This window comes from Symphodus melops (genome assembly GCF_947650265.1).
Source record: "Symphodus melops genome assembly, chromosome: 10".
Lineage (NCBI taxonomy): Eukaryota > Metazoa > Chordata > Actinopteri > Labriformes > Labridae > Symphodus > Symphodus melops.
Genome location: NC_136700.1, coordinates 16,322,319 through 16,394,407, shown reverse-complemented (window position 1 = coordinate 16,394,407; position 72,089 = coordinate 16,322,319). Strand labels below are relative to the sequence as shown.

The 72,089-nt window shown below is 40.8% G+C and overlaps 3 protein-coding genes across 11 annotated transcripts; 2 read left to right on the top strand and 1 right to left on the bottom strand.

The window, feature by feature from the left end:
* Positions 1–878: 878 nt before the first annotated feature.
* On the top strand, positions 879–9,352 carry ccnl1a (cyclin L1a; the record flags this gene model as incomplete). Of its 7 annotated transcripts, XM_079354358.1 has the most annotated exons (10): positions 880–1,226; positions 1,433–1,507; positions 2,050–2,159; positions 3,923–4,043; positions 4,187–4,251; positions 6,453–6,552; positions 6,845–6,949; positions 7,043–7,296; positions 7,411–7,509; positions 7,644–9,352. In XM_079354358.1, the coding sequence occupies exons 1-10, from the start codon at positions 987–989 to the stop codon at positions 8,107–8,109; spliced, it is 1,635 nt and encodes a 544-aa protein (XP_079210484.1). In that variant the 5' UTR covers positions 880–986. The 7 variants fall into 7 exon arrangements, with proteins under 7 accessions (XP_079210485.1, XP_079210484.1, XP_079210486.1 ...); XM_079354359.1 differs by lacking the exon at positions 7,411–7,509 and having other exon boundaries at positions 879–1,226; XM_079354360.1 differs by lacking the exon at positions 7,644–9,352 and having other exon boundaries at positions 881–1,226; positions 7,411–7,513.
* A 6,028-nt stretch (positions 9,353–15,380) lies between these two features.
* Positions 15,381–71,461, bottom strand: veph1 (ventricular zone expressed PH domain-containing 1). 3 transcript variants are annotated; one of them, XM_079354354.1, is made up of 14 exons: positions 70,729–71,453; positions 70,337–70,555; positions 67,147–67,321; positions 45,802–45,965; positions 44,384–44,593; positions 39,153–39,373; positions 37,197–37,424; positions 36,425–36,801; positions 32,956–33,095; positions 32,558–32,692; positions 27,116–27,233; positions 18,374–18,510; positions 15,869–15,922; positions 15,381–15,628 (listed from the first exon to the last, which is right to left on the bottom strand). In XM_079354354.1, the coding sequence occupies exons 1-14, from the start codon at positions 70,864–70,866 to the stop codon at positions 15,446–15,448; spliced, it is 2,499 nt and encodes an 832-aa protein (XP_079210480.1). In that variant the 5' UTR covers positions 70,867–71,453; the 3' UTR covers positions 15,381–15,445. The 3 variants fall into 3 exon arrangements, with proteins under 3 accessions (XP_079210480.1, XP_079210481.1, XP_079210482.1); XM_079354355.1 differs by lacking the exons at positions 15,381–15,628; positions 15,869–15,922; positions 18,374–18,510 and having other exon boundaries at positions 27,150–27,233; positions 32,539–32,692; XM_079354356.1 differs by lacking the exons at positions 15,381–15,628; positions 15,869–15,922; positions 18,374–18,510; ... (6 more) ...; positions 44,384–44,593; positions 45,802–45,965 and adding an exon at positions 46,816–46,896 and having other exon boundaries at positions 70,729–71,461.
* Positions 53,556–62,190, top strand: ptx3a (pentraxin 3, long a). Its single transcript, XM_079354365.1, has 5 exons — positions 53,556–53,713; positions 55,079–55,221; positions 57,330–57,489; positions 57,793–58,229; positions 60,344–62,190. Exons 1-5 carry the CDS (start codon positions 53,700–53,702, stop codon positions 61,000–61,002), a joined length of 1,413 nt encoding a protein of 470 aa, XP_079210491.1. The 5' UTR covers positions 53,556–53,699; the 3' UTR covers positions 61,003–62,190.
* Positions 71,462–72,089: the final 628 nt, after the last annotated feature.

Here is a 72,089-nt window from a genome sequence, read left to right as displayed (position 1 = left end):
TGTGTTAGGGGCTGAACTTTACGTGGACACAATGTTCCCTCAACTTTTTTTTCAACAGTTTGTAAGGAACTGTACCATCAGTTTGCCTACCATGTTACAATCAGAGTGTAAACATATCTTAAACTATTGTTATCTTTGGGTTATAGTTGCATGCTGAAACACCCAGAAAAATCAATTTTTTATGAAGGCTAGAGTCTTAATATTACTGGTAGGCCTATAGTCTAGATGTGTTTACACGTGTATTTGTGAGTTTGTTATCTACGCATTAAAACGAGTATTTATTCTCTTTTTACTACTTTAACTTTTTTTCTCACATTACTTGTTCTTAAGTTGGCGGATGGATATGTTGTAGCTATAGTGGTGAGAAGTCTGGACTTTCCCGTAAAATACGTCACAGATAACGTTGGCGGTGACTCATTTTTCCTGCTGCCTTCGGGTAACTTCAGCGACGTAACTGCAAACATGTACTGATTTCTTGCATTTTGTTTAAGTATTTTTATTCTTTGATTTATTTTGCAATTATCTTGTCTGTAATCTTTTTTTTTTAAAAACATTAAGTGATCCATCGGTACCGTTGATTGGAGACCATTACATTTATTGACTCATTAACAATTAAAATAACGTAAAACATAGGCTTAAATACACAAACATATGCCTGTATATGGCCATTTGATCTCATCCACAAGGCCCAATGTTTGTTAATTATTTTTTATATTATGTTATTTATGTGTCCGAATTATTGTTTAGAATATTCAGTAATGTGAGTCAAATGTAAAGAATGAAGCCAAATTAAGCAAGTACCTAAAACTATATGAAGTTTTTAAACGAGACAGTCCCATATTCATTTTGTTGGACTATTTTAAGACGCGGATGTGCACGTGTGTCATCCTGAGGATAACGTCACGCACTTTGTTCATCGCCCTGTTCCGCCGTCGTTCGGTTGAGGCAGGCTGAGCGGTAGATACTTCACTAATATTTTGTTGAATATGGCCGCAGGTCCTCTATCTGTATCTTCCACCGCATCCACAAATAACGATGGAATTCTTATCGGTGACAAAGTTTACTCGGAAGTGTACCTTACGATCGACAACTCGCTTATACCGGAGGAGAGGCTTTCACCGACACCGTCGATGGTCGACGGCCTCGACCTGAGCACGGAGACCGACCTTCGCATCCTCGGATGTGAACTGATCCAGTCGGCGGGCATTCTTCTCCGGTTACCTCAGGTAAATCTTGTTGATGTTATATAGTGTAGATATTGGTGGAGGTATTACACGCATATAACGTTTCTTACACAGTTGTCTGTTTGTTAGCATCTTGCTAAAGTTAGCGTTTTGGCGTTAGCGTGGAGGAGTCAAAATGGCGCCGGTCTTTTGTGCAAGGTTAGGCCAGGCTGTTCAAGTAAAAAATGTTTTTTTTTTTTAATCGACAGGTGGCTATGGCAACGGGGCAGGTGCTGTTTCATCGTTTCTTCTACTCCAAGTCCTTCGTCAAACACAGTTTCGAGGTAAGCTCGTGTTACGTGGTTTGTTTAGCTCGGTGGTTACAGGTTCGTTATAGTCACGCTCGTGGCAGCCATGTTGTCGAAACGTAAGCACCGGAAGTTGTTGAACTTCTGTAAGAGGAAAAGAACGGGTATACTGAATCCAACCAGGCACAAACAAGACGAAAGCACTTATCATTCATCAAAATCGTTATTAGATATAATTTCCATGAAGTCACCGCTGGTATTTGTAATACCAATGTGAGTGTAGTGTGATAAATTAGCGTCACTATTGAGGTCATTTTAATTGATTTAAATCAAATGAGACAAAAGTGGCAGACCATCATAAAGGCCCCTGATGTGAACCTTTTCCTAATATCCCAGATTAATATAAAAGACTATTCTATTTGAATAATAGGTTGAATGTACTCAGTACCTGTCCGGTATGATTTGTCACCATGCCCCTCTTCACTTGTTAAACGTGTGGATCCTTTTCTCTCTGGTTGCATGTCTAAAATCAAGGAACTCTGTCTTCCAACTTTTTGCTTCGATTATGTTCTTTCCAGATTGTTGCCATGGCTTGTATCAACCTTGCTTCCAAGATTGAAGAAGCACCGAGACGAATACGAGATGTCATCAATGTTTTCCACCACCTGAGGCAGATGAGAGGGAAAAAGTAAGTACCATCATTAAACGTAGTCGTCTTTTTTGTTTGCCAAAGAAACTGTATTGTTACATATGAACATGTTTTTTGTGTATACCAATATGATGTTTGTTGTTGTTTTTTTTGCTTTGAAAGTGCCCTTCTGTTTATCCATGTACTCTAAACCACTTGAATACTTTTCAGTTTTCTCGTCACTTGTAGTTTCAGAAATGTATTTGTCTTACGTAACATCTGAGTTTGACATTACTATGAAACTGATTTCTAAACAAATTCACTGAAACATTTGAATAAAATGTAAGCACGTCCAGACGAGGCCCTGCTTTCAGTGCCTTTGTCTTCATAGAAATCTGTAAATGTCAATACAACAGGCCTTGGCATTAACTTGGCTTCTTTTTTCCCTTGCAACCAACTAACAGCGACCAGCTACATTTACCAAAGCCTGGGTGATGTGGAATGGTACGTAAGATGAAGCAGTCGGCATGTCAACAATGATGCAAGGGGGTCTCTATCATCCCCCAGGGCCACCCCAACCCCCTCCTGTGGGAGACGCCCGTGGTCTGAACCACCGCGGGGCACTGGGATCGGGGATGACAGGTTGGCCGAAGGTCCTTGGCCCCTGGGGCTCCTTGAGGACTCCTGTGGTTCAATCTTAAGCATTGGGTATCTGTCCGTCAATCTGCGGACTGTTTGGTAATGTAATTTTCTTCTCTGACTGCTCCTCACCACGCATTTTGTCTGGCTTCAAGAGCAAAGCCCCATTCACCAACTGTTACCCATGGCTTTTATAGAAATATCACCTTGTTCATTGAAGTGACAGCATTAGCTTTGTTCTTGCAGTAAATGCAGGCCATGTTTTTGTCTAGGGTCAGTGCATGCACTGTAGAGTTTGTAGTGTATCTGAAACATGATTAAAAAAATAAAATCATAGATGTGGATTTAGAGTGAAAAAGGTTAGCGAACTGTTTAACACTGATCATGGAGGTTGATTCTATGCATGTGCTTTGTAGCATGATGGCATCTGAAGTTTTGAACTTTCTGTTATTTGAGATGTAGAACAACCAGGTTTGAATCTCAGCGTTTTTTTAAGCTGCTGATTCTATGATTATAACTCGCCGTATGCAACATACTTATTTCTGATGAAAGTGAACCTGACCGACAGCCTGTAAAAGGATATTAAGGTCAGACGAATCTTATGCAAGTTTAGATCTGCGACACATTTGATAATAAAGATAACAAAGTAATCTATAGAGCTGTTTGTATCCATCAGTTTTTAATATTGACTGTTTAAGTAGCAGCTGCTACGATACACTAGTGAAGCTCAAAAGTAGTCATGAAATGTATTCTCCACTCTGAGTCAATGTAGGATTGAACAGAATATCTTTAAAGTGACACAGGAAGTATTGAATTAGATACGTGTTAATGATCAATGACTGAGTTAAATGTAGTTTGATCGAAGTTAGCCGTTAGAGACGAAAGGTGAGTGCTGTGAGCAATGATTGGAGTTGATATTTCTGTTTAAGCTGTTACACGTGGTGATCGAGGTTGAGGACTGTCAGCAGACCCCCGAAAGCTTTCTCTGGAAACACAGGAGTCCACAAAGCCCGTCAAACTGTCAGGCATTCAAAGCACTTAAATCAGTTGCTTTTAGTTGGTTGAAACGGGAAAAGACAAAGAGTGCAAGAAAAACAATAGGGCACTTTCTTTTCTTTCTTTTTTTAAACTCTCATTTTCGAAAAGGGGGTACATTATTTTGCTTTGATTCCTTTATGAACCAGGACACCAAGTTCATTGATTCTTGATCAGAACTACATAAATACCAAAAACCAAGTCATCAAAGCTGAACGGCGAGTCCTGAAGGAGCTGGGATTCTGTGTGCATGTCAAGCATCCTCACAAGGTGAGTTCAGACTCCGAACACCGTTAAGCTGTAGCACCTTTTCCTCACTGCAGATGCAAACAAATTGGACGCAGCTTTGACTTTTATCGCCCGGAGCCTCTTACTGTGGTTTGTGACTGCAAGTTATTTGTTTTTTTTGTCAGATTATCGTCATGTACCTCCAAGTCTTGGAATGTGAAAAGAACAAGACGCTGGTCCAGACGGCCTGGTAAGTTCCTTCTTTGTTTCCCACTGACCACATCCCTCAGAAGCAACATGTGTCATGTCTGCCGGGCACGTCACTAGACCTGGGCTGTAGACTGAGCTGACCACTGTCAAATGGTTGAATACTTAAAGGGCACTAGACTTACCTGCTTGGATAATCTAGTGCTCTTAATGTTTTAGGCTGAGGTTTAGAAAGCATTCAACAACCATTTTGCCCGGTCTGCAACATTCCCTCACTCCCATTTTAACCCGTCATCTCTTTTTTTTTTTCCCTCTGATGAAGCAAATTAAATGTATTGCCTAAACAAGTTTGATGTCTCACTCTGGTGTCTGCCCTTACATGGCTTTGCTGTGAAGTTTGATTTGCGTTGCTCGGAGGGGGAACTTGGTTTAACTTTGTCCTTTCTCTCTACTCTTTGATTAAAGGGTAGTCCATGCTGGTAAGTCACATAAAGAACCTCTGAACTCTGCCTCCTCCAACCACATGACCTCAGGAAGCTCCCCCCATTGGCTGGCTGCCCCCTCTCCAGACAGCCAATCCTAATGCCGAGATTCTCTGAAGGGGGAGGGCGGGCCTTTCCCAACAGCCAACAACGTCTTGTTTTCTCTTTGGTGTCCTGAAGGATTTGTATTTTTTGGTCTTGCTACAAAGGTTTTTACTGTAATACCTTTTTATTTTTTTATTTTTTAGTAGCTACAGATATATTTATAGTCCATTTTTTCTAGTTTACTTACAATTAGCAATGCAGTTAACTAAGCCAGAAGAGAATAACCTTTTGGTCTGCCTATTTATTAAACATTAACTTTAGTGTGCTGTGTTCCCCTCACTGACGTGGTGTCCAGACGTGTCTGTTTTACAGGCTGATCCAGTTCTCAGGTTTTGCCTCCGAAGACCTGTCTCGCCCACGCAGCAGTCAGAATCCCAACAGCCGTGTGTTGTCGTAGTAGTGTTGGCGTAGCACTTTCTCACAGCCCTGCCAAACTCTAGGTCAGGTTGTTGTTTTTTTTTCGACGGCAGGTCGGACTGACAGTAGCTTGCGTGGCCCAGGCGTTAGCGCTTAACAGCAGCGCACCTCTATTAAAGCACAAGGTCATTCAGGGACTGGTGGAGAGAGAGACGCACTCGTAGCTTTGTCTTCAGTTACAGTGTTTGGTATCTGTATGGGACCAGTGTAGAGTTAAATCAAAGGGGTTTAACATCACCTTTCTGTTTCCACATTTTTTTTGAACCCCTTGACGTCTATGCCTCTACACGACATAGACGCTCACATCACCCTGTACCTGCCTGATTTACATTCTGGCTCTGTTGTCTCTGCTGATGCTCCCCCTTCTGCTAATCCGATGTACCTTTTGTGCTTGACTACCCACCGACTCATCATCGCCTTTTTCTAAAGTAGTATGGCATAGATAACGACCACAATTCTGTTATCAATCTGCTGTGCAATACTGTGGAATTTGGATCAAGACAATAAGTCAGTGGTGTTTCATCAATAGCTTACATCCCCCTGCCAAACTTCCATGTGCTGTCTTCCAATTCCATCAGGTCTTACAATCTGGGAGCAGTGATTCTTTAATGATCATGCATGTCACCACCTCAGCCTTCACCCCCCCCCCCCCCCCCCCCCCCCCCCCCCAAAAAAAAACCCCAATCTCCATAAGGCATGTTTTATCCTCTCGATCCGAATTGTCTCCAGTTTGTTTGGTCACATGGTCATGGCAGAATATTCCCCATTCGTGTCTTCATTCTTTGTGACATACAGCACAACAATGGACGGCCCAGAGAGAAATGGACAAAGTTAAACACGATTGATTGAACTTGCACAACGCGCTCGAGCGATGTTTAACTGGAATATGCACAGCTGGTTCTGTAGCACCACCAAGCCTGCTAATTTGTAATTGCATTGGTGGAGTGTATCGGCAACCAGTTACTGTTGCTTCATCAGAGTTTACTGAACAAAAGACGGTGATTTGTAAATGAAATTATTTAGTGAAATTTGAATTAGAAATACATTTCCTCTTCAGAACAAAGATAAGTTGAAGAGTTGGCTTCTTAGGCAGTATATTTTGCTGAAGAGTGCCCTTTAGTAAAAAAGCAGCGCTCATGGCTGTCATTTTGATTTGAAGATGTCTTTTTAGATGGGAGATGTTTCTGTAGAAAAGATGCTATGTGTTTGTTCTATTTGTTTTTTTTTTTAACCTCTTTAGGAACTACATGAATGACAGCCTGAGGACAAACGTCTTTGTGAGGTTCCAAGCTGAAACTATAGCATGTGCCTGCTTATTCCTCGCTGCCAGAGCTCTGCAGGTAAGACTGACCAAGCATTCACCTGACCCGTCATCTCCAGGTCATCAATCTTTGCAGAACTCTCATTATCTCGAGAGTTAGAAAGTTCATGAAGAATTAAAAAGAGAGAGAGAGGCCTAATGTGCCAGGTCACTCAGGTAGTCTAGTCTAAGATATGAAGTTTTAATCCAGCTGATTCCAAAAGAGAGCGGCTGATAACTGAAGGCTCTATAGTACAAGTAGAGACTGTAGGTAGCACACAGCTTAGGTGAGGACTTCAAACCCTTTATAAACTTATCTTGTGTTTTCATAGATACCGTTGCCATCCAGACCTCATTGGTTCCTGCTGTTTGGGGCAACTGAAGAGGAGATCAAAGAGATCTGCGTCACCACCCTTAGACTGTACACCAGGAAGAAGGTAGATGGCAGTTTGATTTGCAAATGTGGTTCTGTGCCAGGTGCGAGAGCCCCGTCTTGTCCGGGTGTAAACGCAGTGTGAATTCCTCCCCAGCCCAACTACGACCAGCTGGAGAAAGAGGTGGAGCGGAGGAAGGTGTTCCTGGCCGAGGCGAAGCTGAAACTCAAAGGCCTCAACCCTGACGGCACCCCCGCACTGTCCACACTGGGCGGCTTCTCTCCTGCGTCCAAACCCTCCACTCCCAATGTGACCAAGGTGGAGGAGAAGTCTCCAAACCCCCAGACCCTCAAACAAGTCAAGAAGGAGTTAGACAGCCGGACCCAGGTCAACAAGAGCCCACACAATGGGTAAGAAACAGACCTGCAAAGGTTCAACTGTTGTGATATTTCAGTTATCTAGCATTAAAAAAAGCCCAAGTACTCCTATCTAATAGCATTTGTCTTGATAATTGTATTAAATAGGTTGAGAAAAGAGGCGAAGATAGGGCGAAACAGCAGAAGTGGCAGCCGATCTCGATCAAGAACACGTTCTCGGTCCAGATCTCGCTCTCCTCGCAGACAGTAAGATCTTTGTTATTAAGTCCAAAATACTCAGAGGTTACTCGTCTAAGTGAAGGCTAGTGTCGCTTACTCACAACATGTTCCGCATTCCTGAATTTGCACCTCATCAGTCTTTGTACGTTCTGTCTCCACAGTTACAACAGCAGACGAAGTCGCTCGGGGACCTACAGCTCTCGCTCACGTTCACGCTCTCACAGTCGCAGTCCATCACCTCGCCGACATCAGCCCTCGCCCCTCCTCAAGTCCAAGACCAGCCACCACGGCAACAGCGACTCCAAGCCCAGCGGACGCCACAGCAACAGCGGGGGCGGCGGCTCTGGTCACAAGAGGAAGCGCTCGCGATCGCGCTCGCGATCTCGCACTCCAGTGAAAGTGGACAGGGACCGTGACAGAGAGCGCGATCGCGAGAGAGACAGGGACCGCTCCTTTGACCTTTCTTCAAAGAAACACAAACACGAGCGAGGAGCCGGTCACAGAGGAGACCGGAGGGACAGGGATAGATCTCGCTCCTACGACAGGGACAGAGAGAGGGAGCGTAGCCACAAGAGCAAACACCACAGTAGTAGTGGACACTCGGGACATAGCCGCCACCGGCGATGAGACACACACAAACAAACACACACACACACAGGCTCTGGGGCTGATGGTCACTGAAGTATTAGTATAAGCAAAACAAATTCCCTCCCAGCATTTTCTCTGAATTCTGGGAACACAATTGACACCTTTTTTTCCGTAGCGAGCGTGACTCCTGTCAAATTACGTGTTCTTCTATGGTTGAGTAAATTATTGCACTTAAACTAATCCTGCAAATAAACCAGACGAACCTGTCAGGTGACATCATCGACGTGTCTTTAAAGGTTTGTGACAAGAAAAATGTCTGTCGAGCGCACGATGCTGCTGTGAAAGCCAAGTGCTTCACTTGTGCTATAATAGTGAGCACACGGTGCGCTTCAGTTTTGGGTCTACTTTGAGCCTCAGGAATCATCGGTGACATTTGCATATAAAGTCTGAAACATTAATTGAGCAACCATTTAGAGTCCTTCACCTTTAAAAGTCTGTCACAAGACAAATTTACATGTATTTTGTCCAACAGATGACTTAAGTAAACATTTGTTGCATTCACCCAAATCTGATCCAAGCTCCTTTGATCTTCACAGCAGCGCTCTTAAAGTTGATATTTGGCCAAAGTGGTTGACTGTTTTTTAGGCTGCAGCAGTAATAACCAGCTTGAAGTGAACAGCGTGTAGGTTTACCAGCTTATTTCTTCTACACACGTGATCAGGCGATAGTTCAGTGTGACATCAGTCCAGGCCTGTCATCATTTACCTCCCCTTTAGGTTTTACTTTAATTCTCCATGATATCTTCATTCCACAATGACACCATCCCTTGAGCCCACCCTCGTGTTCTCGGTTATACATGTAAAGTTATCGACTTTGAAAATAAGAAACTTATTTACAGTGTAAAGATGGACTGATATCTGCTGACGAATGTGAATGCTTTGATTTATAAAAGCAACAAGTGCAGAGGAAGGATGGAATGAATCAGTGTAAAGTAAAAACTATCATTCAGGAAAGATTGGTGTTTGCACATTAAGGGACTGACCGGTGAGTGGTTTTTGTTTTCCTTTTTGTTATTATTTTTTGGGACATATGTCGCTTAAGCTGTATTTTGTACAGTTTCAAAACACAAGCTGGCTATAGATTTTTTTTTTTTTTTTTTTTTACAGCAGGGGATGCAGACTCTATTTCAAACATTTTATGGTTTTCAATTTTACACTGGTTTTTAGTCTGCACGTGTTCATGTCCAATTTTTATTCAACAATAAATGAGTTATGCCACTGAACTGTACGTCTTCTCTAATTGTTGTCATGAACTAGATAAAGGACTCTAGAGATGTATACTAGTGCATATACGGTTATAAACCCCTCACAGTATGGTTAATGATTAAACATCCTGCGTTGGAGTCGAGGTTTAGTAACTGTCAAAGATGAACATAGTCTGTTTTGAATGGAGCCTACACACTGAAAGCTGAATATTTAAAAATCCATATCACTTGAACTTTGTGTTGCGGCACCTAGAGGGCACTATTACTCTTACAATAAAGTACTTAAATTGAATTTCACTGTTAAACAAAAAATGTTTTTTCCTGGTTCCGAGTAGAAACAAAGGTTTAATGTAAAACTTGAAGTAAAAGGGAAAGGAGCTTGAAGTCACATTGGCACACTAAGCGATATTTGTTATATAATCTCACTTATTTCAAAATAAGTGAGATTGTAAACTCACACACTTACATTTTATAAAGGTGTAGAAATGCTTTGCTCAGTGTCTCTTTGCTAAAAATGATGTAAAACAAATGATTGCACAAAAAGAGCTTTAGTCAAAATGTCATGAATGAGAACTGAATAACTGAGATAAGGTGTTTCTCTAGTGGACTGCCTCATGTGGTGTCGTCTATTAAACAGTAGGAAGTATAAAAAGAGAAAAGACTCCCCGGACTCTCTATTTTTCTGTTGAAGTATATTTAGGCACCTCTTCAGCCACATACAACAGTGTGCACAGAGTCACTTCTGGTGCATGACCGGTCCACAGGAGAGAGAAGCACATTGTGTAGTTGTCATTGCTAACTTGAACCTTCCTTTCTGAGGCACCTGGCCCGCTACCTTTTATCTGTGTAGGTCTAAACTCTGCACAATGGCAGAGTTTACTCAGTTGAGCTTGTGAGAAAGCTGTCCAGTTTAAAGATGACAACACATGCTTTAGAATAAATTAACTACTTAAACTTGGTTTCATGTTTTATGATTTATGAGCTGGTTGTGTTATGTTCACGTGTTGGAGGAGTTTGAGCCCCCATAGAGAACTGAACCATCTGTAAATGGTGTAACGATTGCCTGTAGATATTCACAAGCTGTATTGCATTGGTTCCCAACCTGGGGTCTGAGCCCCTCTTGAGGGAGTGCCAAAGAGGTTGTCTGAATAAAATGAACTGAAAATGTGATAGCACACTTACTGGATAGTTTATATGAAAGTCTTGTGGTTTGGATGCTTATTCTGCTGGGATTTTATCCATGAAAAGTTAAAAAAATCTTTTTTAACAGCTATGTATCCCTTTTGAGGGGCTCAGCACTTAGATATAAGAAGTTGGGCCTCTGAGAGAAAAAGGTTGGAAAACATTGTTTTACTTACATTAACATAACAAACGCACTTGAAAGACAGGCTTTTTTTTTTCCTTTACAATTGTACATGTCCTGAATTAGTTACAATAATCTCACAAAATTAGCTGTAAATACTAAATGACATACACAGGTGTGAACATGTCCTTTGGCTATTTAAATCTGGCCATCCGGCATCCAAGCCACTGCTTTTTAAAGAGCAACATGTCATTGTGACATCTAGTGTAATAAATGAGTACTGCAGCCCAAACTCAAACGTTGTTTCTGATACACAGAATATTAATGTCCAACTAATGCAGGAGTTTTGACGGACAGGGAGTAAGAGCTCTTTGGGATTGCTCGAGTTGTATCAAGATAGATACACGTAAGGACGACGGGATGTTTCCATTTGCTCTCTTAAATAATAATTTTGGTGATTCCCTTTCTGTCCTCTGGGTGGTTTCAGGATTAGCACAGCATCTGACATACAAGAGCACATTGTCCAAGTGGCTCCTGGAGTCTGGAAATATTGTCCATTGCTGCCAGTTAGGCTGAGAACACTAAAGCAACAGTTTGTTGAGTTTAGTCAGATGCTCTTCATCACTGAGTCAGCCCACTGTGTGACATTAACTAGACAAATTATCTGAAGCTGGGCTTGAACAGAAACAAACACGACTTTGTTCAAATCAATTTCTCTTTTTCTCCTTGCAAAAATCCAGGAAATCATTCAGTTTGTGTATCTATTTATTTCACCGCAACCAAATCCAGGTGTGGACAGACAAAGAGAGATTCATTGTTTTTACTGGTAGAGATTTATTTACAAGAAGGCAGTGTCAGACATGCAGAAGGTGCAACATGTGTGTATACAGTCCTTTACAATACCATTATCATTGTCAATAAAATACAGCATTATTTGTTTCCATTAATAATGAAGAGTAATATCAAAACAATGGAGATCAAAGTGGAAGACGGGCAACACGATCAAATCTGCTATTCATTGTTTCAGTAGTTTCTCTAGACATGATTGAAGTATTTCAACAGTTAAAAAATAAATATTAACTTGTATAAAAATCAAATATAAAATCGAATCTCATTTACCATCGGACTAAAGAAAAAAAAAAATCATCAAAAAAGATTTAACTGTGATTCTTTACTCAAGGCTTATATTGTTCTGTACATTCAGAAAGTTCAATCCTTGTTTGAATTATTTTCACACACAGCAGTTTTATGATGAACGGAAAATGTAATCTCATTGTTCCTTAAAGTAGCATAAATAAGAGCTCAATGACCTCCAGTGTAAAACAATGATAGATAGATAGATAGATCGATAGATAGATAGATAGATAGATAGATAGATAGATCGATAGATCGATAGATAGATAGATAGATAGATAGATCGATCTCTTGTTTATTTACACAGCTGCCTACAAAAGTACCTAATGAAGAATGAAGTTCCTTAAAACATTTGTCCATTTTAGCTCTGGACATTTGAAACCCGGCCAACGTGGCAGCATGAATGGAGTGTTCACATTGTGACTTGTAGACAGCTTAAGCCAATACTATGATCAGACATTCACTTTATACACCCAGAAATCAACACTGCAATACTGAAAAGTTACAGTTGGTACCTTTGGAGCATGGAGAAGAGTTTTGTTTTTTTAACTTCACTTCAAGGAAGACTGTGCAACATTTTGACCATAAATACAGCAGAACTTGAGGACATTCTTACACTGAAACGTTTAAATCCTGTCAATGTCTCCCTGAGTTATGCCTGTCTACAATGAGTGAGAAGCTCGAGTCCCGCCTGCTGTTCTGTTGTCGGGCTGTGTTTACATGGGCGGAGTAGAGAAATGAAGAATAACACATTCCAATCTACTCACTGTTTATTTGGATGTCATGTAAGTGTCTTTAGATCCCGGTCAGTCTGTGTCAATGTATGTGCAATGTGAAGCTGAGTTAACCAAAGTGTGCTAACATTAGCCTGCTAACACAACAATGCAGCTCATATAAATGACAGTTCTATCCGTCACTTGCTCTTAATGGTGATTATTACGGTGCGTCTCCTTAGTGTGATGGTGAATGGAGAGAAGGTTGGAGGCACTTTGTTTGGATTTAATTCTGGTGCTCAAGGGAGACATTTCCTGGATCAAAAAGTCACACATTCTTCCTTTAAGGATCATAGTGGTTGTAAGGTTTGTTCTCTCGCAGTCAAGAAGTAATTTGTGTTCGTGTTCATTTCATTTCAAACCTATATTGAAAATTATTGAGGTTCCCCTCATTTCTAATAAAGTTGAGATCCGAAAAAACTAACTTTGTGAAACAGAGACAGGCTGATTCTCAGATAAAACAATTACGGTCTTAATCTGTCCAAGAAAAACAAGAGTGTCTATCAGTGACAACACTCGGAAACACTCAAAAAGTTAAGTGGTTCAAAATTAGTGGCGAAATGGCCATCGCCAACCCTACAGCCATGACAGTATTCAGACGTATTATGTTACATATCTGAATAATAAAAAACCCATTTTGCAGATCCAGAAGTGAATCCCTCTTATTGGATAGAAACCAGTGTATGTGGGACATTCAGGAAGGAGGGACTCCAAATATGAAGGAGAGGCATGATGTCAATAATGTCACAGTTTGGTCAAGCAGAACCAAACAACTCTGCTGTGTAGGGGGCAATGTGCAGGAACAGCAGAATGTCCAGACAGATCACCTGACCTGGTGAGAAAGCTGACAGGATCGAGGCTTCAGGACAATTTAAGACAAAAGATGCAGTATTCGTCCGAAATACAAGTTCAAATTAAAAGTACCATAAACCAAAAACCAAAGCAATATGTTCACCTGTGGGCAGACACACACCTCAGAAGTGGATCCAGATAAAGATCAGAATCCGACTTGCAGAATAATTGATTTGCCACAGTCGACTGTGAAATTGTCTGGTGCAGGCAGCTCAGAGTTTAACTAGATCAAGACAATGTTTGTCATATTCCTCCATGTAAGTGAGGAACAAAAGGGAGTTAATGTGCTCCACATACAGTCTGTGCTGACACAGCCTGACATTTTTTTCCAGGTGGAAAGGTAAAAATGAAAAAATAAAGAAAGAAACAGAATCAGTCCATTAAAGTTGGGAAAAAGAGCAACAGCATTAACAGTCACTTCAATCACAGTTTAAACAACCAGGCAAAAAAAAAGAAAAAGACAACAACCCTCAAGCATTGAACATGTAAGAGCCTATTTTAAATAAAACATGCTGCTTGTCATATTTGATCTCTTGCTGTTTAAAACTGACATTTCACTGATTTGTTGGAGAAGAGAACCCTTATTAAGTTTGGTGTTTTCTTACAACTCTATGTTCCAACAAAGTCTTTGTGGATGATAAAGTAAATAGTTCACTTTAAACATTTCTTGTTTGGGAAAGCCAAGAAAGGCTCAGTTCATACAGTACTGATTTTACAAAAGACCAGAAATCTGACCACAGCACTCGCTCGTTTTATAAGTCACTTATGTAAAAGGGAGGAACACTGAAATGTAGTCAAAATGTTTTCTTCAAACAAGGTGCTTTTATTTGTTGGATGAAAAGATTCTGATTCTTGCTTAATCATGTCAGTGTTGTCCATATCAATCTACAGCCTGCAGCTGTTTAGCGTAGCCTAGCATAAATACTGGAAACAGGTAAAAAACAGCTAGAGGGGCTCTGTTTGAAGGCCATGACGGGGTTTTTACATCTGGGTTTTATGCATGACTGAGTTACTAGGAGACTGTTGAAAAACTTAGGACGACTCCAGGAAGTCACTTCTAACGGCCAGGAAATCTGTAATTTGTCTTTGTTTACCTTTGATTTGTGTCCATATCATCAAATCAATATAAATGAGTAAAGAATGAGCTTTAGAGATTCTGCCAGGTTAAGTTACAAAAGACTTATCCTAGTTAGCTGTTTCCCTAATTTCACATCTATATGCTAAGCTAAGCTAATTATCCTCTGGTCATGGTGCTATATATTTACTAGACAGACAGGAGAATGGTGAGCACCTTATCAAACTTTTGACAGGTAAATAAATAAAAGTATTTCCCAAAATGTTGGAATTATTTTTTTATATTGTGTCATCTCTATACTTAATTTTCTTCCTTTGACTCTCACTCACAAAAACACATGAACAAACAGAAACACTACTCTATTGAATGGCCGTCCCGTCCTCGTCATACTTCCTGCTTTAAGAAAACTCTCTTCAGTCTCATTATTGCTACAAGTCCTTATGAGGTCGAGGTTTTTCTCAAGTCTTTATTGCTAAATGTTCCTCTGGACTCTGGAATTATTATGACACATCAAACTCATGAAAATCATGACATGCTGGTTTTTGTTAAGTTGTTCAATCTTGCAGAGGTGTTCTGATTACAGAAGGTTCAACTTTCTATACAGTATGGTTCGCCATGTAACACTATAATCTTTAACACTTATGTACTGTAACATTCATTTATAATAGCAGATGCACCAGTTAGTGTAACATTAAAAACAGCCAGTCACTATTTATAAAAAGCTACCATCCTTGACTCTTGATCCTCACCATACAGTGAGTGTGTTATTGCTGGTTTATGGAAGTCTACAAAATACTGCATATAAAGCTTATTTCTGATTGTTTCTGTTTACAACAGGATACAGACAAAATCTTCTGCTATCAACAGTGAAAACTACAGAAAAAAATCCTTAGTGTATGTGTGTATGAATTTGCATTTTTGAACGTTGACTGTTTAGTCAACAGGTGTTCCGCTTTGTCCTCGTTTGGTTTTTCTCACAGATAGGTAGTAGCCTCTCTGTTCTCCCTCTCTCTGGCCTGAGCCACGGCCACATTAATGCACTGCAGCCACTCCTCAGCATGTTTCTCATCCTGAGCTTTCAGCACATATGTCTTACTGTCTGTGAAGATCTCAAAGGCCCGCGGGAGGCCCCGATCTCGCCGCTTCTTGGCCACCACCTGCGGGGAACCCCCAAAAATCAACAAGGTCATGAATAGGAGGATGAGACCGGAAAACAGAAATCAGATGTTTATCTGTCCACTGGGAAGAGATGCTGCTTACATTCTTCACATTTAGGGGCTTCATGCAGTCCTATTCTTTCCTAACCCACAGCTGTATTGCAAGCTGGCTGATAGTATTTGGGGATGTGGTCTGACCTCCTAAAAATTGAACATTATTACTAGGGTCAGGGTCCTTACCTTGACACTTTGCACCTTGCTTAGCTCAATAGGCATGTCATCCAGCTCGTCTTTCTGCAGGGAGGCAGAACATAGGACAAGTTTAGAATCCAGTCAAACCAGAAAAGATGAACACACTTTAATTTTGAGCATATGATTTTTAGTTTATTTTAGCTTTTAAAACAGAGTAGTAATCATCAACATTCATCACAGAACCGTTCGTGGACAGTGTGTTTGTGTGTGGTGGTGTAAACATGCTCAGTCGCGCTCCTTGCGAGCTAATAAGGCTACTTGCCATGGCAGTTGCTTGAATAGTTGCTAAACTCCTGCTAATGTTGGCCTTAACAAACACACCACCACACAACACTAATAATGGACAGCCTTGAGTAATTGTACTTACTCTTACATTAGTTTTTGTAACTCATATGGAAACATTATGTATACTCTTAAATACTTAGTTTTGTTTAAGAGCAGAAAGGGTTAATAGAGGTCGATGGCGTTGATAGTTGCAGTGACTTGTTTGATGGTGTTATTTTGATGAGTCTCTTCAAGAACACTTTTCTCTCGCCTTGTTTGACTTCTTCTTGAGATTATCAATACAAGATGTAGCCAATTCATTTCAGCATCACAATACTGCGTCACAGTTTTTATGTTTCACCCCCAAAACAGCTCATTTACAGGACGGGCTATTATTCTTCATTGTTCTGCTTCATCTCTGGAACATGAAATGAAACCCTCCTGTTCTGTTACACATCTTTTTTTTTTTTTTTTTATCCCTCGGAGTGTAATTTTCACATTGTGTGGTTAAGTGTGAATTGAACCACAGCCATGTCCTCTTAACTCGTAGTGAGTAACATGGTCAAAACCACAAAACAAGTCTTAGCTGCAAGACTGAAAAAAAAAACAAACAAAAAAAACTGCCCACATCCTGCCTGTGGTGTGTATGCAAGTGTGTTTGTTGCCAAACATTTAATCACAGAAGACATTTCCCAGCCCCCCCCCACCCCCCACATGGCTCCACTGAGGGTCAGATTATTGTTTTCCTTTAGAGGATACAATTCAGCGGATTCATGTTCTGATTCAACTTGACATTTGATTGATTTGATTCAAGCCATTTGAGAATAAAACGTGTATCCTAACCAAAACATCCACTCAAATGTTGTCTCTTCATACGTAAAACTGCAACTCGCTAGATAATGTTTTTACCTTTGGTGTCACTCATAGAGTTTGTCATTACATTAGAAAAAAAAAAACATGGTGCTGATACTTCATGAGATCATTTGAGCTGAGCCACCGGCCCAAATGTTTCATTGGAGAAAAACAACACATGTACTCTGTTGAGGATTACCTAACACAAACAGGAGTGAAAGGATGGAAAGGGAAGGCTGCCTTAATGGTAGAAAAAAATATATTCAGAAAAACAATAAACAACTAAAGCTGGCCTTACATAATATAATACAAAACAAGAGTTTGCAACATAACATGTTTTAACATTTAGACACTTTAACCATTTATTTTTATATCATTCTGTTTCTCTTGCTCTGTTTTATTTCTGCATTGTTGCAACAAGACTGATGCGAAATTGTTATCCAGGCCTGCATTTAGTTTAGCATCAGGTCCCAATAAGGAACAAAAAATAGAAGTCCGTGGAGGACATCCCAGTGTGTCAGCAATGATCCACGATGCAGAGTAAATAGGTAACCTTCACAGAGCCTCCATTCTACACTGCATGTGCTTCTGTGAATACATCCAACAGCTTGAGGGCTAGTAGTGAGGTACAGGGCTTAGCTTTGTGTGGATGTAGAAAACGTTCCCAACCCTCGGACTGTCAAAGCTGCTCTATCATTCAGTGCGGAGGAAACCACACATCTAAATGTTCTCAATCTCTCTCCCCATTTGGGAAAACTTCTTTCACAACATACCAACCTCCTCCGGAACATGCTGGCAAAGGCAGACTGAACACCGAGAACAAAGACACGCAACCTTTCCAGTTAGTGGCTGCAGCACAAGAGAGGAATCTATTACCATCTGGTTAGAAACACAAAGACTATTGTTTCAAGTAAAAAAAAATAAATAAAAAAAATAGAGTTAATTGTACTCTACTTCTGTTTCCAGATATTCTCAATTAAAAATAAATGTTTCAGTCTTGTAAATGGCTGAAATAAAACAGTATGTAAGCTTAAATTCATACAGAAGTTTCCCATACGAATGCTTTTCTAAACTTCCTTTAAGTCCTTTCTCTGTGTTCAGCTGAAAAAAATCAGTGTAGCAGTTGCAGCATCATACTTTGGCCTTGGGAGTCCCTCAATTGTCCTTACCGGGGCCAACGTTTGTTTCAGATAAATCAATGGGACAGTCCTGAGGGACACTTGTTCTTATCTCTAGTTGAGATTTCCACTGTTTCATACAGTTGCATCATGCTTCAAATGACACGGACCAAGGAGTATTAATGAGGACTTTCTGGTGGGAGGGTTCTAGGGACAGTGTGCATGTGGGAGTGTGTTTGTGTGTGAGGAGGCCACGTACTGATTTTCCCCTCCGGAAGAGAAGCTGGTTTCCCGCCAGGGTGAAGTAACGGGTTTTCCAGCGCTTGATGAACTTCCAGCGGACCTGCTTCTCCTTCAGCTTCCCCTCGATCAGAGGCTGTCCCTCCTGGTTCACAACTGACAGGGAGATATAAATGATGTAGAAATACTTCAAAGAAAGAAGAAACAAATGAAAGACAGTTTGAAGTTATATCTAGGCTTTAGCTTTAGTTTGAAAGGTTTAATTATAACTCTAACATTAATAAATGAAATATATACAAATCTTTATCCTGATTGTCCCAATGGTGAAGTTTCAGACTGGTGAAAAAGGTGTTGATGAGGTGTGATAATGTACTGTGTTTGTTTGTCTTTATTGCCCTGACAATCACTTGGATACCAAGCATATTCCCATTCATGTTTAAAGGGATACTTCAACCATTTGCATTAAGCTTTGTATCATTAGAAACCTGGTAGTATTTTTGAACGGTTGTGCATCCAGCCCTTATTTTCCCCTGAGACCGGAAAGCTCCATATTTCTTTTCTGAAGGAGCCTCAGATGATGCAAAAATCACCAGTTTGCATCATCAGAGGCTGTTTCGTCTAGCAGGGGTGAAACTACACCGCTAGTTCCTCATGTTTTCGACCTATAAAAACAGAGACTGATATGAATGAAGGGGATTCTGAAGGTCTTGTGTTCGGATTGGATGTTCGTGGCTCTTTAAGTGAGCTGCAATATAGCGGCGAGGCGGCTTCTGCCGACAGTCGACAAGCAGCCTGAGCTGGCTTGAGCTGGGGCGGACTGGTGGTGTCGTTGCTGTAGCTGTTTGCCTATGGAAACAGAAATAGAGTCTGTTTTCTGCAAGGAATTTCCAAGATGGCAATTACTTCTGCAAGAAACCTCTGAATCCGTTGAGGAAAGGTCTGTATGTGTTGTAGTAAATGTCTGTTAATAATTCTGCGTTCAGCTGCTGTTCACGACTTCTGACTTCAGCGTCGTAATAACAGCACAAAAAAAGTGGATACTACGACTAGTAGTACTAATTACATTTGATTTAAAGCTGATGTGTAATACATGCATGAATAAAAAGTACATTAACAAAAGTCAGAGACCTGTCCCTTGCCCGAAGGCGTAGGGACGCGACCCTCTCATTCATCAGGGGGGATCTCCAACACATGTTGGCTAAGCTGTGGGGCTATAAGCAAGCCCACACCAGCCGGCCTCTCACCGCGGGCAACTCCAGAGAAGTGAAGAGTCCAGCCCTTCTCAAGGAGCCATCGACTGCTGCCCAATCCACACTGCAACCGACCCTTACAGTCTCCTCTGTGGGTGGTGGGTCCACAGGAGGATGGGCCCATGTTGTCCGTTCGGGCTGGGCCTGGCCACCAGGCGCTCACCTACGGGCCCTAACCCCAGACCTGGCTCCTGGGTGGTGCCCTGGCTACGCCATTCCGGGCGGTGTCGTGGCCCCTATTTTTCTATTTTAAGTTAACATCTATTATTTGATCAAGCTCATGTAAGCCATCCTTCTTATCCAACACTTCCATAATATATTTATAAAAAATATTTTACAGATTTTTTACTTAAATTACAAATTTTAGTCTTAATATCCTTCGAATTGTGTATTTTTGTGGTTCTTTGTCGTAATGTTTTAAACCCTAACGCTCCTAGAACGTACAGTGCTATCTAAAAGAAAAAAAAGTCAAACGTAAATATACATTTCCCCCACTTCTACTTCCAATCATCAGTGACTTACTCGGGTAAATCAAAATCACTATTATTTCTTACTGTAATGTATGTGTTTGTTCTGATCGAGAAGAACTCCCACAAATTTGAATCATGACTGGTCTGGTTAGAAACTCTCTCACACACATCAACGCCCAGCTTGTGTAATGTGTGTGTGTGTGTGTGTGTGTGTGTGTGTGTGTATATCTATGGTCCACATATTACATTTGTTTTTGTGTTAGGAATTTAGATATTTCACTTTTTCCTGTTAAGATCTTTAAAAAAAGAAAAAAACCCCCCAAAAAACAGAAAAACGAAAAGAAACAGATCACAGATGAATTTCCGATCACTGATTGTGAAATAAGTCACCGTGATCCCAAGACTCCTGGTTTAGGTTTGGTGCCAGTTAACCAGCACATCAGAAGCTGACTGTGAAACAGAGGCACTCTTTGTATTCCTGACGATGAGTAAAGCAGTAAATAGATTAGTGCAATCTGATCTCAGTGTGTGTGAATGTGTGGGCATGCTACAAACATGATTCACAAAGGGACCTGACGCCAAACAGGACAAACCTTAAGACCATCTGAAACTCACATTGGAAGAAAAAAAAAGAAGCTGCTTTTCTGTTTCACTTAATGATAAAAAAAAAACATCTCATAGTTTCACTTTCTGAAAACATCAGATACTACATTATTACTGCAGCACTAAACAAATAAGGAACATCTTACTATACAGAGATGTAACAAAGAGTTGGTTTCTTTAGAAAAGAGAAGCTTACCACAAATAAATTATTATTCCTCTTCCTTCGTTATTCAACGAGGCAGTAAGTTCTGCCAAGTTTGTTCTCACCCAATGACAGCTGGGATCAGCTCTAGCCCCCAGTACCGCTGACAGGAAAAGTGGTATATATAACGGATGGATGGATTTTTCAGTCGAAGTAGATTGAATATAAATATAAATATAACTTTTGGTCCTGTGAGTCGAACAAATACCATTTATTTAACCACCATTGTACTGACGCAAAAAATGTTTTCTTTACCAGTCCCAACCATGTGGGTGAGTGACCTGCTGACATCATCCAAGGAATATTTCTTGTTTGCATAAATCATTAACGCTTGTCTGTCTGGCTTCGATGCCACACACCTGGGAAAAAAGTCTGGATTTGTTGTTGGCCTCAGGCTGTGGATCAGAATCATTCATTTGAGACACCCTGACGTCAAACAATGAGACATAATAGGAACTAATTCAATTTGATAAATGTACGGTTATTATTTGAATATACTTTCATTAGTATAAGATACAGTTGTATAGATCCCTGGTGTTACGGCCTGGCCGCATCTCATGTGCTCCGTTACTATCTACATGAGTGACACGATTTCAAAACTGTGAAGTATCTTAACAACCAGAAATGAAAGATGAAGAGTTTGAGAAAAGAGCTTAGGTAAGTATTGACAAGGATGGATAATTTTAATGGGACATTTATTATGGGCTTATCTTTCCTTCTTAGGACTACAAGCCTGCTTGGTGATGTTACGAGAATATCATTATATCGTTCCAGAAATGAATCCAAATCTCCAAACTCTTTAGCCAGGGAATCTCCTGCCTTCACAACAAAATTCCTGGAGTTGAGAGTTTCTGTTGAGCGAGTCTTCAATGATTGATGGTTAGATGACGAAGAGTTTGGCTTGGGGTTTTCCACCCTTTAGCAAACTGGGGATCTGTCTTCCAGACACCAGTGAGCGTTCAATTCCACATGTAGAGGCATGAGGGACAAAGACTGTGTGTGATAATCTCAAAGGGTGTATCGTTAGGGACAGAAGTCAACAATTACTCCCCCCCCCCCTCTCTTGTCACTTGTTACAGTACTTCCATTAAGTGATGGTGTGCCAAGTGAAATTTAGAAAACAAAGCCGGACATATCCTAATAGAAAGAAGAGAGTTGCACTGGCGGACCATATTCTGGCAGTGTCCCCACAGCCCAGGCACAAACACAGCTCAGCTCATTAGCACTCACTTCAAAGGCATTCCAGTAGTTAAAGTTAGCAGTATATTATAAAGCATCATGGAGTTGAAGTAACCACGGGCTCAAATTGGCCTTCACACTGGAAAACCCTTCACCTTTCACTGTTTCTCCTTCATCATAAAAGGTTCAGGTTCCACGTTCTTGCTTGTGAGAGTGTGTAACCTCTGAAGTAATCAGCACGCTGCTCAGGCCAAGTCAGCAAGTTTTTGTTATGGTAACACAATGTTAAGCATTAAAGAGAGAGAGAGAAAAAAAAATGTTGGCTGGTTGCAGCTTGTAATGTGAACCGCATGTGTACATGAAACAAATATGTGACGTTTGATGTGTTCATGATGAAAATAAAAAAAAGTGGGTCACCTCAAAATGAAAAGTTCCAAATATCACTCGGTCTGAAATCCAGTTGTTACATATAATTCAGTGTGATGAGGTGAATCATCACTTACTATAACTTGACTTAATTTACTGGATGTAGTTTGAGAGCTTTCGGTCGAGCACACTAAGGGTTTCGAGGGGATAAATCTGATTTGTTTTCTGGCTTTGACTAAATATTGTTGGCTTGTATTTTGGACTTTTTCAGTTTGGTGAAATACTTTTTCATCTGTTTTACATCTTCATAAACCCTTTGGAATTGTAAACCATATCATGTATGTGAGCCATTTGAATGTGTTGAGAGTTGAAACAGCCACAGGCTCTGTGGCCTTTTTTACTCTTTCTAACTTATGTGTTACTCTGGTCTGGTTGCATAACCTTTTGGTTCTGATGAGTTTTTGGACTGCAGAGAATAAATTCCTTTTTTGGTTGTTCAACAGTTCATTCATATTAACAAATATGATCCTTTGTTTATACCATCCTCTTATCCATCTTACTACATTTTCTGTCAGAAATAATCATCACTAAAAAAATAAATAAAATCAAAAAACATTTGCCCTGCACAACATCCACTTTATGGATATAGATGTACAGTTTTCATCCCTTGAACCTCTCTGTCCTCTGAGTTATGAGGTGGAGAGTTGACAGCTGAGACTGATAAAAAACCAATCAGCTCTCAGGTGGTAAAAATCAAAGAGAGGTCTCTTCTTTTACACTGCTGGCTGTTTGAACACAAAGGAGAGAAGATACATAGCCTTCTTAAAGTGCAGGATTCACAGTAATGTGAAGGATAATATATTCAATACCCGAGCCTGTTTGAAATAAGTGACCACCTGACATGACTTAGCTTAACCAAAGGTTAATTACTTTGAATACAAGTCCGACTTAAATACACTGAATGCATCCTGTTTTTTTTTTAAAAAAAGACAACTATCACAATGCTTGAAAGGTAAGGTTTTCGTTTGTGTTGTTTTAAGCAGAATGTTTTGAAGAAGCATCAGTAGATAATTTTAACAATAACTTTGGGTTTCTGTAAACTCTACAAATGTGATTCATCAGTGGCACAAACAACAAACACCATTTATTGTCATTGTAGTGCAGTGAAGGCAAAGTCTCGGATATTTCTTACAATAAGTGCGTTTGGACTTTAAAGGAGGAAGGTGTCAGACAAGCTGAAAGGAAAGACATGCAGAGCAGTGTGGCGATCCAAGGCCACAAGGGCATAAACATTTCAGAAAACAGATTTTGGAAAAAACGCAGCCTAACTGCCAAGTTTGACAAATCATCTTGTACCGTCAAAGACTGGCACACATCTCAAATGTAATCATCCGTTTCTTGCACTCATTCAGCCCGTGATTACTGGTTTGTTCTGAGCAGCAGAGCTGGAAGAATGGCTTCATTTGGCTTTTGTACTTTTTGGACTAGGAAACCTGACATGTGTGTGTTTACTTCTGTGCATGTGACTGTTTGTATGTTTGATGTAATGGGTGATGACAAGACAATGACATCGAAGACCTCGAAAGAAAGAGCCGTGAACCCAGCTAAATGACAGCCTCAATACGGAGGAGCCAAATTAATATTAGTTCCATTTGAACGGGTGAGGATCATTCATGCCAAGATATCTGTACGAGCGAGATCCAGGATCCATCTGTGTACCCTGAGAAGATAAACAAAAAACAAAAGGGTTGCTGTTTCGAAATGCAAAATCTAACCAACCGACCCTGCCTTCAATCTCCACTTCTCAGGCTACACAGGTGGTTTCTGTATGTCAATAGTACAGATAGATTGGTATTTAATCAATGCAACTCTCTTACATCCCATATTGAGCAGCTGGTAGAATGGCTAACTCTTAAACTGAGTTTTTAATTTACAATCCAAAAAGAGACTGGCTGCTGCCACTTTAATCCCAGTGTTGTGATGGCATGCCCTCCTTTTCTGAAAGCTTGAATGTTCTATGTGTGTATCATGAAGCAGAAGTACAAACACAAGTTTTACGCCTCACTCATGCTGTATGCACATGTTTTATGCTCTGTGGGTCCACATGTTGTCTTAAAGGCATGAGTATCCTTATTTATAGGTCCATCTTAGGTTGGCTTCCTACATACTGTACTTAATGTAAATGGACTTCAGCTTATATAGCGCTTTTCTAGTCTTCTGACTACTCTTTCTCAAGGACACATTTAGCTGCAGGAGCTGGGGATCAAACCCCCGACCTTCTTGTTAAGAGATGACAGACTCTATCAACTGAGCCTCAGTGTCTGTTCCAAAGTTTAGAACTAAACTCAGGAAATAGGCATTTTAGTTTGCACCCCTGACTTGGAATGAATTATAAAAAGGACCTGAATGTAAAAACTGGTCTCACTTGAGGCAAAACTTTTCAGATTGTGATTCCCCAAAAGTGTTGTAACAAAGCTACGTCACTACTTTCATATTGACGCCACAATGGCTCAATAGTTGTGTCCTCTTAGAGTTCAGCATTGCATTACAGTGTTGCCCAACTCAACAAGTGAAGAAACAGTAGGGGCTGCGCGCGCACACACACACACACACACACACACACACCCACACCCACACCCACACACACACACACACTCAGAGACAGACACATGCTCACACACACACACTCAGAGACAAGCACACACATACACATACTTAGCATTATTGTCAACCTTCTGCTATACTGCTTTATCCCCTCTTATTCATTATATATATATATATATATATATATATATATATATATATATATATATATATATGTATATATATATATGTATAATATTTCATTTATTCATTTATGTTAGTCCTTCTAAGAGTGGCTGTCCAAATATTTAACAGCAATTGTGCCATGTTTGTGAAGGTGTTTTAATAAAAAATAAACAGTTTTCTCATTATCAATAAATAAAACTTAACAGCTACTCTTGAGGTTATTGACCCTAATCTGAACTGTTTTCCCTCCAAAAAACCCCCAAAAAACAAAACACAAGCACCCACTGCCTCTCGCCTTCTTTTTTCCTTCACCCAGCAAACAACTTCCTGTCTCTGACTTTAACTTTCTGGGAAATACTTGCTGGCTCCTTTTTAGCTGCCATCAAACAGCAGAGCCTGAAACACACTGTGCTGTGTGACACTGAGGTTTAAAGCTGCTTATTAGTGACACTACGCTCCACAGGTTTCAAAGAACACTTGCCAGTCCCTCTCGTTTTCACCTTTTCCCCTCCATATTTCTTCATAAAAACACATCTGCCACAAACTGCCCTCTTCTTACCCCTCTAATATAACTTCAACAGCTTCCCTGTGCGACCGACACAAAGATAAACGCAGCTTTAAAGCCTGTTGTTTTGCAAGCCTCTGTCACATATACTCTCCTGTGGGCTCTCCTGAGGCCAAACTGTCACTCATGGATTTATAGACTTTTTAGATTTACAGCATCATCACTCAGCTATACACACCGTCTTCCTGTTTTCTTTCTGTGTCAGAGTAAAGTGAGAAGAGACAAAAGTGGACAGATAGCTAGCCATGTATCGAGTTAGAAGAAAAGCTGAAAAAGTGTTTGAGACCATTAAAGGATATTTATAGTTTTTACTAAGTTTGCTTTAAAATGTGTTTCTGACATATTTTTAGTATCTATGTTGTTGTATTGTAATAAATGTAAGTCCCTATTGAGTAGAGTAGATAGACAGAGCACTAACAAACCCACACAGAGTAATATAAATGTAATCTAAAGGATGTAGTCATAATTCCAAGCCTGACATCATCAGGACAAAGTGCTCATTGAAGGGGGTATGTGGTCCAACATAAACTAATCAGACCTGAGTCATGATGGCAGTGACTGACTGAATTCAGTGACCCTTCATAGCCACGCTAAAATCTGACTGGCAGCTTTTAAATCAGTGCTGCTCCTTTGCTCCATTTACTTCACTGTTCTGGGAAAGATTGTTCCCCTTACAGGCCTTTTGAGTGAAAACATGCCATGGAGCTTTGCGTTGGTTGTACCAGCAGACCCTTGGGAACCACAACTGTGCCAAAGATAAGCTGTTGAAAGGAGTGCAGATGAGAAAAACATCTTTAGATTCCCCTTTTGTTATTCAGTGCTCTGTTTAGAGACGGAAGAAAGGGTTGCAGAAATACAGTGAAACCAGAGAGTGAGAGTCTGTTATGCAAAGTGTTTAATATGTATCATCTTTTCTTTTCCTTCTAAGTTTAATTCTGACGAAATAATCGCAGTGTTTTCATACATGCACCTTTTTACTGATGGTTTTGCACCTTAAAGATTTACCCTACTCGTACATATTACATCCACTGGTTTATCTGTTCTGTGCTTTCAACAGAAATATTCATTTTATTCTATTGAATCATTTTAACACACATACACATTGTTTTAATTTGTTTCACGGTTTGAGCCACATGCAATGGAATGTATTTTTGTGTGTTCCATCTGTTTTAAGATTTTTGAGTCTTTATGCCTCATCTTTTTTTTTTTTTTTGTACTTTTCGGGTCTTAAAATTTCAATTTTAAATCCTTGCGTGTCTTTTCAAAGACGACTAATTGTTAACAACCTTCAACAACGTTTCATCCATTCAAGCTTTACTATGTAGTAACCATTGTTATGTATACTTTGTGTTTGTACCTGTGGCCTTCTCGGGGTTGTTACACATAAAGCAGAGCCAAGCTCCTTCTTCCTCGCTGTAGCCAAACAGGTCAAAGAAACGGACCTCCTCCAGCTGAATCTGGAGACTATCCAGGTCCTGAAGACAGAAGGAAAGAAAACAGAAAACTTATTAGCTGTCCTGTCATACTAAAACTTTTTTCTTTTTTTATAATCACATTCTGGCTTTTTTCACCAGGAACATTTGGATATGTTATAGAAAAGAAAGCACAGGTGAAGGTAATATTATCACTGGCTATGCTCCAAGAGCTGTCTCAGGTTCGGTGTCTTGGTATTGTGCATTTGTGCTCACACTGACTGGCTGAAGTAATCAGAAAAAAAAGAAGTGAATTAAATAAACAGTGTTTTTTTTAAAGGTTTTGCATGTCTTTACTTTTATGTAGGATGGTGGATAGAGTCAGAAATGAGGGAGAGGAGAGAGAGAAGGGATTGACATTGAGGTCAGATTTGAACGCAGGCTGCCCGCTAAAAGGACTGCGTACATGGGGCGTACACACTGACCACTAGGCTACTGGAACCTCTGACTGCACAGGTTTAACCAGTCGACAGCAAGACACCTATTAAAGCTACTGAACAATCACACACAAAGACAAGCATGAACACTTAACAATAAACAGCTTTCCACTTTAAGACCCACTTAAGAGCTGGAGATCACAGTAATGGACTGTACAACTGTGTGTGTGTGTGTGTGTGTGTGTGTGTGTGTGTGTGTGTGTGTGTGTGTGTGTGTGTGTGTGTTTCAGTACAGAAAGCAACAGAAACCAAGGCCCCTCATTCCTTATCCCTGCACATGCTCGGGGTTATACCTGACTCTTAATACACATAAACCCACTTCAGTGACACTTAAACCCTCCTGAGAAAACAACTATTTATCGAGTTTGGAGAGGAAAATAAACAAAATAAATGTTAATAAAACAGGCACGTTGTTATTTATTTTGTTGTTGTTTATTTGGTATTTATGCATTTATGTTAACATATTATGTCCACCATCATTTATCTGACCTCTGAACCCACTGCACTCCCTTCATTTTTTTTTTTTTTTTTTTTTACTGACGATCCATTTAAGAACAGGAGACATATTTCTGCATAAGTTAGACTCCAGTTAAATACTCAGAGTTTATTTGATAACATGTCAGGAAAGCAGGTAGCAGGACTGGCAGAGCTACTCGTGTGTTTGAAATTGACCTGTTCTCCTTCAGTCCTTGATGTTAATCAGATATGATATAAAGCTGTTTTTATCTTTGTATTCCCATTTAAACCACTGAAACCTAAACTAAAACTCACATTTTAATAAACACATATACACAGCACAAGCCATGTCAAAGCGCACACATGATCAAAGGAGTCACATTTAGACTCCTCCGTACATCAGAGTTCAACTTGTGTTGTTAAAACTTAAATGATTGAGGTCAAAAGGGGTTTGCCTGCGGATACAGATAAACCAGGACCAGGTGTGGCAAACGGAGTCAGACCATCTGTGGGTTTACATGAACATTAATATTCTGATAGAATTCGGGGGCTGAGTGGTCTTCAGGAGACATGTTGTGCAACGGTGAGAAATCCTGGTAGTAAGTACTGGAACATCAAAGCACAGACCGACGAAGTAACAAAAAGGTAGAAAAGAAAGAGGTTGGGACGGGAGATGTTTACACAACTCTTTGGCTGTATTACAACTTTGAGGTCTGTTATAACACCATTTCATCATTTATACGTGCAACAATCTCGTCTAGGTTTTAAAAGTCATTTTTCTTTGTTTCACTGTACTATTGTGACAGCTGAAGTTATTAAAAAAATAAGAGATGAGATTAGTCCGAGGACTGCGTGTGGATGTTTGTGAGTTTTTCGCTGTTTTGCAATGATGCTCATTTACATAGTTAGGGGGACCGTTTTCCCCACGAAAGGCCTCATGTGAATATGCCCAACCATCACTGATACTCTGCAGAATAATCAGTGAAGCATTTAACCCCCTGCGTGTGTTGTTTGAGCCTTTAACCGAAGCTAATCTTCTCTCACTTATGTGACAAAGTATTTTTGAATCTGAAATGTTTTGTGCCAGCCTTCCCGCAATGCAACACACTGCATGCTGACAGGCCACAATTCACAGACAAACTAAGTTAAATATGGCTTCAGTGAGCTAGTGGAAAATGTTGCTGTTTACAATGACATAATTGGAAGGCAGGAACAGGCAGATGTCGAAAAAACATGACCCCATGTTTGATTTATCAAGATGAGAGGTGGATTCAATACGGAGATGAGGAAACGATGGCTGAACGTAACTCTGAATATAATACTGCTGTCCTCATGTCATCCCCTTTAACCCTTTATTATACCCACTTTCATCTTTCTCTCTGCAATGCAAGCCGTCCATCCCTCCTTCTACCTGTCTGTAGATCCTTGTTATCATTTGATCAAGCTGTTAGAAGCTACAAAACAAGTTACAAGCTTGTGTTCAAACAAGACTGCTGACTTCAGGCAGGCGATGGGGAACTGTACTGACACTGCAAGTGTTCAAATAGGCAGCTGTACGTCTCAAGTTGAACTTTCAGCCAGCAACATTCAGAAGAGGATTCTGGGGATGTTGTGGCAGGGAGAAGGATGTTGAATAAGGCATGGAATATTGTTGTGTTAACACAAATGTGATAGACAGACTGACGATGAGACACGAAGCAGTGTTCAGGAAGTGAACTGGCACTTCTGCAGTTTCCAGACCAATTTTCAGATTTGGTCAGCCCTGGGACTTAAACTGGCAACCCTCCAGCTCCCAAACCAAGTATCTACAGACTGAGCTACTGCCGCCCAGAATCAGATGGGATGTGAATCTAAAGAAGCTTTGTGAACAATTCTTTGTTAACAGAATTAACCAGAGATGGAAACAAGAGAAAAGAAGCTAGGAGGTGGAGGCAGTAAGAGGAGCAGAGAGGGGAGTGTAGGACAGGAGAAAGGCGAATGGATGAGAAGTGGGAGTATTGGAAAGGGGAGTGGAGGCTATGAACATGACAAAGGCTCTAATTTGGTCTTTCTTGACATCATGAGCTTCTTGTTTTCTTCTGCTCATTCTATTTTCTCTTGTCCTTCCCTATCTTATTTTGGTCACTGCTTCACACCTTGTCTTGTTACTCGGCCTTTCTCCTACATCCTCTTCCTCCAACAAACGTTATCTCCACCAGAATTGTATCAACAAACATTTTCACTCTCAGTCAAATACAAACAAAAGGTGAAACAATACTTGTTGAGTATCTTCTCTCGCAGGCTTCCCCTTCACCAAATCTCCATTCATATCTATTGACTAGTCTTCTCTCTTTTCCTGTCTTTTCCTTTTTTTGTCACATCCTCTCCAAAAAAAACAAACAAAAACCTTGAATGGTTTCTTCTTTAACAAATTTTGTCTTTCTGTCATCACTCCACATTCGTCTCCCTGTAACCCTCGTTTTAAACCCATTACCCTTTAATCATTGTTACTTTGTATAGCTCAGCTTTTGCCTCTTCAGAATCTCACATTTCTTTCATCCTCATCCCTGGTTTTGGTTTTGAGGCTCTTACATCCCTTTATCCCTCAATGTTCACTCACATCAGTTTCCTCTGTCGTAAAATGGCTCAGCTGAGTTGTCAGAAGCCGGCATACATAAATCGTCCGTAGTCTTACATCTCATGGAGTCCTGAAGTCTCCTATCAAGCCTCCCTGCGGGTGCATACATAAATCGATAATCTCTTCTGTCTCATACGTGTCTTAGCATCTTCCTGTCTCCCTCTACATGTGTTCTTGATTGGCTGACAGTGGCAGGAGTCGTAGGTCTAATAAGGAGGAAAAGAAAGGAAGGCATCTGGATCGAGGAAAAGGTTGTGACCTTCTCTTTCTCTCCTGTTAAACCACATCCTCTTTCTCTGTGGTTTAATGGTACTCCCTAAAACAAGGAGACTGCAACCATTTCACAGCCAAAGAGACGTCTATCACTCAGTAAGTGAACTAAACCAGCATACCGCTTTGGATTTGGGATGGTGAATCTCATCACCATTTATTATCAAAAGCCCCGAAAAAAGAGAAATGATATCATAATCTTCTGCTCTGATACTTTCACAGCATTGAAGTTACTGCTTTTTATTAACTTAGCTTAATGGTATTAAAGAGGTTGAATCACCCCCAAGTGTATCTTCCACTCTGGCTTTAGCTCTGTACCTTGTATCTATTAAGCTTTTGTTCCAAATGACATCTTAATCCTAATGGACTCTATGTTTTTGGACAACTGAAGCTGTTTTTGACTCTCTGGCAGAAAAGCTACAGGGCAGCATTGCAACAGGTTTAGTGATCAAGTGTTGCATCAGTATGGAGTATATAATAAACAATGATCTTTTTAATTGATTTGAAAACCTGGACAGTATGGTAGTGAATGTTGAAAACCAGGACAATTGAATGTTTTCATGTTGGTCATCAAGAAACCAAGCTTGAAACTGGGACAATTCCAGATGATTAGGTAAGCTAACTGGCTTCTGGCTGGACCGATACAACAGTGAAAATAAAATTAAAACTGTTGAATTGTGGGGAGCTGGTTTAGGTTAGTATCTGGAGCATGCGCCCCATGTACAGAGGCAAAGTCGCCTGTGCACTGGCTGCTGGTTCAACTCCCAGGCTGCTACCATTTGGTGCATGTCATCAACACTAGCTCTTCCCCAAGTTTGTGTTTGTCTCTCTCAAGCGTACTGTCTAATAAAGGCAAAAGGCAGACAAAAAAAATCTAAATGTTGAACTTCACCTTTAAGTAATAACTGCCATGTTGAAAACGGCAGGAAGCCTTTATATATGGTGAGAGAGCGGGGAAATCAAAGACTTTACTGATGACTGTAAAGTCAGAAGTTTACAGCCTTTTTGTTTGAACCTCATAGCATGAGCTTTCCTGCCCTGAGTACTTTTTGTGTGCACGTGTGTGTTTTTGTGTTTATGGACACGTGTCCCTCGGTATGTTCAGGCTCCATATGGAAACCATAGCTGGGCCATCTCATTGCAGCAACACATGAGCAGAGAAAGACAAACTGCAGCTGTATTTTCTTTGCGGGTCTAATTGTTTCACAGTGACCACTTAGCTTGTCACATTATGAGGAGGCTGCACGAGGAACAGCAACCACATCCATGCACGTACACACACTTGTTCATGCAAACACACACATAGACAAACATGATGAAGATGAGGGGTCAGTGTGAGCAGAGAGCTTGTATACAGCAGTGTCTATTAAGTGCATTCCATATTTAAACAAAGTGGATGTTTAACTCGGACACTTTCCTCTCCTTGACTTATTTTTTTTAAATCACTACTGATGACATCATCCCCCATGCTGGAGACAGATAGCTTTTAGCAGGAAGTGCACACACAACACACAGTACCCAGACTCACATAAACTGTGGCTCAGTACCTTCCTGTGTGGGGTGGTATGCTGACTCATAGCCATGGGGAAGCTGTGAGCTCCTTTTAGCTGTGTCCTCTCCCAAAGAGAAACAAGTTTCTGGACACACTCGTCCCTGGAGCACAAAGGGACACTGGACTTACTCTGGTCAAAGAAAAGAGAAAGATAGCATGCGATGTTAGAAATGAAGTCGAGATTGTCAAAAAGACAAACAGAGGGGTGGGAGAAATTACACAAATTCAAAGATAAATTAGATGCGATCCTGTGAAATTGTAATTTTAGCCATGCTAGTGGCTAATGAAGCTAACGGTTTATTTCTTGACCCAAGCTACTTAGAGTAGTAATAATCAACTGTTTACATGCTAACACACTTAACTATGTGGTAACAGTTGTAAGAACAGCCCCACCTGTAGATCTAGCAGCATGATGTGTATCCAAAGTTGAGGCTGTCGGCTGGTCAGGTGGAAACAGGACTTTGTGTACAGACAGTAGTGGCCCTTAAGAGGACAGGAGAATGACAGCTTGGCCACACATCCTCGATTTGAATCTGTTTGAAAAAAAATAAAAAAATAAATAAAAAAAATGCAGGCACACAAATTTTTAAAATGATTCATGTTTAACAGATGCTTGAAAATGACAAATATACACTCAAATACAGGATTTAGATCTTGGCCCATTCATGTTCTTCCCCCCGTTGTTATGTCTGACTCACACATATGGACTTGTGTAACCTTGAACATCTTTACAGAATGAATCATAGCACGCAAGGACCCTGCGTCTATAATGATTTTCATGAGAAAATGCCCCACAAATATGTCCCATGAACCCCCACCCTTCAATCAAAGAGAAGACACGAGCAGGGAAATTAAGTAGAGAACGTACTGAAAGCAAAGATGATGGACAGTGTGTTGGAAATCCAAGTTAAATACACGGGACAAGAAAACACAGTTATCTCCCTCAAACACAATTCTGCTGGAGATAATGTTTGTTGGAGGAAGAGGATGGAGGAGAAAGGCTGAGTAACAAAAATAATTGCCAACTTTAATTTGTTAGTCTTCAAAACACCTTTAGAGAGAAGGCCTCTTTAAAATGTTTTTTTTTTTAAATTGCTCTTTACATTTAATCTGTCTACTGTATGGAGGCAATACATCCACACATTAACACTGAGGGTGAAACTCCAAAATCATTTACACTGTGTCCCATTTACACTTTCACAGCCACCCTCACACACACTAAAAGTCTGTATAGGGAACAGCTTGGAGTTCAGTGTCTTGCCCAAGGATACCTCAACATGTAGACTGCAGGAGCTGGGGCCAGGGATCAAATGGTTGACCTCCAGATTTGCAAACAACCAGCTTCTCCACTGCTCCACAGTCACACAGCCACATGTGCAAACGCACTCTGCTGTGTAATCCTCATCATCCCCCTGAGATGGGACGTCAGCAGCAGATGTGTAGGCCAGCCAAGGTTTGATGACATCATCCAGCTGAGACAACCTGTGACACCATACCCTAGGTACCTTAGGGTTGACTCTCAATAAGTGACTTAATACAATGAGAGAAAATACAAAGCACCAGTTACAGGATAAGAATGAGTGTGCTCAACAAGTGTATATTTACATTCACTTTTGGATTTAATCAATTAACCCCAGGCCAAAGGAGGAGTTTGTCATTTTTTTCTTGTTTCCTGTTTTAAGTGTGTGCACACTGTTTGTGTGTGTGTGTGTGTGTGTGTGTGTGTGTGTGTGTGTGTGTGATATGACTCCTGGCTGCCTCTTCGTTAAAATTACATAAAAGCCAAGGGTGGAGCAATTACCTCCTCTCCTGTCCATCAAAATATCATCAACTCTTGTGTTACGTTTGAGTTTGCTGCTGTGTGTGTGTTTTTGTGTGTGTGTGTGTGTGTGTGTGTGTGTGTGTGTGTTTGTGTGTGTTCCATTATGTTCAAATAACGTAGCTGAGTCCCAAAAGGTGCAGTTAACTGCTGCAGATGGCTCTGACAAAGGAATACAGAAAGGACTATACTGCACAGTATGTATGTTTTTATTGTAAGGTGTGAAGTGAAAAGTCTGCTCATACACTGAAAGTGTAAATGATAACTGATGGACTTGAGCTTGTATAGTGTTTTTAAGTTGCTTTCATGCTTGTGTAAGTAAGGAGTTCTTGTTACCAAGCTCAAATCAGTATGAAGTCTGTTGGCTAAAGCCAATTCTGGATGTTTCCAACTATGTTTTGGTGTTTACACGGCTTACAGAACCAGGGGCCTTTACTACAAAGCTAGGTTCCATATACCCAGGGCGTCTTCCAGGTATCTCCCTTCACTAACTCTAATGCAAGAGATTGCGCTTAACAATCATATGAGTCAAAACCCAGAGTTTCAGAGAGGGCGTTCACATACAAAGGTGGAGTTACCTCCATTTAACCCAGGCTAACCCAGCAGGTTAGGTGCAACATCAGTTACCATGGCGATGTGTCCCCTTAATACCGTATCAGCACCGTAATGCAGAGCGAATTGAACTGACAGGTATAAAATAAGAACAAATCTCGAGATGCAAATCAAAACAATAGATCAAATCCCTTAACACGACAAGAATGACATGTTTACAGAGTTTAAGAAAATGAATAAGATTAGTTTGAAAAAGTAAGAGGTTCATTTCATTGTTTTGTTTTAATATGATCTGCTTGGCCCTGCAAATTCTAACAGGCACACAAAACTTTATAATATTAAATTAATTTACATTGTTAGCACATTGACTTCATGCTAACTACATGTGTATGTGGCTCATTCATCTGGTACTACTTAAGCTAACCACACTGCATTGATGTAAGTGAATGTAACGACCCTACCCACGTCATAACAGTCCTCTGCCTCTATATGTTGATTAATTTTCCCTTTAAAACAAATTATCTCCATGACATCGGCCCCATACAGTTTGGCTCATATGAGTTCTTTTAGTCTGGATCGAGAGCAGGTTCACTGGAATTAGCAACTCCATAGGAGGATAGATCTGGTAATACTTAACAGTCTTATCAACAGACCAAATCCAACAACTGATCAGGCTTAACGTATGTCCTGTGGAGTAAAACCAGGAGATCTGTTCCCAATACATAAAACGCCCTTTAAGGCTTGTTGGCTTATATAAGACAGAAGTCTATCAACATTTTTCAGACAGCTGCAACATGCTGATAGAGAGGCTTCTATCCTTTTAAGACGGCATAATTATTGTGAATCTGAACAACAAAGGTTCAATATAAAGATGTTGTTAATTGGTGTTTGTTTTTTTTCCTATGTTTGTCTTTTCTTTTTCAATGTCAAATAGGTTCTGGACTGAAAATAATCTCCTACCAAATTGAATAATTCTATAAGATACACAGGTCTTATATACAAGTCAGAGAAACAAAATGCAATCAGTTCAGAATTGACATTATTGGAGGACACAGAAATATATTCAAGACTGTAACGTGTACTGCTGAAGAACAAAATCAATCTCATGCTACCTCAAGGGGGATTAAAATCACTGAAGAGCACATGCATTATTAAAATGAGACTGAGGAGGACATTTATCCTTGTCTTATCAAGGCACATGAAACACTAATCATTGCGACTCAGTTGTGCAAAGCTGCATCTCCATACATACGTGTGTGAGATAAAGGGTGAAAATAAAAGGAGAGAGACAGGTAGTGTAGTTATACCACACCACCAATCACCACATCAGACTGTAAACTCATTCAGGTTCACACACCCTCCTTCTGCATGTGTGTGCCTCCATTTAATTCTCCAAATACTGCCTTAACCCAAACACTGTCACCAAGTGATTCATGGTCTTTTCCTCAAAGAAAAACTGCTCTGACAAAGCTGTTCATCATCTTCACTCACCTTCGATCACACATTGCTCTGGGGTGGGGATCTGCTGCATCATGTCTTTACAGAACTCCCTGATTGTCGCCATGTTGTCTCTCAAATGGCAGAAGAGTCTGTCGACTTCCCCCTGCTCCTCCTTCTCTCTCGTCTTGTCTTTGCTTCGACCCGTCTCAGCCTCTTTGACCCCTCGCTCCAGGGCGGCCATGACAGGAATGGAGCCATCGTCCATTGGCTTCCTCTCAGTGAGGGGGGCTTCCTGGTTTTCAAAAGGCAAATCCACCAACGTGTTGGGGAAGATGTTGTCTGGCCTTTGATCCACTCCGTCTCCGTCATCCCCGTTATCTGAATTGATGGAGCGCGAGCGCACAGCGTGAAGGGCCAGGCTCTTTGACCTAGAGAGACCGTTGCGTAAATACAGTGGCAGTGGTATATGGTTAGAGATCTGTGCTCCTTAAACTGCAAGTACCTTCACTTTAGAACATGTCTTCAAAAGCCATTCAGCACATCTATAAATACAAATCTACACGCTGAGCAGTTCTGCAACAGAAACATGTGCACGAGGACTCAGTGATGAAACACCACTATCAAAAAGGATATATGGATGTGTTTATTTGTGAGTTCTGGACCTGGTGTGATACATTGGAAACAACTATGTGGTTGACATCAACACTTGAAGACTTATATGTGTGACATGTCAAAGTACAATGTAAAGAAAAGCTAACATAACAGTCAGTTGCAAGTCGTCCAGTCAAATCAAGGCTCTGGTTTCTGTTACACTTGAACCTACCTGTTGAATCTCATCTCTTGTCTCTCCTCCCTGACTGCTTGGCTCAGGCTGTAGCGTCGCTGAGGTGGCAGAGAGTCTTCCTCGACCTCCTCCTCTCCCCTATCCTGCTCCACCATGTTCTCCTCAAAGGCTTGGATCTTCACCTGCAGATGCTGCCCTGGCGTTCCTCCCCCTCCTCCTCCCACTGGAAGAGATGCACAGGGTGACAGCAGGTGCACCTCGTCCACCCTGTAAAAAAACAAACAAAAAAAACATGAAGAGCGCAGAGGGTTGGATTGGAAGTGGTGGGCACGTGAGATGGAGCTGGACAGACACTTTTGGATGAAGGTCTCATTCTACCCAACTTCCCTCACTCTTCTGGCGAGCTGTTCTTTAATTCTCACTTTCCCACAATGACTGGCTCTGTTTCTCTCCAACATGTGCCTCCTTCTAACACTGTTTTGTTGGCCACATTTCACCTTCTCCTCTTTCGCTTGTGCTTTGTTTTCCTGCCTGTTGCTTCTCCTCTCTTTTAAACTCTCACTCCAACTAATTATTCCCCTCAGTTCTCTCACTCTTTCTTTCGTTCTGTCTCTATTTATATTTTTTTACAAGTGGCTCATTGTAACTTCAATTAACAGTCCACTTGTTTGTTGAAAGAGGACTTCAAACTGCACATTTGTTGTTTTTCTTCTGTCAATACCCCCTTGCTCTTTAGCTAACAAACCACCCTTCCTCTGTCAATCTGTCGTTCTCACCCCAAGCAAAGTTTTTGGAAGCCTCCGATCCTGCACACAATGTTCTTATTTCAGAGAGAGCTGTGCGTGTCAATCCCTGACTGCAGCCAGATGAATCCTATTCCTCTTGTGCACATCAACACATAAACATAAACTCAAAACCTTGTGCTCACACACATGCATCGCTTTTTACACACTTTTAGTGACTTCCATTCCTTAAAGAAACAGTAAAAAAAAAAAAAAAAAGTATTCAAATGATACTCCTGCATGTACAAAAACACAAAGAGGAAGATTTTAGTGACCAGTCACTAATCAGAGACATCTGTGAGCTCAAACTTTTTGATTTGTGCAAAAAAAGCTTCAAAACTCTTGACTATCTCTGCGACACACACGTTACATAGATCAGCCCATGTTTGGAACAGGATGAGTATAGACTTTCTATTTAACTCAAACTGACACTTCATTAGCAGTTATGAGAGACTAACATTTAGGATATTGCTTCATAACAGCGGTGTATGGTTTGATATATCTGGTTGGAATAGACCTTGCAAGACAAGCTTCCAGTCCTGCAGTAAATCAACATTGTTTCATACTTTGGATTCCAATTCGGTCCAATTAAAGGGGCTATATGTAACTTTCAAAAATGCTGCATTCGTAGTGATACCGCATGGCCATCAGGCGAACCGCCAAACGGCCAAATGATTTACATGTATAAATAGTTTTTTTATCACCCACTAATAAGCAAATGTTTAACTAATGTGAAAATGTAGATGTTCATGTCTGTCTGTGTTGCCTGTGTACAATTTTTCCCTAATCCGATTTTTTGCGAAAGCTTCAGGAAGTGTCATTTTGTTTGTGTTCTCCAGGTTCTCCTCACTCCGCTCAGCTTACAGAAATCAACAGTAAAAGATAGATAGATAGATACTTTATTGATCCCGAGGGAAATTCAGGACTACAAACTGAACTACAAACTCATCATATAGTCCCGGTCTTCACTGCAAAGCCAGAGGCTGCCTCGTCAAAACATGTAACAACTACCTAAAATGTAATGAAAACAAATGTAACAAAACCCCAAATGTAACAACTGGTTGATATTGTAACAAAATGCTGAGCCCAAAACGTAGTAACTTTTTGCCCAAATGTAACAAGTTTTCATTACCTTATAGGGCAGGATAAATATTTTTCTCCTAATAATGTAACAAATTGTTATCTGAAGTAATTAACCCCTAAATCTTCAAACCTGCAGTGGGTGTCCGTGCTCTCCTCTAGTTTCCTCCCGAGCAGTCTGGCTATAGCAGTGAACGAGTTGCTCATCCTGTAGAGGTCTTTGCCGCAGCCTCCCAGTACAGAGGGATAGCGGTCCGTCAGAGCTCGGATCTCCAGCAGCAGAGTGTGGTGGATGCTGTGCTCCATACTGCCCAGAAGGGACACCAGGTAAACCAATGAGTTGTGTGCATGACTCTGAGGACAGAGGACAGAAAGGGGAAGAGAGAGACACGTTATAATAAGATAATAGAATCTTGCATGAAAGTAAATAAGGAAACAAATGCAGAATATTTGATATCCGAACAGTTTGCTCCTATTGTACAATTACATTCAGTTTAATGCTGTTATTTCTAATGTTGTGGATGTTATGGAGTGTACTGCATGTGACTGACAATGGGACCAGTGTTGTGTTATAGTATACCTTGAAGGAATTGATTCACTTAATGTACTTTGGTAAATAAACTTTATCAGACTAAACGCACGTTTTACATCCATCTATTCATCCGCCAACTGTACCGCTTTCTTGTCGGGGTCGCAGGGCTGCTGGAGCCGATCCCAGCTGTCATTGGGCAAGAGGCGGGGTAAACCCTGGACTGTTTGTCAGCCAATTACATGGCTGACATGTAGAGACAGACAACCAACCACACTCACATTTACACCTACATGGGATGTAGATTCACCAATAAACCTAACGAGCGTGTCGTTGGACTGTTGCAGGAAGCCAGAGTACCTGGAGACAACGCACACATGCACGGGGAAAACATTCAAGCTCCACACAGAGAGGTCCGGTCCAAAAGAGATTTGAGCCAGGAACCTCCTTGCTATGAGGCGACAGCGCTAACCAATGCAACACCGTGCAGCCCCCATTTGTTTTACATTGTAACTTACTATGTGCATTTAAATAGAAACAAACACTCACAGTTTGCCCCCAGCCCACTCTAAAGATCCCAGATTATTTTTATTCTTTTTCTGGTTTCATTTGCTCTTTAGGGTGTTTTGTGAGAGCTATTAAATAAATAAATGTTATTTTCACCCTCTCACTTTCTAAACTGTATCCAGAGCCATCTTATCTTATCTTTTTTACAACCCCAAAGATTTACTTAACAAAGTGTAAAAGCTTATGTTATGTGTTTTTTCTTTTCAAACAAAGAAGTGGCGGTGGTTCAGTGGTAGAGTCGGTGTATAAGGTGAGACACAACTGCACCTGCAGTCACATGTGGAAGTGTCCTTAGTCAAGACAATGAACCCTGAATTGCTCTCAATGGTAAGATGACGGTGTTTGAATGGAGGAGTACCGTTGGACAGTTTGGCACTTTATGTAGCAGCCTCTGCTATCAGTGTGTGACTTGGTGTGAATGAGTGATTGTGACATGTGGCGTGAAAACGCTTTAAGTAGTCAGAAGGCTATTTACCATCTGAATATTGCATTAATATACTGTTTTTTGTTATTTTAATGTTTATTCCATAAAAAATCAATACTATTCTGTTTGAGGTCTTATCCTCACTCACTGTTTAACATAAAAAAGACACATTTTTGAGTGTTGTCGAACAGCAAAAAAAATGAGAGCAGATGAGCGAAGGTGTTCAAAGGCAGATGAAAACAACAACAAGCAATTCTTACTTTGTTAAGGACTGACTCCAATATATCCAACCATTACAGCAGGATTACAACTCGCTACATTGACATTTAACAGTTAATCTATTAGAAACCGGCCAGGTCATATGATGCCTTTGTTCATGATTAATGGTGCGGAAAATCACTTGGCTTTGAATTGATGTACTGAACACAACTCTGGTTTAATTCAAGGAAACAACTTACGTCTTAATGATACCATTTCGTGACATCCAAGAGATGATGGCATGGAATCAGATACACATCAAAAGTGCAGAACTGAAAAGTGAGTCAGAGAAAAAAAAAAGACAAAAAAAGATCCCTTTTCTTTCACAAAACACAAACACAAAAACACGACTTGGCTCATGCATTTCTATCACTTGATGATCTTAATAATGGAAAATAGTGGGAGTCAAACTCCTCTGGCAGTAGCACAACGTTCATTAAATTTTGAATGACTAACTTACAAATACAAGCAAAGGAAAACACTTCATTACTCCAGGAACAGGCCAGATCACTTCTGCTCACTGACCTGTTGTTTTTTCTTCTTCCCATGTTTTCTTGGTCGCTTAGTTTCTCCTGATTGCAGATCAGATCTCTGATCCCCCCTGCTTCCTGTGAAACTACAGTCTGGCTCACAACTCTCTCTTTAAAGGGTCTCATGGAGAAACCACGGTGTGCCTGAACGTGTGTGTTGTTCCCCAGAGTGTATTTATCATTTCCAGCAACTACTGCGTATAGGTTTACATGTAATAATGTGTCTTGACTGAGAGACCTCGTTATATATCACACAATCTTAACGAATAAAGGACGAGCATACTTTCATCAAAAATGAATCCTCATTAAGTCTGTCTGTCAATTCAAATATTTATCTAGCTGCAAACAGAATGTCATTATATCCAGCTGTTTGTAAAACTAGTGGCATAAAACATGTTATTCCTGGAGTTATGATCCTTCTTCACACCGGAGGCTAGTTCATTTTAAAATGACCCGTTAGGATATCATATTCTGCCTTGATGCCAGCTTTTCACAATCTTTTTAGCGAGTAATGCTAAAACAACACAGCAAAGTTAATTTGTGACCCTTGTCCAAGTTTCAACAGATTTACGAGTGAACAATAAAGAGACTCAAAACGTTATTTGAACGTTTTTATAGAAACCAATCCAGTATTCTGTGAAATAATAACCATCTCCGACCCCTCGAGAGGGTCTCGACTGCTTTGGGAACTATTGCTGTAAACATGCTGCTGTGTTTTCAACAACTGCTTGGAACCTCTTCTCTAAATTTTCATTTTGTGGATTACAAGTATTAGTAATAAGAAATAGAGAAACTTCTGGTTGATACATTCACACTATACCAGTCTGGAATTTGTTTCCTTAAAAACTTATTGTGATGTAAATGTTGTAAAGCTGATGAATGGTGGGGAGACCGTCATGATATTATAAAGCTGAGCAGATGTTTTGTCCATATCATATCAGACGAAAGTACAAAACAAAAGTCATGTCTTTGAAAACATCTCTCATAAAGAACAATGACGCCTAACAAAATGCATCATTCTTTCTAAACATTAATGTGATGTATACCGATCTGACAAACACGATATAGACAAATTCACAATAAGGGGTAAAGGAAGCCAGAGTGAGTTGGGCAACCCTGTTACAATCAAGTTCCAATTCATTCCACGGAGTGAAAGTGTGGGTGTTCATGCGTGTGTGTGTGTGTGTGTGTGTGTGTGTGTGTGTGTGTGTGTGTGTGGCCGTGTGTGTGCGTACATGTTTGTGTGTGTGTGGGGCACAAACATGAAACCCACAGGAGGTACTCTCCACTGCCATCACCAGGAGGCCTCTGTGGAGGCATTTTCCCAGAAAACACTGGTTATTTTCCAAATGGTTTCAATGTGAAGAAAGACAGGACACTGAGGTTTCAACAACTTTGTGTGTGTGTGTGTGTGTGTGTGTGTGTGTGTGTGTGTGTGTGTGTGTGTGTGTGTACTTGTGTCTTCTCTGAAGCTGGGTCAGCAGGTTCTGCGACACGAAGATTGAGGCCTTCAGAGAAAAGGTTGCCTTGGGGCAGTTTACAACACTTTATTATAGTTTCCAGCACCATCATATGTACCACGCGTGTGTTTGGTTTGTTTGGTTTGTGCGTTGTGTGCGTGTATCTGAAGGGGCACGCATCGTCTTAAAGACTGTCATGCCATTTTTTCCCCCCCCTCGTCTCTAATTCCCTTTAATTGTGGTAAACCCTCCTTAAATGGTCCCAGGGGAAAAGAGAGAGTGGGAGCTCCCGGCTGTCCCTGCTGTCCATCCACACATTACATACTGCAGTGTGGGACTTCATCCTTACATAGTGTTGCGTGGGTGATCATGGATTACTATGCTCAATACAAGTTGATACAATTATCTCATCGTATATGTAAAGGCCAGCTGTATGAGGAAGCAGCACGTTCAACCATGTTCTTCTCTTATGAGTGATTTTTTTGAAGCCATAAATGTCAACAACTGAGAGGAACTTGTATAAAAGTTAGAGGACCATTAAATATCTATTACATAGAGGAGCGTTTATTATCTGTTCCCTGAAATGGTGTGTGCTGCATTTCATGGTAGGTAGAACAAGGTCTTGGATAAACCAACCAACATTACTGGACTATTGGAGTTATGTACCAAGAGAATCCCTTTTTTCAAAAACAAAAACAAAAAAAACTTCTGACAAGACAAGACTTGATGACATTCCACCGTGTGAGTGTGAGTGTACGTGTGATAGCCTCCCTCTGCGGCCCATCAGTCGGCAGAAATGCCCTCTTGTGTCCACTCCAATAACTAACCTGCAATTAACAGCTCAAGTGTTTCTGTTGAGGGGCCAAATCACTGTTAGCTAATGCCTAAAACACTGTTTAAGAAATCAATTAGAGGCAAATGAGCAGCCAATCCTGAGGTCAGCCAAGTGTTTAGCCCACGGGTCAGCCAAAATGAGACACACTAGAAGTATTCCCAAAAAAGTTAACAGTAGAAATAAAAAAAAGAAGAAGAAATGAATACATATGCTAGAAAATAGGAGGAAATAGTAAGTGAAGTTCATTAATACAAGTAAAGATCAGATGAAAATGAGAACCTATTTCCCTGTCACTAATATACAGTATTAAGCAGTTTAAGTTACCTTATGCTTGCACCATTACATTTTAGCAAACAGATTTGCCATTCGACCAATCCCTTGAATAAGAATTTCCTCAACCAAGGAGAACAGCATTTTGTTGGTGTTGCTGGCTTTTAGAAATTGGAGAGAGATCATGTGTTTGTGTAGGACAGATGCTCCACTTGGACACTGATGTAAGTGTTAAGACAGCAGAGAAAACTCAGGATCGGCCCATCCCGTCCAGTGTTTAAGTGTGTGTTCTAATCTTGGCAGGAAAACAGAGAGGAAGTCGCAAGAGAGTGGAGCCCATTCCTATTCACATTGGAATAAGCACTCCTTCCTGGTGTGGTGTGTTTGTCTGTTTGTTAGAGAGATAGGGAGTACCAACAGACAAAGCAGACTTAACATTTTTATCCCTGTGCCATTATTTTATAAGAGTTTGAGTGTGTGTCCATTTGTACCTCACTGATGATACCCACAGCTCCATGGATTTTAGCCATGTGACCCAGCAGAGCAGGGTATTGCTGTCCCAAAATCCTTAGTGTTGGCAAGAAGCTGACCAGTGAGGAAGGGCTGGCCTGTGACACATCCACAAGCGCTCCAAGCAGGGCCTCAGTAAAGGATTCGTCCTGTAGGTAACTGACTAATGCGGGCACCTGAGGGCTCAACATCTGAAGGAGTGAGATGAAAACAAAGATCAAGAGAGAAGAAGGTTAAAGTGTTATTCATTATTTGGGATCAAAGCAGTAACCCTGTCAGCACTCAGAAACAGTAACCAGCACAGAGGGTCTGGATGTGTTTTTAATGAAGTCTGATGGTGAGAGGAGAGACCTTGGAGCGGGATGAAGGGACTGGTGACTAATAATAAACAAAAGCTTAACTGTCGGACTGTTTGGACACACTGAGTGAATGAACAGTTCCTCCTCATTAAGTGGACAACACGAGACAGGATCAGACTAACAATGCCAAACATGTTCATCCCTCGTGCTGCTTCTTAACAAGTCTGCAATTCAAGTTATGCAATTTCAGACTTTCATTTTTTTTTAAATCTCTTTTCCATAGTTCGTAACTTCCAGTCAGTCGATTTTGGGATGACGGTTCTTCGGTAACTATTTTGATGAGTGCAGCTACAATCAGAGCAGAAATATGTTATGTGTCTGTGTGGGGGGTAGAGACCAGAATAACTCCAGATGGCTGGTTTAGTCTCCCCAGTGCTTCACATGTGAGTGAGCCTGTCCATGTTTTAGCACAAAGTGCTCCGTTTCCTGGTATGTGGTACTTTCCCCCTCATGTTAAACATCAGGAGCTCGGCTCCAAAATATGCAGGATTAAGGGAATTCCTACTGAGAAATGTTTACTCCACATTCACTGCCATGTTTCTTCACTTCAAACTACGTTCCAGTGGCTTTTGGGCATGTCCAAATGAGCTCATTACACGAAATGGCCCAGTTTATTAGTAATGGGTCTGATTAATCTTGACTCACGTTACCAAAAAAAGCAACACACATTTAAAGCAAAGTCAAGATAAATAAAGGATTAGTTTGGGTTGTGCTTTTATTTCATAAAACCTCACAGTCTGATCTGATACCACTACCTCATTATTAAATGAAATAATAGTACAGATGTTATGAGTCCATCATCTCATGACTATTCCAAAGCTGAAAACTAGTGCTGACATAAGTATTTTTAAATATAACACATACGATTTGTAGACAAGTGATCTTGGTTAAAGTGCAATTAATTCTTATTTGCATATATGGCTTTACAACAAAGGCTGAATGAATGTGTCATCGATAGTTTGACTCTCCTCGAGTGCACTGTTCTGTATTTCTAACAAATTGTTCAAACTGAATATAAAACTTTCAAGACCAACTCTTACAAGTGGGTGTTGTTCGGCAACAAGTTGAAGCAGTCTAATCAGGTGTTGTTGCTCTGGGGACTCCAGCTGTGACATCATTGCAGTGAGGTTTCCTAGGTGACAGTGGATGGTATCTGGTTGTCTGGGGTAGACTGAGGGAAGCACTCGTAACAGCATGTGGTTACCTGTCAGAGAGAGACAATGATCGGTCTGTAAAAAGCCTGTTAAAGTTAAAGCTGACACTTTGCCAAGACAAAAGTATACATGTATGTACGGTAATGGTGGTGTTAAGATTTTGGATGTCAAAGGAGGTTCACTTTGGATAACAGTATTTAGAAAGAGAAAGAGAACAATGATTATTGCAAACACAAGATGTATAATTATGCACACAGGGGCGTTGTTGGCCAAGTGGTAAAGGTGCGCACCCACTCTCTCTGTCCCTAATTTTCAACTCTATCCACTGTCCTGTCTCTCAAATAAAGGCACTAAAAGACACCCCCCCCCCCCCAAAAAAAAAGCAACCTGAACATAGCAAAGGCATACATACAATGAACCATGACACTGATCTATGTTGGTTTTCAGTTATTTGAGTGCTTTCAGAATCACAATCAGATGAATACAAAGAAAAATGACTAACTTGTTCTTGTTGATGAATGTGTGAAACAGGATCACTAATTAAACATGAGTCGATGAGGGGAAACTGTATTGGCTTCACTGAGATCCAAATGGGAGAATTCTTTTCAATTCACTATTAACTTCTGCTTAGCAAATGTTTACCATGTTGTTAATCAGTGAGCTGTGGAAACTGTTTTGTTACTGTAGACCTTATAGGACAGCTAACTTGAGGAGTAGTTGCATAACAGTGAAAAAAAAAACCTCATGGCATTTAGGGCCTGATTTAATAAGATCCTAATTAAAGAGTACTAAATTGCGTGTTCACTCCAAAAAATTGCACGTTTGGTTTGTGGGCGTTTGGCAGGTGATTTACCTATTATAATATAATATTTGCGTGGGTGACGTCAGGTGCAAACCTTGTGGAGGCGGTAGTATTTTAGTCAGGCTTTTGCCTGTTCTACTGGTTTACATAATGGAGAGTTTGGACGGCAAGCAGGACGACTGCAAGCGCAAAAAAAGGTATTAGTGGGAGAGGCAAATGAATGTCAGTATTTTCGAGTTATAGCAGATAAATCTGAGTATAACAAAAATAACATTTGGGTTGTCAGACAACCAAGGAATTAAAACGTGCCTCTCTTTTCTTCCCTTCATTTTATGAATGAATTGTCGTACATTGCGCAGGAAGTAAGAGCCGTGTCCTTTGTGGTGCACCGATCGGACAATTGCGCACTAGACAGCAGGTCAGCGCAGTGTGTGATCAGATATAAATGCCTTTGCAAAAGGAGCGCACCGAAGAGACGTGCAACCCGAGAAAATGGAAAAGCTCAGTTTAAAATGTCATGTTGGCGAAAAAAAGGACGACATAAGCGTCAATGTTGCAGTTCTTTAGAATGCAGAGGCTGTGAATGTTCAGTACTATTATTATATCATGGTATTCCTCTTTGTTAACAATTATTGAAGCAGAATCTAAAATAAATGCGTGCGATTTATTCATTGACACATGCTATTTCCTGAATTTCTTGGATTAGCACGTTCCTTTCAAACGTGTTCAATTTAGACACCGTCACAATCACCGCAATTTTTGCCTTGCTTGGTAAATCGCATTGCTTGTACTAGCTTCATTTCTTTGCAATTTCTCCTCGCAGTATTTTGCACGCTGGGGCAAAAACGCCCTATATTGCATATTCAAAGGCGAATGTACTAAATAGACTAGACGTGTTATTTTGCTCAGATGAAAGTCACAATCCTCACTGCACGTTGTTAGTACATCAGATAACATGCTTTTTGCTGGTGGTATCAAGTTTGGACACGTTTTAAGACATGCAAACGTTTAGTAAATCCGGCCATAAGACCATGAAAAGAAGACTTTTCATGTCTTCTTTTTTTTTTTTTTTTTTTTTTTTTTATCTGTTTCTTGTTGCTTTGTTAAGAACACACATTTTTGCTTTTGTTTTCCTCAGCAACAACACATTATCCCCTCTCATGAGACAACATCTGTGTAAATGAAACGTCCCCCATTTGTTGTCAATATTCCTGAAATCGTGTAAATGCATGTAGAAAGAAGTCGGTGCTGATGCATGACTGGACAAAATGGCATTTTATAAATCTACAGACGGCAAACCAACAAAACCAACAGTGTTACCCAATAGCCTTTGACTCACGCATACGACAGCTTAAAGTGATTCACATTTCTGAACAAAGACTCTTTTTCTCATAACTGAACATTCACAGCCTCTGCATCCAAAAGAATTTCACCGTTGACATTTATGTCTTCCTATTTCCCTCTTTGCGCCAACATTAAATGTTAAACTGGGCGTTACGCGTCTCTCCCCCAGGTCTTCGCCTCCAGTGCGCTCCTCTCCCTATCGCGCTGGTCTCCTCTACAGCCCCCTGCTGATTGGCTGTAGGACGCTTGGATTGGGGGAGCTCACCACTGCTTGTATCCCCGTCTTCGATACCTCTTGCTAGGACATATATGTCCAATCAGACACAGCGCTGAGCAGCTGTCTGGTGCGCAATAATGGTCTGAGTGTAGCGTGAGCCTGAGCGCTTGTGCCAGAGAGGACACGGCTCGATAGAGGGGAAAAGAGGCCAAGTTTGATGCAGAGGTTTTCTGATAAGCCACATTCAAACATACTGAACGTTCATTTGCCTCTCCCACTGTGCTTGCAGTCGTCCTGCTCTCCGTCTAAACTCTCTGTGACGGAAACAAGTAGAACACACAAAAGCCTGACTAAGACTACCGTCTTCACAAGGTTTGCACCTGTTTATCATTCACACAAATATTCTCAGTAAATCACCCGCAAACCAAACTTGCATTTTTTTTGGACTGAACACTTAATTTAGTACTCTTTAATTTAGATCTTAGTAAATCAGGCCCTTTATGTAAAATGTTTGTCAGCACAATTACTCAGACTGTATGATGCATACTTACATTAGTGTATTCACTTATAAGCAAGGTAAAGTTGATGGGAAAATCATTCGTTTTGCAGGTAATTGTTTATAACCTCAAGTAGCTGACAGTTAAAATTTGGCCTGATGATCACACTTTTCCAAGAGTTAAGTGTCATGGCAGCATGTAAAGTAAATCTCTTAATCAATTGTCCACACAGTCAGACATGTCTACAGCAAACGGAATATGTCCAAACCAGAGAGGTGAACAACACCTCAGATACACACCGCTAAATTTCCATTTATTTAACAATATGAATGTTAAATGAATTGAAGGGAGATGTATTTTCTTAACATATTTTAGCACCTCTGTTCAAACAGCTCGGAGGTCATAAGGAGGTTATGTTGAGAACATAAAACTTTACAGCAGAAACACAAAAAGAAAGGTTTTAAATTACAGGTGAGCTCCATCTATAAATCTGTTTAATCACAGGCTCAATCCTGGAACAGATGACTTGAACTGATAAACCCAAGGTACTGAATGTACTGTGCAACACGAAGCACACGAAGGCAGCCCGAGCACAGCCTGGCTGGACTCAATGTGCAGTACTGCTGTGACTAGTTTAGTTTCAACAGGTGCTTTGTAAAATCACCAACTCTATCTGTATGAGTGTATGTGTGTGTGTGTGTGTGTGTGTGTGTGTGTGTGTGTGTGTGTGTGTGTGTGTGTGTGTGTGTGTGTGTGTGTGGTTTCTGACCTCAATGTCACCATTCCACTCAACACCCAACTTGTCCTCCTGACTAGAAAATTGTGTTAAAAAAACCCTTTCTGACCTTTGTTCCCCCCCCTCACATGAATGTGACCTTTTCAATGCTCACTCAGATATTTCCCTACTGATCTGTCAGAGTATTGTTTGTCTTTTCATTTTTGTGAAGAGGCAGGAAGGAGAAAACGTGACAGATTTCTTTCACAGTGAGGAACGTTACACTCGACTGCTTGCGTCTGTGGAAAACTCTTCACGAAAGACCTAATTCAGGTTAAGTCTTTGGGGATAGACCTTCACTGCTTGTTGCAGGTACTGCTTTGAGAAAAAATTGAAGGATGAAGGAAGCATTGAATGAAGTACACTTTCCTTATGGGACCCGAGTTAAGGAATTAAAGTCTTAGCTTGTTTAAGTCATTGTTAAACTGAGGGACAGAGGCAACTGATTACGTTATCATCAAGTTAACTACTCGTTATCTTTTGTGTCATCGTTCATAAAAGAATCCAACAATTAGAAAAAGTCGATTCTCCAGTCTGGAAGTGTCATAGTGGATTGTAGCATGCTGCTTGGCTAACCCCGAGAGCATCTTTGGAGCTGATAGATCATCACCAAACATGACTGTATTTCCATTCTGCTATAAATGGTTGAATCCACAACAAGACAGTTCCTGGCTGCAGTGACATATACGTAAATATTAACTATCATTGCAGCTCTATTTTCAACAGGACAGGAACATTCCATTCATATGGACCATGTACGTAAGTTGCCAAGATAAACTCCGAAGCACTGAACTCTTATGCAAGGGAGCTTATTGTACGGGACAAAAATGCAGAGATCAGCACAAATGGTATCCAGGGGGTTGTTTTATAGCTTTTACGACCTATATGTGTTTCTGCAGCTAACAGACATCATCTGTGTATGTGCAGTGTGTCCGCTAAGTCGTATATCAAGCTTCTAGAATGACCTCAGGTGGGTGAAGGCGGGACAAACTGTCAAGCCCAAATGTTAGAGGCAGGAGTGAAACATGTATCTTTAGATTTCTGTAGATGGTTGTTGCATTCTTCTCCCTGCTTTCTTCAACACACTATAAATAATTCAAAGTACTGGGGGCCATAAGAAGCACGTCTGCCCAGCTCTGTTGAAATGATCCTGCAAACAGACAGAACAAAGACAGAAGGTGCATCAAGACTCAAAATGTCTTCATGTGTAAAAACACTTTAGGTGTTAACCATAAAGTGGACACCATACCGTCTGATATTTATAGCTCGAACTGCATTTACACGTTTACAGTCTCTCCTGCAGAGTTCATCAGTCTGTCCTTTCACCTCGATACACATGTCAAATAACCCACACGCACTGTTCACGAGGGGGAAACTCAACGTCCACTCTGGCAGGAAACTTCCTCTTGTTCTCGTCTCACATCCACTTTTTAAGACTATGACGAGTCCCACGAACGCAATTACTCAGCAATCCGATCACTACAGGCTGAGAAGTGCAAACAGAGCTGGAATGAACACATGTGCATCTTTAAAATCTTACCATGTGCAGTTATGTTGAAAGTATGTAACACTGGAGAGAAAGTTCTTAACCAATTGACCTGATTCAAAGCTTAACAACGTTGTTGCTGAAGTTGATTATTTTACGTCTAGTTGTTCAAGGTCTTACTGTCTCCATCAGCATTTAATGAATATCATACTTTGTTCTGCTTTGGCCTCACAGACATACTGTATTAACTGTTGTCATTTTCCCCAGTAAACAATCTCAGTACTTCTATAATAAATATATATGTGATTAGAACAATGGGAACCATAATATTAAATGCACTCTATTACCATACAGGGCATTTACTGAATTAACTTGACCACAAAGTCTGAAGACCATTGGAGTCAAGTGTCAAAGATCAACACAATACTTGAAACTGACACAATTGTTTTCTTTATGTTACTAGTTATCAGTTTCCTTGTTTGTTTAAATATGTTTTGTCCTGTCCTTATTTGACTTTCTGTTGCAACATTGAAGTTTGTCCTGCTGTGATGATACAGTTCACAATATTCAGCTTTAAGCAGAAACATCTGATATACGAGCTTATGTTGACATGAGTACATCAAATGTCTGTGATGAATCATAAATACATCAAGTTTTGGAGTTCGAGGTAATCAAACTTGATTTTCATACGAGATAAAAAAAAGGACAAAAATCCAAAGAAATTACACTCTCCTTGAATTTTATTTTATTTTTTTAGGATTTCTTCACAATCGGTCACATTTCAAGAAGCATTTCACACTGGCAAAAACACAAACATGCACGCTAAACACGCATGCACACTGAAGTGATTTCTTGTCAGAGAAACACGTCTGATGTGATTCCAGCTGGATGAACTCCAGTCTCAGGTGGCAGTTTGGAAAACAAAATGTGGAAACATTTACTCTGCAACATGCAAACTGCACATACCCTCATGACTGTTTCTTATTTAGGTTTTTTAATCTTAAATACATTGTGTTTTTTTCAGCTTTTGACCTTTTTATGGCAAGGCATTATAGGGTGTTTTCTACCCACAGTCCAGGTGGACTCCCCTATCACAACAAAGCTCTGTTTGAATGACCCATTCAAACAGAGCCTGTTATTGAAGAGCACTTTTTAGACAGTAAAGAACCTAGTGTCCTCACTTCACCTCACCAGTTGACAGATTAAAGCAGAAATCATTCAAACATCATTGGGTCTAGAGTTTAGAGCCAGCGTGTCTCTCACGTCATGTACTATCAAACTGTTACCTTATTTTGAATACATTTTTGGAGTGTTTATGTTTTTCCAATATATTTTCCCCACCAAATTCCAAGAATTACAGCTCAGTGGCTTTTTGTCCACAGACCTAAATGTGGTATCAATAGAAAGATTAGAGTGGAGGCTTTCATCGGACCTCGCTGCACGGTCTCAGTGTTTTGAGTTAAAGGACACACATGGGTGTCCTTCAATGCACCCTCCTCAGTGTTTTATGAACTTTAAAAGTTGTCGTCTGAGAGGAGAACGGCCGAGGAATGTGATAATGTGGCCTGAAGAGAACAAGCATACGGTTAATACAAGAATGAGACTCAATGTTTCACTGCCAATATAAATGTAATAAAGTACTGAAGTACACTCTGCATAGTTTGAATACCTGTATTCATCATTGTGTTAATTAGAGTGCCATAAAATAGTGTTTATATGGATATGTGAGCTTTGAGTTTGTATTATAATAGAAACAATGACTGAGAAGTTTGTTTTTGCTTCATCTTAAACACTCAATCCATGCTCAAAATAAATACCATTTTATAAGAATCCAGGAGGAATCACTGCTGATACTAAACCAAAAAAAGTGTGAGTCATCACAGGATATTTTTCAGAAATGTCTGCTGCGCTACTTGTGCTATAGGTGCAGCTTTTCTTGAGGATAAGGCTTCTCCACACGGACGACAAGTGAACAATTGTGTGTTTCAGAAAGCATTTGAAAGAGAGAGAGAGAGAGAGAGAGAGAGAGAGAGAGAGAAACCACAATGAGAGAAAGACTGGCAGACAGAAAGGTGGAGGGAGGGGAACAACATGAGTGGGAAATCCTGAAATCTCATGAGGAAGCTATTATCTCCATCCACTTAAAGATGCAATCACATAATGCACAAGAAATAGAAACGCCCACACTCTCATGGCATATGAAAGCAGTATATGCACACACAACTCTGCACAGACACGCACAGTGAGGCTCACAAATAAATAAATAAACAGAGCAAAGCAGGAGAACAATAAACCCATTTAGAAACCCCCGATGTCTGGGTTCTATTCTAACGTTCCCTAAAACACACACACGCACACACGCACACGCACGCACACACACACACACACACACACAATCTCTGTATGGGGCAAAAATCTGAGAAGTTTATGTTCCCTGCTTCCTCCTCCTTCCATTCCCCTCCCTCTTGTCTTCTCTCTGTGAGTCGCAGGAGCAGCAGTTATATCTGATTACGACACACAGGCTACCTCCAACGACGCATTACTCACCGCCTCAGTTGCAGGCTGAAACGCCACTTCTACATTTCTATTGTGAGAGCCAAAGGTTTTCACAAGGACGGAAATTTTGTGATTTTTTTTTTTTCTACACGTCCACGCTTCTTCAAATGCCTCATATGCTGTAATGTTGCTCTCTTTTTTTTAAAAAGAGTGCGGGGTAAAGATTAGGGTCCAATAAGTGCTTTAGGTCACATTAGGGTTTTCCAAGGGTTTAGTTTGAAGGTTTCAGGATTTACTTTGTTTATTACAGCTATGCTGCACATTAGGTGTGTCTTTTGGGAATAATGTTAAATTGATATGTACATTGGAACCTTGAGCCACGTTAAAGGGATACTTCACCCATTTACATGAAGATGTGTATCATTAGAAACATGGTAGTAGTGTTAAATGGTCGTGAATCCAACCCTCATTTTGCCCTGAGACAAGAAAAATATGTTTTTCTTTGCCTGGAAGTTTTCTTCATGTGATGCAATATGACGCTTTTTGCATGAAAAAAAACAAGGTCTGACTCCGTAATACAACAGCTTGGCAATTTAGATTGATACATTTAGCCAAATTAACACAAGCCAAATGTCTTCAGTTGAAATGACATCCTTCATCTTGTTTAGTTGGTTAAACAGGTCTCTGGGGCCAACATATACTGTAAGAGGAAATAAATCCAGACAGAGCAAGCGTTGCAAGCTGTCACGTGATCAGTCTTATTGGGAATAGGAAAAAAAAAGTATGATGATATAATTATTACACACACTTATAGTTCATATATAGCCTAGCTTAACTTCCGACTTAGCAACATTGTGTTACTTATCATTTTGGGTGTTGCCCGCTTTTTGGGTGTTTTGTCCTACACATAGGTAGATTGTTTGTTTGATTCCATTGTTTGTTTGTTTGTTTGTTTTTTAGCTCTGTCCAACTTCGCTGTCACTGTGTCTCCACATATCTGCATTTAGAAAGACGAGGTATCAAAACTTTTGGAAATAAAGTTAAAAAAAAAAACTGTGAGTGGGAATTTTGAGAAGCAATCAACCGGATCTATTCCAAAAGAAAAAAAAAAAGGATAGGCTAAGGCTGAGATCAACAGGTTTATGGATGAATACAATAAATCAATGGAAGGTTGTGTTCAAATGTGTGGGGTGTGCGTGTGTGTGTCTGGTTGAAAGAGCCAGAGAGGGAGACAGAGAGAGTAAGACAGAGAGTGAGAGAGAGAAGGTAAGGGAGAGAGAAAAAGAGAGAGAGAGGGGTGGGTAGTCATTAGGGAGGAGGGACAACACTGTATGAGGGAGAGAGGGCTTGAAAAAGAGAGTGGTGGACCTGCAGCCCTTTACAACGATAGACAGAAGCAGCAGAGACAGACTTACTGTTACCTTCTCTTTGATACACACACACACACACACACCTACACACACACAAAGGAGCAGGCAGACAAAGAGCGGACCTGAAGGCTACCAGAGACACTCATTTATCCTCACACACTCTCTCACACACTCAGCAGCATGTTTCGGTGGAGGCTCCCCCAGGCAGTGTGCGTGCTGTCGGCCTGTGTCTGTCTGCTGCTGGCGTACGAGGATGATATTGAGGTCAATTACACTGACCCCTTCTACAATGAAATCACAGAGGGAGACACGCCAGAACGTAAGTGTTCAACTGTGCATGTGTGTGTGTGTTTGTGACAGCTGGAACAAATTATTCATCTGATTAACATTTCTCAGATTTAATTTGATTCTTGAGGCGTAAAAATTGATTTCTTGTAAAATTATGGCCTGGGGTGGCGAGTGAGGTGAGCTTAGGACATTTGATTCAGTGTCCTGAAAAGTTCAGTCTATAAGAAGTACCTTACTGCTGTGAAACGACAGAAAAAGGAACCCTTTTGGTCCTATCCCACTTGTATGCTTTAGTTACTGTAATTAGCTTGTGTGATTTTGCTGCTTCTTCGTGGCTTTATCCTTCATTTTTATGTAAGATGTATTTAGATTGTTTTTTTTAACCTTAAACTTTATATTTAAAGAGTGGGAATGACCCTATCAACAAAAAAAAAAACTGAAGCAGAGCGGGAGAAGAGTTAACAAGTAGCACAGTGTGTGTGTACAGTATACAGACTGTTGGCAGACACACAGTTCGTGCAGAAGATGAGAAGATCAAAGAATATGCTGAGCCAGAAAATGATAGAGCTCTTTCATCCGCCGACCAGTACCAACACATTACGGCATGAATGACTGGCCACCGATCACTGCATCACACTGCCGCACATAGTCTCTGTCAGCTGATTTGGAAAAGTATCGCTTCTTACATGAAAGAGAAAGTGGGAACATGGTGGTGGCATTTTGCATTTGTTTGTTGTTTCAATGCTGGCAGGAGGGAACGAGTTGTAGGAGGGATAATTGCAGCACCGACAGGTTTGCTCCGGGTTCAATGAGCAATGTCATTAAAACTGACGTGAGGCGAAAAAGAACAGCGGACTCAACAAATAATTAAGAATAGTAAATACCAGCACATGGATTACAGCAGAAAAGGGAAAAAGATTGCAACTGCCTACCAAAGTGGGAAAAGATGGGAGAAAGTAAAGAAGGTAAATGTACAGAGCTCTTAATACACTTGATAGACTATTAAGAGAAGTTATAAACTCACTCATGTGAGTGCAAAGAAGGAGAAAAGGGGACCCGCGTCGTCACAGCCTGGAGGAAGATGCTGAATGTCTTAAAGCTACAGTAAACCCAGACAGTGAGCTATAGGGATGCGTTCCATTTCCCATGAGTTGTTCAGACTTATTGTACATAATAGTGTACAGAACATAAACTTAAACATCAACTTGAAGAAAGAATTCCTCCTCCCTAAAGGCGTTTCATTGTGACGTAAAAATCAAAGTATAAATGGCATCGATTCACTGAAGACCCGCAGACGTATCATTACAGGTTTTAACAGCTTTTTTTTTTACAAATATAGCTGAAGCAAACTTATACAGTAAAGCTTCAACAAGCTGCAGGTCAGCGCAGCAGCAGAAATGCTCTAACAAGCCCTGAAAACAGGTAACTCCCACAAAAGGTCAAGAATCCAAGCTGATGTTGTGAAAGGTCATTTAACACCATACTCACTGCCACATCCATCAAAATACCTGCGGCAGACATGTGCTTTAGCGTGGTTAATCATAGGGAGCAGAGTGCGCGGACCTTCTGCCTAATTGTCTTGGGGGGGATAGCCAAAACAAATCCTGCTGTGCTGTGATAATGCTTCTCTAGAAGAAGTAAGCATAGTGTAATGAGAGTCTCTAATCAGAGTGTCTGACACATGTTCTCCCTCCTGCTCTGTTTGACTCTCTTTATGCGTCACTGCAGGTCTTCTTTCTGTTTTTCTCTTTACAATAATGGCCTTGAGGTTTCTTTCTAACGTAAAGAGATCATAGCATGTCCATCTCAGCTTCACTTCCTGTGCGCCTTCTCTGAAGCCACATCTGCCCAAGCATCTGGGAAATGATTACACTGAAGGAGCAATTCACTTCTTTATGTCAGATCTGCAGATATAGAATAGGACGATAACATGATTTATACTCCTTCTCAGAGACTGAACATGAGATACATAAATTGGACTTAAGGACTAAATCTGCAAATTTACTGGGAAATCAGATCATTGAAGAGTCTCCTTATATATAAAATTAGAACCTGAATACGAATAATCACGTTTTGATTTAGTTTTCATGAAAGCATAACTTTTATTTCTTTTCTCCTTTCTTACATCTATCTCTGCAGCCACACCAAGCTCGACTCCCTGCAGTTCTCCAGACCTGACCAAGTGGGACAAACTCTTCTCAATGCTGGAGAACAGTCAGATGAGGGAGAATATGATGCTTCAGTATGCAGATGACATCATCAAGGTGGAGCTGGGGTCACTGCGTGGGGAAATGCTCAGGTTGGTTGAAGGGTGAAAACATGAGTAATTACGCTTTCGTGGGGTGAACGACGGAATGTCAAAGGATCAGTTCACATTTTCAAAGACATTTGACCTATTAAACTATTTAAATGATCAATTCACAATCAAATTGCTGCCAATGTGTTTGTGTTTATCACCCTGAATTACTCAACACACGGTTTTAGTTGAATGTAAGATCAATACCTGATTCAATCCAGTGTGTTTATGTGACTGTTAAGATGTTTTTGGAAGCCTACAAACTGTTTCTGAAGATGGAAATGAACTCTTATGTTCTTTCTTCAGGTTTGTAGCCCAGTATGGTGGCTCATGCGGGGTTGCTATGGAGTCAGCAGGAAGAAGGATGGCCTTGCAGCTGGAGGGCCGCCTCAAAGAAACCATGGATCGCTTCAAAACCAAAGACCAGATTTCTGCCTCTGCAGGAAATTCTTTTGGGAATTCCAACCACCTTGAGGGGATGCTACAGCAGCTCCTCACTGCAACACGCAGTCAAGCTTCGCGACTCGCCAAGTTGGAGACCAGCTGCTTCAACAGCCCAGGAGCCAAGATGGTAATGAATCCAAAGACAGGATCTCATTTTACAGAGGGAACAGCTGGGCATCAGGAGCAAGCAGTGACATCACAAGATGCGACTTTGGACACTCTGCTCGCTGCGCTGCAACAGACCAGAGTGGAGCAGGAGGAGTTACTGAGGTCATCCAGGCAAAGATACCTTCCCGCAGGTAAGAAATCCCTCTTACCATCAGAAACCTGTGTCTGCCTTTACCTGTTGGGTTCAGTTTCTATGTACTTTTCTTCACCTTTCGCAACAGTTCAGCCCAAACAACTCTCCACATTCAATTTGTATTTGCCTTGACACATTCACATCATGCTTCAAATAAAAGAGTCAGACCCCCCATCTGTCAGACCTTGTTTCAGAACAACTAATCATGCCGCTTGGTTTTATTCTAAATACCTTTCCCACTTACTCCTGGTCTGTAGATCTCTTCAAGTGTTAACCAATCCTGTTTCCTTCATCTGCCAACATTAGTCTCAGTCGAGAAAGTCAAGTCAAACATTGAGAAAATGGTCAAGTAAGCAGGTTTTATGTGAGCCCTATGATGTCTAACTTTATCATATTACTCTTGTTTGTCAAACATACAAACACATTTTGGTGAGAGAAATCTGTGCATTCAACTCTTATCCTGCACAGATGCTTAAAGTGTCTTTTATGTTGAAAGATAATAGAAGAGTCTGAGAAATAAAGATAATATAGAGCTGAACAGAAGTTTTGTAGGACTGACTCTGAGGACAAACTCATGCCAGCTTCAAACAGCATGTGGTGTTAGTTAACAAAGCTACTAATGTGGTTTACCCTCCATCCTCAAACTAAACAGTGAGTAATTACCACGTAACTTTAGAGATGAAGTGACTAAGAGTAGGTCAAAAGACAGCAAAGCTTCGTCCACGAAAGAAACCACATGTGTCAGTAAGACAAATTAATGTCCTGGATTTATTCAAATAAAAGTGGCAAACAAAAAGGACAGGCTACATTACTCATCTAACACACACGCACACACACACACACACACACACACACACACACACACACACACACACACACACACACACACACACACACACACACACACACACACACACACACACACACACACACACACACACACACACACACACACACACACACACACACACACACGTTTAGTTCAGTAATATAAAGTGGCCTACATACAGAGCACAGGAAGGTTTAATCATAAGCAGGTTTCTACAAACACTACGCTACAGCACGCTGGGAAAGCAGAACCAGATGGAAACCATCATGAACAAACACTCAGCAGGTCTAAAACATTTCTGTTCACTATTGTTATTTTTTAGTTGCAGAAACCTGAAACTGATGTAACGTCAATATTTAGGATTTCTGATTGTAGAGTGAGTGTCTCCTAAGTAGATGGGGGGGGGGGGGGTGTGACTTAGTCCAAAAGAGGGGAAAACGGACGCGTTCTGGATAATAGCAAAGAGCTTTCCTCATCTTAAAATGAAATGTCTCCATAGAGAAACATGAGCAGTCCTGTCTTTAAAATCTCCAGCAAATCCAACAGTGCAACATGAAATGGAGGCCTGTATGAAAGAGTTACACTTCAGTGTTTGAGAACAACTGAGGATACATGAACGATAAAAAGAGGAGAATGACGCAAAAAAACAAAACAATGACCCGTATGTATGAGTGCTGGAAAAAGCTTCCTCAGAATGATCTCATCACCTGACTATTCAAACTCAACATCTACTACATATAGTACCACCTGATCGGCCTTCAAGCTTACTTTGCCACCAATGACATGCATCAGTGAACTTCTACCATGACAAGTAATTTCAATTTAAGCCAAATGTTCTTTACCTTTGACAGTGTTGAATACAATAAATCTGTTTTAAAAAACAAAAATGTAGGAACATTCATTGTGTGCTGAGTACAACAAAGCCTAAAAATAGCATAAGTAGATTTCACTGGCGTCTCAATCATTACTAGAATAACAAAAGATTATGTTGAGACTAGCGGGGAATCACGGGAGTTTTCTCTGCTCCTCCCTTCCCACTGATGCTTGAATCCAGTTTAAAGAAGATTCAACCATTGTTAAGTAAAATAGGGGTTTACTTTGATTCCTGATCATGCATGTTTGTGCAGGTTATTTTCTCTATAATACAACCATGTGAATCAAATCGAAACTCACAGTTTGTGTTGCTGTATACAACTTTATCGACCCATGTTTGTTTCTCGCCAACAGCTATAAATAATAATAAACCTGAAGTTGATGCTGAATACAATCTTCTTGTTCTTTAGGCTGTGAAGCGGCTCTCCTCTTCCCCATGCGTTCTCGTCGAATCTTCGCCTCAGTTTTACCAGAGGTCCCTCTCTCCGTCTCCGCCTTCACAGTCTGCATGTGGGTAAAGCCAGCCACCGTCTCCAACAAAACTGTACTCTTTTCTTACGGAAACCGCCGCAACCCATATGAGATTCAGCTACTGCTCGCTCAGACTTCAGCACTCTTCACAATAGGAGGAGAGGCCCATCTGGTTGAAGCACGGGGCGTGGTCAACGCAGGAAGTGCATCCGAATGGATCCATTTGTGCGGGGCTTGGTCGTCCAAGCAGGGTCTGGCCTCCCTGTGGGTAGGTGGGAAAAAGGTGGCGACCACCCCCGGAGTGGCTGAGGGTCATGTCTTACCCGACGGCGGCTCAATGCAGCTGGGTCAAGAAAGGAACGGCTGCTGCCCAACGGCTCAAAGCACCGGGGTGCAAGGGTTTGAGGCAGGATTCGATCAGAAGTTGGCATTCGCAGGGAAAATAACAGGAGTGAACATGTGGGACAGAGTTCTGTCAGAGGAGGAGATTTCCCAGCAGGCTTTCAGGGAGGGCCAGGGCTGTGAGCAGAGAGGGAATGTGGTAGCGTGGGGAGTGACGGAGATGGTGCCCCATGGAGGCGCTCAGTTCATCAACTAACAAATGTGTTCACTTTTCACAGTAGATGTTGTCATCAGCATCATCAGAGTCATATTATCTCAACAAGCTTTCACGCTAAAACTGAACACCTGCTTAAGTCATCACCCCCTTGATCCATAGTTAAATATCCAATATCCATTCAATAACCATGTTCTTCTCAAGACAGATTCGTATGCATCTTGTTCTTCATTTGCACACATGAACACTAATGCTGCAAGAACTTTCACAGGAGATGTTCAAATGTGAGAAAGCCAATGCTAAAAGATTGCTGTAGCCAAACCATTTGAACTGAGGCCTTACGATACACACAGACTAACTCACACACACACACACACATTCACTTATTGACTTGCCTTCAGATAAGAAAATGTATGTAATAGCAGGAAAAGTGCTGCATGCAGCATTTACCAAAGGAACGGCTCTGACGGTCGTGCAGGCGGAAGAAAGCGACAGATCTCACGCTAATAAAAGGGACTGTCGAGCATTTTGTTCTCTTTCGGTGGTTCATCCCGAGTCACTGCAAAGACTGGTCAACATGAGTTAACGTGAACAATACTGTGGGGGGGGGGGGGGGGGGGGTTTCTACATGTACAGTCGCAACTCAAAGCAGAGTTGGCCACAATAAAGTGTTCATCATGATTTCTCACAGCTATGTGATGCTAAATGGCTGAACATGCTCGCCTTTCACGCATGGTCAACATTCATCTTCCTAACCGAGTGTTTTTCTTATTCTTTTAATAATAGGAATTCCCGTGAATTTGTGAAACGTTTTTTGGTTGTTGTTTTTTTTTTAATAAAAGCAGTTAAAAACCTTTTATTTCCAACTTGTACTCATCAAAGTGTTTACATTCTCTTGTAGTCATAAGATTTCTGTTTTGTTAGTTCTTGTCAGTACAGTAGGTCTGAGGTATTTTAGGGTAATAACTTGTCTTCTTTTTTGTCACTGCTTAGAGTAATGAGTAAAACAGTATTTGTAACATGAGAAATGCATTTTTTTATAAAGAAACTGAGGACAATGTTTACATATTCTTATCTTTGATGAGTTAAGCTGTCTTGTATTATACTGTAAATTCCTTTATTTTTATTCTTGTGAAAGGTGAAATTGAATGTATTTTGTAAATAAAACATATTTTGATTGGATGAATGGAGCGTGACGTATGAATAAACATTTCAAGTTATATAACGTTACTTGTTGGATGCAGTGTTTTTGTTTTTTTTATTGTTGGCGTACTGATGCTCTCAATATGATCGCTGATACAGTTTTCACTGAAACACGTTCACAGGTATCAGAGGAGAAACTTTCTCAGAATGCAGGCCTCCTCCCTTGGAGCAATCTGTGTTTCCATGTGTTGTGAAAGGACATTCAGGCATTCAATCCTCCAACCTGCAGTTAGTGGGCAGCCAGCCAAACATTTTTTTAAATATTTTATTTTTACAATTTCTATTTTACATACTTTATTCATATCTGAGGGAAACTGTGGTTTACACTGTCATTGATTTATTATCTCATACACGTGCACAAACAGGACATGCATTAGTGTAGAGATGTCAGAGTGGGGCTGCTACACAGGGAGCGCACTAGAGCTGTCTGGACTTTAGTGCCTTGCTCAAGAGCAACCCGACAGTACTCAGGAAGTACACTGACCACTCTCCAGCTACCAGACCAAATTCTATACATTGGGAACCCACCGCTTTCCAGCCCAAGTCCCTACAGACTGAGCTACTGCTGCCCCTTATCCAAGTGTTAGTTACATTATTCACTTGAATATACTTCTTCAATTATTGCAATAATGAAACAGAAAGGGATTAAATACATGAATGATTTGTATATTGGAGGTACTTTGCCTCATTTACGCAGCTGCAAGCCAAATATAGAATGTCTGCCTCAAGTTCAATGATGGACTGCATGATGGAGCTCTGATGAACACGGAGGTGTGTGTAAACACGCATGGACAGAGGGGTTGAATATGGAAATAAATGATGAAATTTAATGAATGTTTATGTAATGTGCAAAAATGTTCAGTTAACACCAGACACAACCTAATACAGTCTGAAACACTCCTCAGACTCACAGGAAAAGCTACAGAAATGTTATCCTGATATCCCACCAGTTTGGAAGCAATGTAAATCCCAGGTAGGTCCTTTTGAGACTTTTGGTAAGAATGGTTTCCACTCAGCTCCATGGTAGTGATCCTGGGTTCCTCTGTCAGTAAACTTCAAAGAAGAACATGGGCTGGTGATTTCAAAAAAGTATGTATAGAAATTGGATTATGTGGCTTCATTTATTTGTGGCTGGGAGAATTGTCACATACTTTACACCTGGACTGAGATTCTATAGTGAAGATAGAGGAGACATGTTGGATAAAACGTGGGACCTGATACTGAATTATCTTAAAAATGTGTCCTAGGAATTGGCTATTTAAAAAAAAAAAACTCAGTGTTTATGTGGATTTGTTTATGTCAAATTCATCTATATTTACTAGATGTAGATGTTTTTGTTTATAGTACCCATTCTTGCTATGACCATGAGATATGGTTGTTGTTATCTAAGATGTGAGGTCTTCTGTATGTTATGTGTTCTTTTCTTTCTTTTTCCCTCTCTCTTCTCTTTTTTTGAAAATCAATAAAAAATAAAAGAATATTGCAATAATTACCACGTACTTATCAGAGTTGAGTTTTGTAAAGTGTAGTCCTGAATATTGGAAACCTCAAATGACTGTTTATTTTAAAGGGACTTAAAAGTTAGTTCATGAAATGGTTCTACTGTTAACATAACATTTTGTCTGATTTTTATGCTGCTTAATGTTGATCAAAATGCAATCTTTAAAAACATTTGAAACGGTAGACACCTACCATTTGGGCTGCTGCTGACACATGCTTTCATTTTGCACATCCTGCTGCAGGCCCATTAGTGACATCAAACAGATCCTGCAGTTACAACCACTGCACAGTCTCCAACTGTGTTACCACCAGGTCCAGTTACGAAATGGAAACGCCACCTTTCACACTCACTCTCAACTAACCCACCTGTTTAAAACCTCTCTCAGTCTTAACAATAGACGACAGCGTACAGGACGTACTCATATTTCGTAGCAGGGGAGCTTGGAAAGACATAAAACTTTGACAGATGACACATTCCTAACTTCAGTGCTAACTTAGGATCAGGTTTTACTAAGAGAAGGAGGAACTCGTGGCTCTAAAATCCCTATGGGGCCAAAGCGGTGCCATATGTTTGTGTGTGCAGATACTGATGTGAGTGTGTTTTTGTGTGGATGTGTGTGATATCTGATAATGTCTCAGTCCTGTTGTTTCAAAATGTAGCAGGTTATAAAACCTTCTCTCTGTATCCTACTGCTGCCGTCCTGTAGCTAGTACACACACACACACACACACACACACACACACACACACACACACACACACACACACACACACACACACACACACACACACACACACACACACACACACACACACACACACACACACACACACACACACACACACACACACACACACACACACACACTCGCATTTTCTTCAACAAAAAGCACACTGTAGAGCAACCTCAAGGAACAAAAAGTATAAACACACTCACAGGCAAAACCCATCCATTCTGCTCGTATGTGTAAAAACACATCACACTCCCATTGTCAACATGTCCTAAACCCCATTACATCAGCTCACTTCCTGAAGAGAGGGCTGATGGGAAAAATTGGGATCATCTGCTGTTTCAAGCTCCGTGTGTGTGTGTGTGTGTGTGTGTGTGTGTGTGTGTGTGTGTGTGTGTGTGTGTGTGTGTGTGTGTGTGTGTGTGCACTCTAAGCATGCTCACATTTGTACGCAGTCCTGTGTTTGTGTGTTCGTGTTTACGCTGAGGTTTGTGAGGAGGGTAAGAGAAGGGCGCTCGTGTTCAGAGCGCAAGAAGACTCTACTGCACTCAGCGATGGCTTTCAGCTCGGGGTCAAAAAGTGAAAGAAGAAACATCCACCTGCAGTCGTTTTAACAAAGCCCTCACTTTATCCTCTCTGCACTCTCACAACATTATCTTTTGTGCATGAGTGTGTGTGTGTGTGTGTGCGCGCGCATGCGTGTGTGTGTGTGTGTGTGTGTAACCCTTTACAAAGTAATGACATGAGAGCCTATGTCAGAAAATTACAAAAAGTGCACATAGAAAAAAACTGCAGTTCTGTCAGTGCAAAGTTTTACACATCACTTGTTACTTCTCAACCTTTTCTGAGATCCAAAAAATATAAACCTGGGAAGAAAACCACAGAAAGGTCTTGGTGTTTAGATAAAACAAACCGAATCGTAATTTAGCTTAATAAAGGTTTAAAAGTTAGAAGGACTTCTTTCAGCTCCTGCTCTGTATGATTTAAATAACAGTTTGAATTGGTTTGTAAAAGAAATTCTATTGTTTTAAAAAGAATACTGTTCCTTAATCACAGAAACATATCTACATGATCTGTTTGCTGATGTGTAAGTCTTTAGAGTTGACATTTGGTAGAAATGAGGAGGCTCATCTCCGACTCAAACCTTCCGCTGTGTTAACCCGCTCATGATAAAAAAAAGAAGAAGCTAACACCAAAATATAAAGTGTGGTCCCGGCAGAGAAAGTGCTCCATGAGAGCACCTCACTCAGAGCTGCAAGAAGATGTTAGAACCACGTGGTACCAGCAATTAGTGTGTTAGTGATGTGCTAACTGAGCAAACTTGTGTTGCACGATTTAAATGAAGGAAAGACAACTACACGTGCAAATGTGTATGTTCACATAATCTGCAAACGTACTTATCACTATTTTAAAATCTATTTCATATTAAACCTCTTTGTTTAAAGTTGAAATGTTTGAGTGTGCGTGTGATAGAAAGAGAGCTGACAGAAGAACATTTTGTGTTACTCTTGGCAACGTACAAGTGAGTGTTTCCCATGTGAAAAAGCCGCCACTTTCATTTGAGTGAGTGTGAGGGATTAATAAAAGGAGAGAGAGAGAGAGAGAGAGAGAGAGAGAGAGAGAGAGAGAGAGAGAGAGAGAGAGCTTTCTCAGGCAGTAACCTGCACTGCACTAAAGAGTTCAAAGTGTAGATGTAAAGGGTAAAAGGGAATACAAATGTTTCAGGCAAAAGCTGTCTTGAACCACAGAGCACAGGTCAGCTTTAATCCCCTTTGCCAGCCTGAACAGTAAAGATAGGACGTCGCTGAAAGTACTGATCAGATTAAAGCAAGAGGACAAATTCACCTTCCAGTCCTGAAGGATTTCCACGGCACATCAGTTTGACTTTTAGAGGACACATGCCCTTCCTTAGATAGATTCATCGTCTGGGCTCCTTGCTAAACAATCTACATATAATTCCTTATGGGGCTGAATAAATGAATGTAAAGTAAAAAGCTTTTCTCGCTTCCAAATTAACCTTCATGCTTCATTAGAGCGCCATCAGAACAACCCATATGATTCACCATCCTTTCTATCCCACGCCAATGCCAACCACGACAACATTCTTCGCTTTTAATGGGATGCAATTGTGATTTGTTGATCTCAACAGCGATCCATTTCTCGCTGTCAAGAAAACCAGCTCATCATGTTGTCTCAGCTCTGCTAACGTTCCCCCCCCAGCCAGAGAGACACATTTATCTCTGCAAGCTAAACCCACAAGTCAACCATTTAGTTGAATAAATATGATAACATGTATTATGACCTTGTTTCCAAATCCTTTAAATCCATATTTTAAGTAGAGCTTTTCTCTAAAGCTCCCGATGTGAGTGTCTGTCTCTGCAAAGGGCTCACACCCACACATGCACATTTCCCCAGGTGCGTAACAAGATCTGTATCTACAGTAGAGTAAGTGGGACAGCCGAAACGGAGGACAAAGAGAAGAAGTGCACTGCAGAGTTCTGGATTTAAAGTGGTAAAAATATTACTAGAACAAACGAGATCCCTTAAAATCAACTTTTACAGAGTCCATCAAAAACACAAACACAACTTTACTCACCCTAGTTCCCTTGTTAACAGCAAAATCCAGTAAGGTATGACAGTAAAAAAATGTGCTCACTCAGACACATTTGTTGTGTGCATGTGTGTTAGTATTTTTACATCATATAGCGTATGAGTTCATTTCTGTGTATGAATAGGTGTGTGTGTGTCATACCTCCCAGGACGCTGTGTGTTATGGCCTCTGTGTGCTCAGCCAACAGATCGGCCTTTGCTATAGCAGCCAGAGAGAGATAACTGGACATGTTCCTGCTCAGCTCCTTGTTCCCTCTCTGCAGGAATCGTACCGCTACGGGCACCGCCAGCACCATAACGGATGGGCAGCTGTAGTTCTGATGGGACAAAAAAAAGATAAAGGAGGTTTGAGTGGGCGGGAGTGACGGTACATTCAGGGAAATGAGGAAAACACATTGGCTTTCATTCAGAACGCGGCAAATCACCTTTTCATATTCACAGTAAAAAATAAATCTGTGCTGTAAGGGAGAAGCCAAGTCATGTGATTTATTTATCTTCAGTGTCTTTTTGTGTCTGTGACTGGGTTATCTGATGTAACATTTGGTCAACCCTTATTAGATAACACCCTCGAAAATATAAAAACAAATCAAAGAAAATCAGCAGGGATCCGTTAGATGAAGATCCAGCTGTCTTGTCCTGAGCTGGTATTAAGACAAGAAAGAAATTAACTATAGAAATAGCCTTTATGTTTATGATGTACAGCTCAGCTCACCAGGTGTTTGATCTGGGGATGAACTCGAAGGCGGAGCGTCAGCTTTAAGACAGACTGAAACGCTCACATTGCTTTGTGATTCAACTGTGGAGGGAAGGAGCTGCTTTTTGTGGATGAAAAAGGTGAAGACGTTTGTCGCTGTGAACATTTTTTACAAAGAAGACTGAGGAGAAAGGGATCGGAAAGGCTTTAGCACCCTCAACAGGACACACAGAGACCGAAGCCTGTTTGATCCTGCAAACGGTGTGTGTGTGTGCGTGTGTGTGTGTGTCTGTCTGTCTGTGAGAGTGTGTGTGTGTGTGTCTGATCCAGCTCCCCAGGTTCTGCTGGTACTGTTCATCTCACAAACAAGGAAAGAGACTATCCCTTTGTTTCGGTGCTTATTTTAAGCTACAGATGTCTTTTTGGAAAAGTAAGACAGATTCAGACTTTTAAAACTCGACTTGTTGTGATAATATGAATTATATTAGATATTAGAGTGAAAATTCTCCTTTACATTCCTTTCATGCATCCTCACTACATTCATGAGACTGATATTGATACTGACATCGCTAACGGTTATCGACACTAATAATAAAGACTCATCTTCATTTGGTACAAGAGATATTCACGACATAAGAGACGTCTATGTGTGAAACAAGAATCTCAAGCTTCATTTTACTGCTTTAACACCTGAATCAAACACCTTCACACATAAAAGCCAACATGACATTTCTACATGCCCAACAACACATGTATTTTACGTTTCAAATGGGAAATGGAGTTGAGCTTGCACAGCTCAATGGCATGACTGGTCCACTGTTTGGCCGACAGCCAGTGTTTAAAGAAAGAACCTGCGTTCAAAATGAGGCACTGTTTATGTAAAAAGGGATTGGAGCTTAACTGTACTCTCGATTCTGACTGGTCACATACCTGTCTTAAAAAGTCCACATCCCTCCTGAGCACCCACTTTTATTCTTATCCTTCCTTCTCTGCTTCTACTCCAGAATACCCTGAATGTCTTTCAAACCGATATCTATCAGTTTTAAAGAGCTGAACAGTCCTCCCCTCTCGCTGTCTGTCCCGCATACTTTCAACCACATGATGGCAGTGCAGACAATGAATTCACAAAAACGGGATTATTTACTAATCAGGATGATCCATCAAACAATTTGGATACAATCACAGGCCCTAATTTGAATCTGAATTGTTTTTCCTGGGGGCACCTTCACAGGTTCCTCATAAGTGTACGCACAGGTTTAGGTTTCATTACTAGAATATCAGCACAGTGCCGATGAAGCAGTCGACCCAAAAAACAGTAAAAATGCTGTCATAAGTCAGAAATCTGTGGGCACATACATGAGTGTGTGTTGTGCAAATACAAATAATGCTCCTGTCATTCTGTAGCTGACTTCTGTGCTGTCTGTGGGAGGTTCAGCGGCAGGCTGGGAAGAGTGTCTGTGCATCAAACCCACAAGGAGACAAACAGGACAGGAGACATGAGAGGAGAGACAAAGATAGTGAGAGGGTAAGACAGAACGTTTCGAGGCAGGGTAAATAGGTAGAAGGAAATCAGGGGAGGAAAGAGATCAAAGAAGGAAACAGCGACAGTGAGTGAAGAGAGAGAAGTGCTGCTGGAGTCGGGACATCAGAGCCGGGAGCCGGCGTCAGAGCTGTCAGAACTTTTAGTCTCACCTCAACGTGTGTGTGTGCGTGCCTTTCATGAAGAATCAGCCTCATTACACTGGTATTAAGCACATTCCTATTCCCAGAGGAAATGGAAAAGAGTGAAAGAAAGTAAGGGAGAGGAAAAGAGAGAGCGAGAGTCCCTCTAATTTTAAGCCTTTTTGCACTGGAGGTCTAATGGGAAAAGTAGGCAAGATTTACATTTACATTTAAACGACCTCCAGCTCTGATGATATAAAAAAGACGTTTGCTCTTATTAGCATAAATCACCTTTGGATATGTTGCATGATGGCTGTTAAGATTTATGCCTCAGTTTCCACTTCTCTTCCTCCTTCCTTATTTCCTTGCCATCATAACATCTTGGATACTTTGCCTCCTGATGTTTGCTTCTTTAAATAGCAGAACATCTGAGGCTTGTTCTCTGCAGCAATCTCAATTAAAAAAATAAAATGCAAGTGTATTTCTCAAAGTGTTGGTGTCAAGAATTGGTAATCAAACTGGGGGTTTGGACCTCTCAGGACGTCACAAGATATATTCTGAAAGGTCTAAGATAATTGCTTTCTCCTCACCATATTTCCTTAATAGGATGTTTCATCAAACTGAGAGGACAATATAACTAACTGGCTCAACTGCACATGGCAAATAAAAATAATCAACTTGTAACAAGAGGTGTATCACAGGCAGTTGTGAAGCGGTTTATTGTTGGGTATACTCTGGCTTCAACAGTGACTAATGAGAGATATTTACAATATGCAACAGATGAAATTACCCTATCATGGTGATGATTGTCAAACGAGCCGTCTGTATTCTGTAACACAAAGTTACATTGGAGACTGCACCTTGACTGCCTGCAGCTTTGCTCGATGAAACGTGCACAGATTAAAACCTTGGTCTGCAGTCATTGCTTCATTTAGAGGAGTGAAACTGTTGATAGTGTGGGGGACAATGTTCATACCTGCAGGATACAGCTGGTGATGTCGGAGGCTATCTTGGCATGTGGTGTGTCCTCTGTGTTTTCGCCTTGCGGGGTGAGGTTATGTTCCAGGCACGACTCCCACAGCCCCACCAGTGCCCTGCTGTGCTGCTCGATAGAGCCCGTCTCCCTTATGGCTGTGGTGATCCGAGTTATGCAAATCTCCACCACTGCCTGGTCGTTGTCATTGGTCAAATAGTCCTGTCAGTCAGCAGACAGTAAGAGAATGCAAAATTATGTACACAGTGCCAAATCAAGGACAAAAAGATTAATTATGGATAAGATGAATAATTCATTAAAGTGACAGTTGCCCTCTAACATTTGAATAACAGAATCTATGTGTGCCGGTTCTGGATCTAAACATGTCGACTAACCTGTGAGCAGGAGATAGCCTTGATCTGGTCCAGAGCCTGGGACAGACAGTCTTTGATCTCTGTGTCCTCCAGAGAAAATAGATCCCCCGCTCGCGACAGATCCCTCTGACCCAGCACCCGGCTGAACAGTTGGTGCATCCTTGTCCTGGTTTAGGACTCCTTTCGGACCAGCTGGGACTGGTGCTGCCCAGTTTAAGAGCCCTTCATTGAGAATATGCCTTGCATGATGATCGATGTAGAAAAAAAAAGAAATTCAAAAAACGTGTTCCACTTGTTTTATATGACCATTTATAGAATATTCAGCGTCCTCTGCATTGTGTGTAGAAGTTGGAAATGAACAATTTCTCAAATTAAATCATCTGAAAATGCAGGCAGTATTTAAGGCATCCTCGGGCCTTAGAAAGCTCAGAATTGGCAAAATTAGCTCAAAGAGTCACATAGGAAAGCCTTTTATTCAGTTAGTCGTTTCAGTTTTGGTTGTAATCCTCTTCACTACGGTCCAGGATCAGGTTAGTTGGACGAGCTTTAAAGAGTTTGGCCCAGTGCTTTTTTGGGTCTGCCGGTGGCCTGTTACCATGGAGACAAGGCACATTCGGGAGAAGCCAGAATTTCTACAGCTGTCCGGAAGGAGAGAGTTGGAAAGAGAAAAAATAGATTAATTAAATAGAAGTACCTGATTCTATCATACAGTACACAGAATCATGTTCTTACAAAAAAACACACAGTGAGCAGCTGAGTCTGAGGAAATGCGTTATGCCCCAGAAGCACTATCAGCAAGCATTTTTGGTCGTGAGACTGGTTTGCACCACCGTCACAGAGTTACCTTCATATATTCTTCCATGAAAAATTCACGTGCAAATTCAAAAATCTTTATTTGCCCAAGAGGGAAATTCATAGGAGCAGTAGCATTAAGATAAAATTAAGAAGCAGCAAAAAACCCCTCTTTAATATTTCAGTTAAATGTAAGGTCATCTTTAGGGTGGTGACGTATCCATCCCTCTCCCTATAAAAGTTGTTTACTCTCTGAACTCTTTCTTTTCTTCTCTTTACCTCTGTACAGAAACTGTCCAAAACAGTTCAAATGTAATTTTGTGAATTTGAACTAATTGACTCTTTGGCAATGTTTAACAAATCTGCTACAGACTTAGACCAACAACACAGACACAGACGCACACAGACACACACTCCCCCACTCACCGAGCATGCCTGGGAATGTGTTTCTAGTTCACATACTTGTTTGCTTTAACCGTGCAGCCGCAGTGACATGTTTGCGTGTCTGTCCGTCTATTTTATATCTCGTGATGAGAATAAATCCAACTCATAACCCACGTCTTTCACAATTCAAAGACAACATTAAATGA

Coding starts and splice junctions, on each gene's coding strand:
- ptx3a (XM_079354365.1), top strand. Junction 57,490..57,792: donor CTGCGTGGGGAAATGCTCAG/GTTGGTTGAAGG, acceptor TTCTTTCTTCAG/GTTTGTAGCCCAGTATGGTG. Junction 58,230..60,343: donor GCAAAGATACCTTCCCGCAG/GTAAGAAATCCC, acceptor CTTGTTCTTTAG/GCTGTGAAGCGGCTCTCCTC.
- veph1 (XM_079354354.1), bottom strand. CDS start 70,866: ATGCACCAACTGTTCAGCCGGGTGCTGGGTCAGAGGGATCTGTCGCGA. Junction 32,693..32,955: donor TCATGCTGCTAGATCTACAG/GTGGGGCTGTTC, acceptor TTCTTTGACCAG/AGTAAGTCCAGTGTCCCTTT. Junction 18,511..27,115: donor CAACCCCGAGAAGGCCACAG/GTACAAACACAA, acceptor TCTCCCTGTCAG/TTGTGAACCAGGAGGGACAG.